This window comes from Gymnodraco acuticeps, unplaced genomic scaffold (genome assembly GCF_902827175.1).
Source record: "Gymnodraco acuticeps unplaced genomic scaffold, fGymAcu1.1, whole genome shotgun sequence".
In the NCBI taxonomy this organism is placed as follows: Eukaryota; Metazoa; Chordata; class Actinopteri; order Perciformes; family Bathydraconidae; genus Gymnodraco; species Gymnodraco acuticeps.
In genome coordinates, this window is record NW_022990295.1 from 6140958 (window position 1) to 6213046 (window position 72089).

General features: G+C 41.4%; 4 protein-coding genes across 6 annotated transcripts; 3 read left to right on the forward strand and 1 right to left on the reverse strand.

Annotated features, from left to right (window-relative positions):
• Positions 1 to 15815: 15815 nt before the first annotated feature.
• On the forward strand, positions 15816 to 32093 carry slc35f4 (solute carrier family 35 member F4). Of its 3 annotated transcripts, none has more exons than XM_034221991.1 (7): positions 15816 to 16188; positions 29004 to 29304; positions 29548 to 29767; positions 29863 to 29988; positions 30087 to 30279; positions 30738 to 30827; positions 31364 to 32093. In XM_034221991.1, the coding sequence occupies exons 1-7, from the start codon at positions 15957 to 15959 to the stop codon at positions 31603 to 31605; spliced, it is 1404 nt and encodes a 467-aa protein (XP_034077882.1). In that variant the 5' UTR covers positions 15816 to 15956; the 3' UTR covers positions 31606 to 32093. The 3 variants fall into 3 exon arrangements, with proteins under 3 accessions (XP_034077882.1, XP_034077884.1, XP_034077883.1); XM_034221993.1 differs by having other exon boundaries at positions 15971 to 16262; XM_034221992.1 differs by lacking the exon at positions 15816 to 16188 and adding an exon at positions 24075 to 24573.
• A 10111-nt stretch (positions 32094 to 42204) lies between these two features.
• On the forward strand, positions 42205 to 46196 carry LOC117549921. Its single transcript, XM_034222069.1, has 6 exons — positions 42205 to 43573; positions 43691 to 43758; positions 43927 to 43986; positions 44083 to 44166; positions 44982 to 45096; positions 45184 to 46196. The coding sequence occupies exons 1-6, from the start codon at positions 43378 to 43380 to the stop codon at positions 45405 to 45407; spliced, it is 747 nt and encodes a 248-aa protein (XP_034077960.1). The 5' UTR covers positions 42205 to 43377; the 3' UTR covers positions 45408 to 46196.
• Positions 46197 to 46251: 55 nt separating this feature from the next.
• On the reverse strand, positions 46252 to 51587 carry ap5m1 (adaptor related protein complex 5 subunit mu 1). Its single transcript, XM_034222068.1, has 8 exons — positions 50856 to 51587; positions 50065 to 50725; positions 49747 to 49974; positions 49525 to 49664; positions 48663 to 48748; positions 48444 to 48556; positions 48180 to 48276; positions 46252 to 48090 (listed from the first exon to the last, which is right to left on the reverse strand). The coding sequence occupies exons 1-8, from the start codon at positions 50921 to 50923 to the stop codon at positions 48008 to 48010; spliced, it is 1476 nt and encodes a 491-aa protein (XP_034077959.1). The 5' UTR covers positions 50924 to 51587; the 3' UTR covers positions 46252 to 48007.
• Positions 51097 to 60987, forward strand: exoc5 (exocyst complex component 5). Its single transcript, XM_034222067.1, has 18 exons — positions 51097 to 51310; positions 51853 to 51947; positions 53962 to 54109; positions 54226 to 54420; positions 55788 to 55852; positions 56045 to 56073; positions 56174 to 56283; positions 56449 to 56493; positions 56599 to 56739; positions 56824 to 56906; positions 56998 to 57207; positions 57311 to 57458; positions 57556 to 57664; positions 58203 to 58323; positions 58450 to 58536; positions 58633 to 58741; positions 58903 to 59118; positions 59706 to 60987. Exons 1-18 carry the CDS (start codon positions 51284 to 51286, stop codon positions 59892 to 59894), a joined length of 2127 nt encoding a protein of 708 aa, XP_034077958.1. The 5' UTR covers positions 51097 to 51283; the 3' UTR covers positions 59895 to 60987.
• The last annotated feature ends 11102 nt before the right edge of the window (positions 60988 to 72089 follow it).

Genomic DNA, 72089 nt, shown 5'->3' on the forward strand with positions numbered 1-72089 from the left:
TTGGACCAAAATAAATTAAATCAAACATGATGCAGTGCACTGTCACAACCTACTGAAAACTCCTTAACATATAGCCAACATTTTGGTAAAACATATTCAACATATTCCACTCAGTTAAACGTTGAAGGCTGGCCAACCGTCATGGTCCAGAAGTAACAGGAAATAAATGTTGAACTACAATTTAAGACCAAATAAAAAAAATGTAGGCCACCATGGCAAATGCTGGTAGGGCTGCTCATGTCATCTCTTAAAGATTTTTTGCAAGAAACAACAGCCTGTTTACATGGTCTGGTTTCAGAGATGAGCGCAGGCAGGTGACGATATTGCCACCTGTATGTGACGCCGGCCAATCACAAAGCTTTGATGCGTCAAGTGCATTATTTTGGCACAGGAAGATTATGTTACAGGACATTAACGATAAAACAGAATATTGTTGTTCTATTTGTAGACACATCTCGCGATCGACTGGTTGGGCACCCCTGGGCTAGACCATAGGTCTGTTGTGGTAGCAAAGTAGTCAGCTGAAGCCACATCTCTCTCAACTTCCCCACGGCATTTGTCATATAGTGCAGGCAGCGCAGACCTGCTGAAATAATACCGAGACGGCATCGCGTAACGCTTGTCCAACGTGTTGACAAGTTGCTTAAAGCCCTGGTTGCTAACAGTGGACATATCTTTAGCGATGTGAAATGTAATGGCAAAGTACTTGCAAATAGTGGAAATAGTTTTACCCTTCTTTTTAACGAGTTGCTGCTCTTGTTCTGACATCTTCGCTCTCGCTGAACACTCACAACACATGTCACTCCCACGTGGCCGAGTGGGCTTTTATGGAGAGGCGAAAGCGCACCCAGCAAAATAATCGTATTTTGTCAATTATGCTGTTTTCATAATCGTCGCAAGCCATAATCGTAATCGCGATTAAAATACGATTAATTGCACAGCCCTAGTTTGTTGTGATATTTCTTAAAGGGGAACTGCACTGTTGGCGATCCAATTGCATTGTGGGTATTGCATCAATGTTCATACTTAAAAAATATATACACCGTGAATCCAACAATAATTTAATGAGTGCAATGCAACATAGGTACACTGCTATTTTCACTTAAAAACAACCATAGATGAACCAGAGCTTTTGGGGACCTTTTGAAACAACACAACATCAGGTAATATCTGCATCCCTTAGCAACAGCCTTGGTTACAGCTTAATAATACACTACTATCCACCAGGGCATGCAATGATTTTGCCTCCTTCTTCACTGACAAAATTCAGAAAATCAGACAAGCAGTCAGTGCCTCTGCATCAGGTACAGCAAATGTGTTGTCCCTATGTCCACCTAATATCAATTCAAACACCATGACACAATTCCTTCAGATTAATGATAAAAACCTGGAGGACATTATTCTATACTTCTGAAATCCTCCTCCTGCTGCCTTGATATTATTCCAACAGGATTTTTCAAAGATGTTTTTCGTTGCATGGCCTCAGATCTACTTCATATAGTAAACAAATCTCTTCACTCAGGTGTTTTTCCACAGGCCCTGAAAACTGCAGTCATTAAACCGCTCTTAAAAAAGAATAATCTAGATGCTTCAGTAATGAACAATTACAGGCCCATATCAAACCTGCCATTTCTAGGTAAAATCATTGAAAAAGTTGTTTTTCAACAGTTGAGTAATTTCTTGCATTTAAATAACTTTTTCGATGTGTTCCAGTCAGGCTTTCGTCCAAACCACAGCACTGAGACTGCTCTTGTAAAGGTCTTCAATGACATCAACTTAAACACAGACAGTGGCAGAACTTCAGTGTTAGTATTATTAGATCTCAGTGCTGCGTTTGACACTGTTGACCACAACATATTACTCGACCGACTAGAAAACTGGGTGGGACTTTTGGAAACAGTTCTAAATTGGTTTGAATCCTACTTAAAGGACAGAAAAAACTTTGTTTCTATAGGTAAATACACATCTGAGTTGACAAATATGACATGTGGGGTACCTCAAGGCTCCATCTTGGGGCCTCTTCTCTTTAACATCTACATGCTACCACTGGCTCAGATAATGAAAAACAACAAAATATGTTACCATAGCTATGCGGATGACACACAAATGTACGTAACAATTTCACCAGGAGACTATGCTCCAATTCAAACACTGAGTAAGTGCATTGAACAAATCAATGACTGGATGTGTCAGAACTTTCTCCAATTAAACAAAGATAAAACTGAGGTAATGGTTTTTGGAGCCAAGGCAGAACGTATAAAAGTTAGCGCTGAGCTTCAGTCTGCAATGTTCAAAACAACAGATAAAGCCAGAAATCTAGGTGTAGTCATGGACTCTGACCTGAGTTTCAACAGTCACATTAAAACAGTTACTAAATCAGCCAACTTTCACCTAAAGAATATATCTAGGATTAAAAGACTAATGTCACAGCAGGATTTGGAAAAACTTGTCCATGCTTTTATCTTCAGTAGACTCGACTACTGTAATGGTGTCTTTACAGGTCTCACTAAAAAATCTATTAGAAAGCTGCAGCTAATTCAGAACACCACTGCTCGAGTCCTCACTAACACTAAGAAAGTGGATCACATCACTCCTGTTCTGAAGTCTTTACACTGGCTTCCTGTGTGTCAAAGAATAGATTTCAAAATACTGCTGCTAGTTTATAAAACACTGAATGGTTTAGGCCCAAAATACATTTCTGACCTCCTGCTAAATTATGAACCATCCAGATCTCTCAGGTCTTCAGGGACTGGTCAGCTTTCTGTCCCCAGAGTCAGAACTAAACACGGTAAAGCAGCGTTCAGTTATTATGCTCCAAATATCTGGAACAAACTCCCAGAAAACTGCAGGTCCGCTGCAACTCTAACTACTTTTAAATCTAGACTAAATACTTTTCTTTTTGCCGCTGCTTTTAATTGAACTATTCACATCTTAAACTGCACTGTAACTTTTACCCATGTATTTTTTTCTTTTAATGTTTCTTTTATTATCTTTTCTTTTTCATGACTGATTTTAAATGCCATTTTCTTAATGTCTTTTGTTTTTTGTAAAGCACTTTGAATTGCCTTGTGTTGAAAGGTGCTATAAATAAACTTGCCTTGCCTTGCCTTACTATCTATTCACTAATGCTTTGTTATTAAAATCCTTTTTTTTAATAGTTTTTTTATGTTTATTAAAAATCAAACCAATCAATTCTAGAAAAGTGTGTTGACTATATAAACGTTACATTGCTGTGCTATAATGAGCAAAGCTCATCTGAGGCTGATGCCCGAGTCATGGCTGAAGGTTACTGAGGAAGATTACTGAGGCTGCCAAAGTTAATAAGGCTGTGTTTACATTCTGCGGCTCCACATTTAAGCAGCCCTGAATGACCCGGGATTAAAAGGGGGCCAGTAGTGGCTTGATTGTAGACACACACACACACACACACACACACACACACACACACACACACACACACACACACACACACACACACACACACACACACACACACACACACACACACACACACACACACACACACACACACACACACACACACACACACACACACACACACACACACACACACACACACACACACACACACACATACACACATACACACACACAGGCTTTGAAGGCGGTATTCACAAATTACTGAGTGCTTTCATATCAGCAGGATTGCTTGAATGGTATGCTATTAACATCATTCATTAAATCATTAGATGAATATTGAATAAAACCCCAAAACGTATGTACTCCCAGATAATCTACTTTTAAACTACTTGGGGTTGAAAGTGATTTATAGTAAAAGCCATATTACATTGTGCATATTTCATAAAGTTGACAATAATGCACAAATATACTTTAGCTAAGCTTTTAAAACAACTGAAAATCAAAAACTGTGATACACATGGTCCTGATTATGAATGCGATTCCTCAGGCTTCCAGATGTTTAAAGAAAATATTTTGACTTATAAATTCAAAATAAAACACACTCAAATGCACACATGTGGTGTTACTTATGTAATCTAGATGGTTATACTCAGATAAGGACAACATATTCCCTCAATTACACTCTGACAATTGTTTGCCTGAAAGCGCAGGGGTTTTATATTATAGGTGATATTTGGGGTAGTTTGGATTTATATGTCATGTTAGCTACCATTACAAATGGGCAGATAGAGTGGGTGGGTTTGACCCTTACTCTCAAGTTGATTCTACTTTATAACTTCTGAAGCTTTAAAGTTAGGAAATGTACATGACTGTTGATATTAACTAAATTATTTCATAATTTTCAAACTTGAAACTCTGACAATCATCAGACCTCTATGTGCCTGTGATCAGAGGAGAATCACAGTCTTTTTTGTTAACACCTGATCCTGTATACTCCCAACATACAAAAGCAAGCACTTAGCACCGCGCTCATCTATCATTTTGACATATTTTGGAACCGAACAATTGCCACTCTGCTCTAATGTTCCACTGTCTAGCCTCAGAGGTCTCTCCATCCGCACTCCACTACACCTGGCTGTAAAGAAACCCCAGCCCACAGGCACCTGCGCAGCCAGCACACTGCAGATGGAGAGATTAATCACACAGCGGATGAATGCTGGTGATTTATGGGAAACTGTGACAGTGTGGTCATAACATTTAGACTGTGTATGCGGGATGGCCTGGAGACTAAACGGTACGGCAGGAGACTAAATGGGCCATTATTTTGAATGCAACGCTACCGCTCAAACCAAAGGGGGTGTCCCTGACTCCTAACCAGGGAAACAGAGGGAAAGGAGCTGCCCCACATCTACCGCCTTTGATGCCTCAGTTACAAGTGATTCCCCCCTCCTCTAGTCCTCTCCCCCTGTGGTTTTCCTCCTCTTCGTATTATTATTGCTATTACGGCTTCTTCCTGAGAGGACGTATTCCCACACTGTGACCAGAATGAATCTGGGTCCTCTCTGTCGTGACTTTGTCCACTTCCACCGCAGACGTACCCAGCAGCTTTAGACTCTGCCGGAGGCGAGCTTAGTAAGGGGATCGCCATCCCAAGGGACCAAACTCCACACAACAGATAAGCTCTGACAAATGGGTTCTGGCAAGTCGTTTTTACACACTCACGTGATATCAGCAATTACACTGCTGCTCCCCTCCACCCCCCCCCCCCCCCCCCCTGTGTCCCCTGGGAGGGCTCTTATCAATGTGAAGAAGTCACTAAAGGAAATGCCAACTTAACTTGAGGAGCCTGCACACTGCTGTGCATCTTCTGTCTGCAGTGACAAGGGATTTGCAGCAGCAAGGGGGGGGGGGGGGGTCCTAGCTATTAGGCAGTGTGCCTTGTGGACAACGAGTACCAAACTTTGTGTTGAGCACTCTGTGTAGGGTCCAGGATCAGATTACAGGTCTCGGAAACAGGGCACAGTGTCTGGAAGCAGCAGGATCAGGCTGAGCACGCAAGCATGGGAAATGTGCTCATGAATAGAGAGACCTTTTTACTCTGGGCAGGAAACACGAATCTGCAGATGTTGAACAGCTGGTAGACATCAGAAACTACAGCATGGGAAATAAGTACTCATGATATACAGTTCACACTGCTGAGATGTACATTTAATAACCTCTGAGATAGAGAGCTACTGCAGGAATAGTCAAACTGGAATGAACAAATTGGATTTCTGCATGGAGAGGCTCAGTGGAATTGAGCATCACTTTTCCTATTTCTGTGCTTTTTATTAAGTGAATGTTCTCAACCTGAAGAAGGCCCAATTGACAGTTAATGCATATTGTTCTCCTGTTGTGGAAATGAGATTGAAGCAGAGGAAAAGATGAGAGTACATGACAATTTTAGAGATACAAGCAGATAGGAATTAAAGTATTTCACTCATTGTCTTGTCCAAAGCAGATGTGTCTGAGATTATGTGATGCATGTAAACCAAGAGCTAGCCTCTTGAGATATTGGACATATTTTAGTAGAAAAAAACTCAAATTAACAAGAAGTGCTCATTCCCATGAACTGGTAGGGGGAAGATACTATGTTGGTTATTATCTTGGACAGTTTTGGAATACAATTCAAAGAAACAATCAATCCAAATGTGTAAAGGTGTTTCCTTTTGACAATACATTTATCTTCAACTGCAAACAGAAATGTGGAAACACAGGAACATCTGTAGCAGTGCACTTGATTGAGATTTGGAGAACAGAAAAAGACACTTTTGAAAGATCAGTGGTCTGTCCAGCAGATGTTATTATGTTGTATTTTTATTGAGAACATAATCTCTGCAAATTACACATTTATAATGCTGTCATCGAGAATAACAAGAACAAGAATCACAAGCATCTGTCTCAAGCACATAAACTGTGCAACCTCAATAGTACAAAGAGTTATATCTTCAAAGCTTTTAAAAGCCAGCAGATGTTAAGTCAGTATCAGATCGCCATTTTTCTCAACCCATTTTGAAACGTTCTCACTAAAAGGAAAAAACTAATTTTATCACTATCGGCCTTATAAACAGAATTAAGAATCAACCGTCAGGAACAGCAGACTTTGTTAAGGTTCAGCAGTTCAAATACTATATTGCTGTTCAACAACAAAGACGAAAACATTAAGAAAATGAAATATATGGGCAAACTACGTAAATCATGTGTTTCTACTTGACTTGAAAAGCCACCAGCCCAGTCAGGGTAGAGAAGAATTGTCAGTAATGCAGTGTTAGGTGACATCAACTAACAGCCATTAAAGAAAGTAAGAAGTTGAGTTGTGATATACAGCGTAGTCTCTGTAATGTTAATGTGCACAGCAGCAGGACATAAACAAGGTCAGGGGACTGAATCACGTCCTTCGGGATGTAAACACATGTATACAGTCCAAATTTGTTACATGTAAATCATCAAATTAAATGAAAAAATCCTGTTGTTTCAGATAATTGCAACCTTACTTAATTTACATTATTTCCATCTCCAAAGACTGTTTTATAAACGTCAGTACATCTGTATATAAGCCTGCAGATATATTACCGCGTGCCATAAGTAATATCGATCATTTTGAAGTGATCAGTATGTTCCATATGCTGCATGCTTTATAGACAGATCTCACTGACTGACTATACAGAACGTCACTTTGGACTCAGACTCTGGCAATCGCAATAACATCTGAAATTGCTTCTAATCCTATTTCCCATAAAATTGTTTGAAAATAGTGTCCTGCTGTGCAGTTGGAGCACCCTCAATCATAAAGACGGTAAATGCTGTTTTTCGGGAGTAGCCAATGTGATAAGTCCTGGCATTCGTAAGAAAGACTACATTCACAACGAGCACTGATGCGGCAGGCTAGGGAGTGAAATGCAGCATTTCCTCTGGGATGACTGAGCATGAGACGTCTGCAAAGTCAGATAAAGGTGGTGACACTGACTTTTAATTTAAGGTCATTTGGGTCATTGTGAATAAAGAGGAATTGAAAAGGAAAATAGGAATAAAGCTAACTTTTTAATGTATCTGAGGAAGAAGTCTACCAGAGGATTTCACCTTATTCAATCTTTAATACAATGTTTCATGTGTCCTTGGTGCTCTGTTTAATGCCGGTTAAGGAAGCTCTCATTACACTTCATACTAGGAAAAGTGAAAGCTTTATATTTAAATCCCTCAAGGGAGGTATAAGAAGACAGCCTCTTTAGCCGGACTCTGTCTTCTGTGTCTCACAGAGTGTATCTGCTGTTCTGTATCAAGTTGTTTTAAAGGAATGCTAACCTTCATACACATGACATATTATTAATAATGGCTGTTGTACTGTCAAAAACAAGATCATTTATCTGTGGTTTATCTGATACTGTCATACTCGTGAAGTGATTAAACGCAGGGGATAAAAATAGAAACAAAAAAACAGAATGAGAAACAATGTTTTTAGAAGTAACACTGGATGTTTGGAAATCCTGAAAGGCAGATCTGTTGTCAGTAGACACTAAATTGCATTAAAATGCCTCTTGTGTCCCTCTAGAGTCAGTTATCTGATTTCCTGTACTCAAAACCTTAAAAACACAGTTACAAATGACCAAACGTTATCTACAAAGATAAACCAAAGCCCAAACACATGAGCATTTGTTGGTATTACATTATTTTAACTTACATAAGTTAACATTGAATAAATTGATATAGGATTAGAGCAAATTCATGCGGTTAGGAGAGGCTTCAGGCGCACTGCCAGAATGATCCTTTGATGGCCTTTCTTCCCCATGTGCAGCTCCCAGTTGAGAACATCCTTGAGAAAATGTTCTTTCCAATATAAGTGTGAAACACACCAAACAATAACAAGTCCCTTTTCTTCATCTTGAACATGTTGGTGCAAACTCTGCAGCCATTTATTGCACTGTATATTTCAACGTCTTTGGAAATGGTCTTGGATTTGCAATTAGCAGATCAACCAGAGGGTGGCACTCTGGTAACAGCTGTAAACTGAAGGTAAACAACATAACATCATGTAATAGAAAGGAAGGATACATTCAACAATATCATTATACTCACACTGTTGGATCAGGATGTGTTCATGGAGCTCAGTTCCAGAGAACGGAAAGAAAACACAACTATTAAGAAATAATCATGTTTTTACAAAATTGTAGTTCTTTAATTAGATTTTTAAAAGTCATATAGCATACTTACCCTGGATTAATCTTTAGTCAACTACAATGAATTCAGTAAGCTGTTCTGAAAATATAATTTGATCTCTATCTCACAATGCATTTATGAATTTATAAAAAACTATAAATAAATTATGAATTGAGGCATTGCTGCTTAGATAATGCTTATAATGTGTTATAATATTAACGTTTAAGTAAAGTCAAGCAGAACAGACAAGAAAAAGATATATGAGAATCTATGACATACACCGATAATGAAAAACATCATCATCATCATCGCTCTTGTTGAGTGTGAAGGGCGGGAACATCTCACAAGCTATTAATCATTAAAGCTAATGAGATGACTCTTGGTAATGGCTGCATTTACTTTGAGTCCACATACATTTTTGATATTCAATTGAAGTGTTCATGTTTCAACAGTAAAGTAAGAAGATGACAGATTGTAGATGTGTTTTAAATCCTGTGTTTGTATTGTATGTGAAATAGTAGCCTTTACACTGCAAAGTAAATGTGTATGTAGTATTATTGATGTAGATTATGTAGAAAAGGTTTAAAGTTCATATTTTCTCCCAAAACGACAGCATTTGCTTATCGGCCAATTCATTCAAATTTAATTCGACCTTTGGCATGTTATCTGCTCTATGGAGGCATGATATATCTGAGGCATAATATAGCTAAAGAGAAGTTATACTACAAAAATGTATACTAATAAAACGGCCTAAAAGTATAGTAAGGTCACTATAATGTTTTATTGAGTACCACAGTCTTATTATATATCCCTTTAGAAATATTAAGTTGTATAGATACAACAGCAGATAAAATGCCAAAAGTAATATCATATTGATCCATTCATATTAACCCAAATTATTGTATGAGTGGACTTGCAATATTGCAATGTTGATTTAAGATTGCACAGTCAGAGTAGATAATCCCATCACCATTAGGGGTCATTGCTCAGTTTTTGCTGCACAGCAGGAGCTTGGGACCATTTCCTGTTATAAAACTCCTTAGGAACTCGGCTCTCAGTGAACATTGATTCTCTGTAAACTCCTCTGTGCTGAGACATGTGAGAGGGAGTCTGACCCTGCAGCTTAGCCACCATTGATGAACTAATTAGTTAAATCAATCTGAATTTGAGGGCGAAAGCAGCATTATGGGTGACGCTCAAGGGTGCACAGAGTCAGCGGGGATAAGGATCGATATTTCTATAAGGAACTGATCGTCGTAAACAACTTGCTCATCAAGAGTTTCGACATTGTCGGCTAGGAAATGGTTAGCATAGTTAATCAGAGAGTGGAAGAAGAGTGAACATTGCATTTAATAATGCATACATCTATGATTAGAGCAAATTAATGCAGTTAAGAGAAACATCAGACAAACTGGCAGATTTATCCTTTGATGGTCCTTCTGTAATGAGCAGCTCCCAGTTGACAATATCTTCATCATTCAGAACAGATTCAGATTCAGTGCAAAACACAGCATGTTGCCTATTTGAGCAAATACCCTGCAACAGCCCTGCAATCAAAGTCATTTCTATCATGGTTGTATGGTACCAAAATGTATAGGAGAAGATGATCGAGATTGAGACCAGTTCTGACCCACTAGGCTGTGTTCATCCAAGCGTCTCCAACACCTTGCTCTGGCCACAAGCTACAGGACACAAATCTGCGAGAACAAGGGTGTTGTCCTCATAGCCTTCTTCAATAAAGAACAAATGGCAGCAGCAGGTACAGAGGGCTCTGTGGATAATTTACAAACCACTTAACAGAGCTTCCACTCAATACCCATCTCGACCTTGACTTCCCCGTGTCAGCATGCCATCAGAGTTCAACGATTCGGTCTGAGAATTTACCCTCCTGGCTGATACCCCCCCCCGTATTAGATCTCACTTAATGAGTCATGGGGCATTAATCTGTCGTAGGAGCCGAAGATGGACACTCATCTCTTGATCATCAACTCCCCTGCACTAAAGCTGAGGCAGAGCTGCAGGTGGAGGATACTATAGTGTAATAATCCCCCAAATCCCCACAAAAACTCACCTCAAAAGCTGCCGTGTATTTGATTGAACATTTAGTCCCGATTGATCGTCTGTCAGTTATACTGCTATAACTGAGTAACTGCTTCTGGCACTGATGTCCTTCTGATCCTAGTGTAGGATGTGAACAGGTGAACTCACGTGCCTCCTCCCCATCCAGTGCTGCAACATTTTAAGGTGAGAACCCCATGAGTGTTTAATAATAGAACACAAACATTTATAACTACACTCTTACACATTAAGCACAACCAGGCAACACCAGACAGCACAAAAACGTATAAATTATTAATGTACCGTTAATGAAAACATCCAACAACCCTTTATAAAGAGCAGATAGAGGCGCCTGGTTGTTCGTTGTTGATGTGCATTTTCATTTGGTATTATGTAGCCGTGTTCCTGTCAACACAACAATGGTGCAATACAAATAAAATATCTGCAGATGCAATTTGTTGGACAGCATCTGTTGCAATAAACATCCTGAAACAATCTCAATTCCGAGTGTGTAAGTGTGAGACAGCCCTTTAGCTAATATCGATGTGAACATAACTAGCAATCCTCACACTAAATACCCCGTCTCTGCTGCCCTCACACTGGCGGCCTAATCCATCATCCTGACTGCAGTGAGGAGGGATGGAGCATGCTGAAAAGCAGCAACGAGGGATTTTACTTTATTATCTCCAGAGACCATAAATCTCCGCCAGTCCTCTCCTCCCAGATTCTGCAGGTGAGATCAGGTTAAACTTCACCCCGAGAAACACAGCCTTTGTCCACTTCAATACAATGGGAAAAGAAACACCCTGCCTCATGGTAAAATGATGAAATACATGCCATGAAGGATGTGTCGATTAGGGTTAGGGTTATGTGCATTTGGCTGTTATGATAGTATTTTTTTGCTTTCATTTAACGATAGTTCTCATCGGTTTGTGTGACAACTTAATTAATTGATTATTGTTTTGAGCAGTCCTTCAGTTGCCTCGAGGATAAATGATATCACAAACAGTCTGCCTTAACGGAGACTAAACCTTCCAACCAATCCTAAACAGACACATTTAGACATCTAAAACTGAAGGTGCCTCTCCACTGATAAGCTTTACTTGCTGTAATTGAACATTGATGTTTGAGCTTTCACTGTGCAGAAGTTTATTTTGTACAACTTCTGACGCTAGAAAGCTGTTTTCAAATTATTACGCCAAAGTAGGACTCAGTTGTACTTTTCTTAAATCCGAGAATTAGAGGTATTATGAGTATGATTTTGTTACATATCAACTATTTCAGAAGAAAAGCAACTCACTAACGTGTAATGTGGATTTTTTCCCTGTAATTGACTGTGTTTCTGGGAAAAAACAGACATACATTATTAATCAAAGAAAAGCACTTTCACATGGGATCTATGAATTGTTTTTGGCCGTTCAGCTCTGTAAATCTCTTTCTTTATCTTGAAATGGGCAATCTGTGTAATACCTCCAAATGTGTCTAAATATACTCACATTCAAGGCAAGACCCATAGACATAATGTTTATAGAGTAACTGCATAAGTAATATATACCGCACAATGAATAATCCTCATGCTGTATTCTATAAACATGTTCCTCTTCTTGGAAATGTCCTTTGATGGGATGGAGAGCCTCACAGTGACATCCAGGCATTTGGAATTGTATATTGATTTTTCTTTAACTAGGCAATATAATATAAGGTCAAAGGTTAGGTGCCTTTCTTATGTGCAAGCCACATGTTTAAAGCATATTGTGATTTTCAATTTTGCTGATGGTTTTTAGTGAAATGCCTCCAACGTCCCCTGTCAGGCAACGTTTAAATCATGTGCACATGCTTTACAATGCATGGTCCATGTGGGGATGACCTTCCGAGAAGTGGATATATAGACAGTTGCATGTGACATTTTCATGAGCAAATACCCTCTCAGTTACATGTAGTCAGCATGTAGGCTAATTGCCTGCTGGGTCTGTTGTACAGTACATGTGACAGTGCTGGCGCTCCTATGAGCTACACTATGTATTGTGTAATGCACATTTAACCACCTTCAACTAAAAGCATGTTCGAACACGAATGAAACATGGCAGGGAAAGATTTGGCATGACGAAGAGGCGAGGGTCTGTGAATAGTCTATTTTTAAAAATGCAGCCTGGTCATTGTATATTTTATTTATATGCAGACTGGTATCCCTAAATGAGAGCAAGCAAGCTCGTTCTGCAATCGGTGCCTTGAGGCAAAACAACTTCTGTTGCTGAAGAGAGACAAAGAGGAAACTAAATAGGCCACTCTGCAAGACTTCATAAGCAGGTAACGGTTTTTCTTTGCATGGAAACAACAAAGAAAGGTCATACGAGCTTTAAAGGACATTATGATATTTCATCTTGCAGCCACAATGAATGAAAGAGAGCAAGTACAACCTACACTCTGTGATGCTGTACAAGAGAGTCGGCCGTATTATAGGAAGAGAAATGTCAGATTTATTTTCTGGCATTGGTCACACATTATTTGCTTGGAAATTTGAATATTAATTCTGCGAATATGCTCCAATAGGATTATTTATTCCTAATTGTTCATACATTCATTGCACTCGGTCTAATTAAAGCCATGCATTACCACAGAGAACTGGTGATCAAAGTTAATAGTTATTTACCAAACTTTCAAACGTGACCTTTGCAGCCATGCATCCACTGTTGAGCTCGCCATATTCAAATGACTGTTCCTTCTCCTGCCGAACAGAACCCCTTTCTCTCTCCCCGCTGCACGAGCCAGGTTATCTTTAGTGCACATTGAATATTTATACAGCAGGTGGCTGGGGAGTTGGTCACTGATCTCTAAGGTGACTTGCTGAGCCTCTGTGGGGGGTGTTGGTGTGCTTGGGTTTGCTTGGGATGGAGTCACATGGGACATATTGTCTCCTCAGTGTGTCCTTTTATTCCACTTAGGCAAAGGATTAGGTTTTATGGTTGGATGCGCAGAGGATAAAAGTCAATGAGCTACAGAAGAGTGAGGCAGTTACGGTCAAACTATCATTTTATTTATATCCAAAAATTCCATCAAATCTCAGCATGAAAATTAGAACCAGGATCTAAAAATAGAAGGCACACTCTGCACATAATAAACACAGCTGTACCACAAGAGAAAGATTGTGTGTCACATCACACGTGAAGCAAATAATGGGAAAATGTTTGAGGATCTAATGAACATGATAATAGGCTGTGGGTTCTTTGAAATATTCTCCTGAATTAGACGAGGTTAGAGGAGAGGAATGCAAGGCAACGTTCAGCATGCACAGAGAATTTGTGTTTGGGGATGCAATGAATGCTAATCGTGTTGTCTGAGATTGAAGTCAGCCTCATTCCATCTTCGTGGCTGGGGGACAATAAGACATGATATTAAAAATGATAGGAGATTCTTCCTTTCATGATGGCTTTTAAGATATCAATCCAAGGATTGAATGATTTCTATTGAGATCACTTGGTCGTGATGATGACACGTATTACAGTGCGGTATGTGTGGATTTCAAATCTAAAAGGCTAGAACTTGCATTGTCACAGCTCATGCATAAACCGGATTCTTAATGTGGGTTATGGCTGCATAGACTTTCAATGAGCCCACTGCTGTCACAGAGCTATTTTTCCATTGAGATGATTTATTTTAAAGCATAAGCAGCTGATAGAAAATAATACAGAGTGGTACCTGGAACATGAGGGGAATTCACCAACAAATGATCTTCCAATGTGGCTATTTAAATTGTGTTTTGCATAAACTATACCAACTTGTAAAAAGCCACAACAAAAGTAGGTGATTGAAGACAACTTTTTTTGGACTGTAGGTGCACACTGTTGTCAGAGGGTGTCCAATAATAAATGAGCAAATCTCTAAGAGTGTGGAGAAACTTTCTGGGTACTGGCTTTTTATTGTATAGCCACAAAGCTGTCCCTGCACTGAATGTGTGAGATAAGTGCTTTGGAGCACAAACAAACTGAAACAAAAGAACATGAGGTGGAGATTGGTTTAGTAAGTAAGAGAGGGGGAGGAAGCACTTCTGGAGTCCAAGGGCATCATAAACCCCAGCATGTGTCTGCACAACAATGCCAACAGGGGCACAAATTCTCCACACACCGGGAATCGATTTCACACAGAGAGAGGAGGACTTGGAAAGGACTTGGAAAGGACTTGGAAAGAGGCGTATCGGAGAAACACTGGAATACTGCATCTTGTGTTATTGGATTTGGAGCCCAGTTTTCACATCTGCAAGCTGGGGGATCCAGTCAAGTGGAGCTTCCTTGAGCCAACCAGAAAAGCTATGGCCAAGGAAAAGAGAGGAAAGAAGAAAAGGGATTGCTCTGGGTTTAAATTTAGTATGAAATTCATGTCATGATAAGCGTTTGAAAAAATATGAAAAACATTCTATACGGCATAACATAATGTGCACACAGTTCCTAATCTGTAAGCCATTCTAGAAAAAGTGAATAACACTCGTGGCCTGTATTTGGGGTCAATACAACCAGTGAGTGAAACAATGTGCCATATTCGTTGTTCATATGTTATAGTGAAAAGCAAATCGCAACACTGAGGGCTTTAAAAAGAAGTAGCATGATAAAGGTGTCAAAATATATCCTTGGTTTGATATTTTTGTGTGGGGTTAAATGAGAAGATTTGTTTAATATGTTTGGTGTTTATATTCTACAAACAGCTGTGAAAGCAAAGTTATTTTGGACCAGTTATCTACTGGTGATTTATTTTTAGATACAAAATGGAATTCAGAGAGAAATATTTTTTTAGACCAATAAAGCTCAATAAAGAAGCAATTATCAATCACCAATTGAAATGTTACAAGAATATTACAGTGGTGCCAAAGAACACTTTTAACATCACCCGAACATGAACATTACAAAAAATATCATGGTTACTGCCTTCATCAAAGGTTTTAAATCAAATACCAATTCGTATTCTCACTTAGGGAATTATAATACCATAATGGAGGAGGAAAAAAGTAGACTCTTAAATATTAAAGCTTTAGTATTTGACAGATACCGTACAGATTTGTATTCTGCTCCACACTGCTGCTGAATACAGCATTTTTTTTTGTACCTTTCCTAATTGAATTCAAAGCATGTGATAGTTGTGACACGCCCCCTGGTGGTCGGTGGGTGCCAGGCTCATGGACAGTGATCCTTGCTGCTCTGCGTGCAGGAGCATCACTGAAGGAATGTGAATGTCCTGCTCGTGTTTCTAATTGTTGATGCAGCCCCGAGGGTCTCTCGCAGGGTGATCAGGGCTCATCCCCGGTCTCTTCTCATCTCTGTCCGCTCGGACCAACAATGCTAAGCACCGAGAGTGTTTTGGAGAGTGCTGCAGACCAGTCTTGCATCCGGCTGGAGCCCCTGGTGAACACGCACTTATCGGGAAAGACGACGACGACCGGTGCCAGCTGCGATGTCTTCACAGATGGCAGCACCAAAGTGACAGCCAACGGGGTGCACGACATAGAGGACCGGATTCTGAGGATCACCGGCTACTACGGCTACAACCCGGGGTACTCCAGTCATAGAAGTGAGTTCAAAGAAAATAAAGTATACTGATGGCATCACCATTGGATGCGACGATTTCACGCCTTTCCTTGACAGGTGCGTGAATTGAAGATAACAATTTTATGATGGAAATAAATGTGTATCAATGTTTATTTGTGTACCCCCATTCACACAAATCATCCTATCTTGCAAATCAATATTTAATTGTGCAAAATCCACTATTGAAACTCAGCTAATTGGGTTTTAATCATTGCTATTATAGAGCAGCATGATGTCAATCACTGTGAGCTGGAGGCTGGGTGATGCTGGCCCATCCATCTCTGAGATGAGACAGAGAGAGGGAGAGACAGATCAATAGAGAGAGGGGGGAGAGACAAAACAAAACTAACATAGGCTGAGCATTTACACAGCAGAGTGGCATGCCCAAATGAAGTTAACATATTCAAATTCAATTTCAAAGTCAATTGTTTAACTGTAGCCTAATGTTGTCCACATCACATACTCATGTTCTGCAAACATCACTTACGCAGCAGCCTCATGTTCAATTCCAAATATTTAATTCAAACAATAAATATCCCGATGACAAACACAGCCGCTGCTGCGGTGCCCGTCGATGTGGTTTTGATTGGTAGAGCAATGCTCTGAATTTTGCTGACTCTGAGACAATGTCTGGGATTGGAGAAGGGAGCTGATGGTGCACTTTGTTCAGTGAAATCTTGCCCTCCAGTTCTGTTGAAGTACGGCCCGTGCCAGTGGGATTATAACAAGGGAAAAGAACAAACATTGCAGTGTTCTTTGCACAGCTAATCAGTGCTTTTACAAATGGCTTTATGGTAATGCGGCAATGGGTGCAGAGCAGCAATTCAGAAAGTTTACACCATTAGAGAAGTCACAGGTTCTCATCTGGGTTTCCTAATTAAGTAAGTAAGTAAAACTTTATGTATATAGCACCCTTCTCAACACGAATGTACAAAGTGATTTACATACAGTACACAATATATACAATACAAAATACAACTAATTGGCTTATTCATTGTACTGTGTCCTTATGCTATACAATTTGGATGAACTGGTGCTTTTCTTAAACAAACCCCCCAAAATATAATATATCGTCTCTCTGTGAGCCTCTTTCAAATGCTGGTATATGCCCCCAAGTGAACTGGACTTATCGTGTAAGCATCCTAACTTCCCTTTCTGGCTGTTACGTAAGCTAAGATACAAATACATGACTTAGAGATGTGTGTTTAGAAGAGAGGTGTTTTAACATTCCTGCTCAGACCTAGTACCAAATCCTCTGTGACACAGCGCATTACTCTGACAAACTTGTTTTGAATCTAGAAGGAGAACAAAGATAGGGCCTTATTCAATCAGTTCAGCTGAGGCTTCTTTGGATGAGCTGCGAGCACCTCAATGGTCTCTTAGATAGAGACTGAGGAAAAGGAAATGAGCCTGTCTCTTATTAACTGCCTCCTGTGTATCAGGGCTGTCAGTTGCAGTCATTAAAGCATGAATGCAATCAAACGCTTTCATTTGGGAATATATCTACTCATCCAGATTCATTATTAACAAGGGGCACCAGAAACTTCAGAGAGAGATCAGATTGAACAACTTTGACATTTCAAGGGCCTTCCAAAAATGGTGATATCGTGTAACAAAGGAGCAAATGAAAGGCCATATTTCATGATATCATTTTTTCACAAGAGAGCTGAAAATATTAATGGCTTAGTTGTTTGTTTGTAAATGAATTGCCAACTACTTTGATTACCCTGTTTTGACAGTTTTTCTGAACAAAAAGGTACAAATCCTGATTCCACCTCCTTAAGTTGGCAAATTATATGCTTTGTTTACTCCTCTATATAGAGTAAATGCCCATACAACTAATCAATTAGCCGCTAAAGAAACCTAAAGGTTAATAGACAATTCAAATAATTGTTCATTGGAGCAATAGTCCCCAAATGTGTTGCATCTATCAGTCGATTCATGTATAAGTTGTCTGAATAAAAACTTCAACTTTGACAATCGCTTAATAATTTAAATATTTTTTAAAGCACAAATACAATGCTTCGTGCTTTTCAAATGTCAAACCAGGCTGCCTTTCTTTATATCATAGCAAACTATCAAATAAATAGAAGATTAGTTAATAATGAAGATAATTGTTAGCTGCAGGTTTGCCATTGTGCCTCTGCCTGTCCCATCTCAATCTCTCCTAGAGTATACCATAGCAGACAAGGATAACAGATTGGATGTCGCCTGTGATGTAATTGAAGGTATAAGGAGCAGGTGGGGATTGTAAAAGCATCAATGCCAGGACTATGAGAGCCAGTGTATCTGCCAGGCTCGCGGTTATTACATGTCTCCGATGAAATATACCATTTGTAGCTCTGTGTTTCTCCATCCATCCATCAACTGATTTGTATAATAATAATAATAATAATCCTTATATTTATTATAGCGCTTTATCAAAGACTCTCAAAGCGCTTTACAAATACACATACAAATCATACATGTAATGGTCATCTACTGTGGACAATACCCACAGGAGCAAATTCGGGTGAAGTGTCTTGCCCAAGGACACAACGGCCTGACGCAGTGGGGCGGGAGCGGGTTTCGAACTGGAGTTCCCCAACGCCCCCTTGATCTGATGATCAAACGCACAGACCACTGCGCCACCCGTCCTTATGTATTTGTCAACAGAAGGTATTCCTCAGGGCAGCGTACTTGTCACCATTTTTCCTGCTGGCACAGCTATTAAACAAGCCACTGCTGGTGCTGTCACTACGAAGGAGTCTGGTTATGTTCACACCCGACTCTCTCTTAAATGTGTTTGATCCTCCTGAGAAACAACAATGTGGAAAAGTCACATTTGTTGCATGCTGCTTGCTGCCTCAAAGCATCACACACTTTGTTTCCATGAGTTGAGAATCACATGTCCCTCCATCTGAGTATCATATTCTATGAAGGGTAGGACAAAGGACTGCATAAATAGGACAGTAGGCTCACCCTGCCAAGCTTATGGGGTAATGACATATTTAATAAGATTCTGGTGCCAGTTTATTATTGCCACTTGCCATCTGCGTTGAATTAGAAGATGCCTCTGAGGGGGATTGTGGACTACATTTGGGTACAGGCTGTAATTCAAACAGCAGGGTCATTATATAAAGAAAATGAGAAGGTAGACATCTTTCCAAAAAAGCAAGGTGCAATGTAAGTACACTTAATGGACAACTACACAAAAAAAACCAAGAGAGAAATTGTCAAGAAATTGACAGAAAAAGACAGGACAACATATTTTATACAACCGACTTGGCTGCTGCTGGAGGAAAAAACCAGAGTGTGTGCAGTAAATTCTTCCTCAGCAGCATCTTCCGAAAACTATTACAATAATTCACTGTGTATCTCTTTTTGAGTCTAGCTAATTTAGAAAAAGAGCAAGTCTGTAGTGTGGACGCTCACCCTGCAGGGTAAAAAGGTAGGATGCATGAGGAATGACAGGCACTTTTATTGGCAGTCCAACTCAGCACTGTGACTGTGTTTTTCACTGCAGGCATCACAGCAAGACAACAAAAACACACAGGCACTCAGAGGAGAATTTTGAGGGAAGGGCGTGAAAAGCAAGCATTTATCACAATGGGTTATGTTGTTGTGTGCACTTCAGTATACAGAGAATGTCTGGGGAGATGTACAAAGAAAGCTGCCTTAGAATACATTCATGTTTGTACTGATCGGTAATTCCTTTTGCATTTTAAAAGCATTTATATCCAGTGTTAACAGCTGGTAAAAGGACTGTCTTCCTCAAACATTGCCTAAAACCTTCTGTATGTGCATGCATTTATTTTGGACTGTCCCGTTCCCATGCCTGCTCTGTCAGGGCTATTTATAAGCAGCTCAGCGTCAAATGGGATATGAGCTTTGCCTGAACGACTCCTGGTGTGCTGCGGGTCTATCACGCTTCTGGGAACGAGTTAAAACCCAAGTAATGGATGCAATATTTCCTCACAGGAGTTACAGAACTGCAGTCATGACACGCATGTTGTAGAACTGTATGTCAGTAGACTCAATATTTGTGGCCTGCCCAAGCAATTCACTTCATGGCTGATAGATTTTTCCCTTGAGCAATTATTTGTAAGCAAAACAATTAATTAAATAATAGAAGGGCACATTAAGTGAAGTGTGTTTTATGGCCTTTCAATCATGCTTAATAAAAAACACTCCTTTCAGCAGCCTGACACTGCCCTCTTGTGGTCTGTACATTTAACAACAACAATAAAGTCCACATCCTCCAATGAGATGACAGACAGAAAATGTTAGTACCAAATCTAATACCTCCGTGTTAAATCAGCATGAACAAATGTATATATTTGTGTGTCTGCAAAAGCCAAAATCAACCACAGATTCCCTGAAACTTGTATTTGAATGTACTGTATAATTGTATTGAATACTGATTTTACATCTGCTTAGTATCCAGGGCTAAGGGTTATACAGGTCAGCAGTTCTGTACCTCCTTTATGGGAAGTTGTTTTTGCTCTGGGCTACTCATAAAAAAGGGTAATGCCGCCATGTTTTTTTTCCAACAATGTCCTTTCCACTGGGGTTAAATGCACAAACCTCACTGCAAACACCAGGACTATTACTACAAAAATAAACAGGCCATATGAACACAGTCTTTAGCAATGTATGTGATTTATCCAACACTGTTTCTAAACACACATTGCTGTTGAATTTAGAAACACATAATTTCATTGCTTTAATAATAACAAATAAAAGTCCATTCATTTCCATTGGTGATGGTTATGTTCAGTAGCTAATAGATTTATAAACCTCAACACACAAAACAACAATTCTAAGGGAAACAAGACACAGCTATGGTTAAGTGACATGAAACAGACTGACTGTGGGTAAATGGTAATGTAATCCATCATGTTCACCACTAGATGTCCTCATCATCAAATGTTCTAAACGCATTGAGTGATGATATGAGCTCCAATGAATGGAAAGTAACAGTCTGCAGGACTTAATTCATAGTCTGCCCAGTCTCCACTATAAATATAACCTCAGCTGCAGGAAACATTCATGCCTCTGTTTCTCATCTCTCATCCTCTGCTCCTCACTGAGAGGTGAAGAGAGAGGCGAAAGACAATTAGCAGCTTGCACCATAAACTGAGGAGCATCGGTTCATCTAAATGACAAAAGATCCTGAATTGGGAAAATGCGTCAGTACAGAGGAGGCCATCTGTTGCTATGGAGGTAAAGAGAGAGGATGATGTACTATAGTGTGCTTTGATCTGTGATGCAACAGCTCCATTGTGTTAAATACACTAAGCTTCCTGTTTATTATTTACACATATCTAGGTTATAGACGGTTAGTTTTTGTTGAAGCTGGTTTTGTTGTTTGAGAGGTAATAATTCAACATTATGGTAATTTTGGTGCATTAGTTTATGTTGGTGTTGATGTCCTGGTGTACGACATGGTGCTTAAGGGCTGCAAAAAGTATGAACATTTGCACACCTAAAAACAATGTGAAAATAAACAATAGAGAAAGGAATGATCCCATTGTGTCTTATATTTGAAATTGAACTGGGGCCTCCTGTAAGTGTACGACACGTGCTCCAGGTATTTCTCTTAATCTGATAGCGATAAGCATCCCGGGCTCTGCTGACTCGGCCGTTTTCCATCCCCTCGCTGTCTAGCTGTTGGCTCCTCTCATCAGCCGGGCTATTTTAAGTTTAACCCTCCTGTCTCAGGGGATCCATACCCCCAGCTCATCCCGGTTTACACCCAACCAAATATTAGTTCAGCCACCATGTGAAGCCACACACTAATGCATTGGGTGACGTTGTGAGGATGATCATTCTCACAACGTCACTCAATGCATTAGTGTAGCACTCATACCGTTACACTGACGCTGACCATGGGAATTAAGTGTGATTGCAATGGGATATTTTCCTTTAAAAAAACACAGTGTTGTTTCCTCAATATGTGATATTTCATCCAAACCAAATATTTATTTATTACCTTGGTTTCACTAGAAAATGGCCCTGCATCGTTTCCATTGTAACAAACAGCCAAACAATAACTGTGCTGTCTCGCAGCCTGAGGATGCACACAGAAGAACTCTGATCTGCTATGCTCTCTATAAAGGTGCCAGGAATGTGGCTGATGAGCATTGGAGAGAGAGAAACAGGAAGGGAGGGGCTAGACAAAAAAAGTTTAAATATATTGCGCATTTCAGCCAAAAGGCAATTCAAAGCACTTAACACATCAAAAGCATAAAGACAACGTGCAAAGGAAACACATTATAAAAGGTAAAACTCAAAACTGGCATTATCCCGCCAAGAGAATAGAAAACAAAAAACAAGGTCATATAGAATAAGTCAGGTATAAAATACCATTAGAGTTACAGTGATGTGAAAGCTATTGAGTATTCTTGACCAGCATAGACATTACGTCTAGCATACTGCATGCTTACTTTAAATGCTTTCTCTATCTCAGGTGGGAACAGTGAAGGTAATAGTGCAACTGTTCCTGGCTTGGCTAGTATTGATTTTACTGGTGCGAGGCTAAGCATAGCATAGGTTATATTAAGATCACATTACAGGCTGCAAGGCCTCATGTGTCTGACCGCATGCACTAGACACTGATATGTTGTTTGTGTCAAGGCTCAAGCAATATTTAGGTCCATTAATGTTCAGGCAGATTAACCACAGCTGGAGATAGATTAGACGGAGGGCTTTCCTTGAGATGGAAACTCCAGGCCGCAGTGACTCACATGGCCCAGACTCACCCTCCCCAGGTCCTCACCTTCTGCCAGTGTCAGGGTTTCCCCTCAGTGTGAACTGTGATGGAAAAATAATGTAAATAACTTACTGAAATAGTATAATCACAATGTAAATAATGGATGTAAAAACACTGTTAAAAGTCCGGCACAGACATTTCAACTTTGATTAAAGTGACTGCCAGTCAAAAGGGCTTACAGTAAGTACCGTAGATGGACCTGCATTAGAGCCGAGTAGCATCAGCGGTTTCCTTTATGATGTTCCTTACTCTAATACATTTTCCTACAAAATCTAGTACTATAATGTATAAATAAAGGAATTGTATCTTATTATTTGAGTAAATGTTACCGTCTACCACTATAGAGAAGGCAAATATTGCTGATTTGCCAATGGAAACAAAAAGCAATATATGATCAGATTGAGGAGAATAACACACAGAAGTTGTGGTCACCTGTTTCATGGAGTCAACATGAGAGGCACACATAATGTAAACTACAGTGATTTAGACCCATTGGATTGGAAAGACACAAGTTAAGGTAGCAGGCATATTCCTATTTGTATGGAAGATGGTAATGTGGATAATGTGTGCAGCACATCATAGTAGTGATATGTAAATGTATACCAGTGGTGTAAGTACCTTGTGGGCAGAGGCTCCCTTATCTCTTAGTGCAATGGGATACTTCAGTGGATATGTTTTATATATAGGACTTTCACTTTTCTGTGAAGCTCACTTTGTTATGCTGTGGTGTAAAGCAACAGAAGAAAGCTGTTCGAATAATCTGTCTCTCAGAAGTAGAGAAGATCAGGAGCTGTGCCAAGAAGGGAGAGAGTCATTGGAAGATGGGGGACAGGAGTATATTGATAGAGGGAGACAGGGAGGGAAGGCATAACAAGAGCCTGGTCAGGTAGAGAGGTGAGCGGAGGAGAAGGAGGGAGAGAGGGAGGCAGCAGCTAACGCATAATTAGCCTGGGCTGCTTGGTTACCTTCCAAACAAAGCTGCTGATTTGTGGAGCGAAAGAAGAGGAGGGGAGAAAAGTGAGAGAGACAGAGAGAAAAGAAGAAGAGGAGGAGGAGGATGGAAAGAGATGAGGGGAGTGATTGCGCCATGCCAGACACACTTGAAGCTCAGTCTCCCTTGGAGACAGTGGCAGCGCTGGATCACGGCATGACAGTGCAACAGTAGAGGCTCCACTTCACGGCACTAACACTGAGCTATCTCCACTGAGCTGTGTCACTACAGAGAGTCAGAGCAGCAGTAACAGAGAGCGCTGGGCTGGAGAGGAACAGGGAGTCAGGACTGGAGTGCTGGGAAGAAGACAGAAGAGTTTGACAGAGCTCTGGGAGGAGGGGGCAATCGAGAGCGTGAAGAAGAAGCAGAGGAGTCAGGAGTCTGAGGATGCACGGAGCAAGCAGGACGAGCTGCTGAGCGAGCAGCCTGGGCACATTTACTCTCACACACACACACACACACACACACACACACACACACACACACACACACACACATCCTCACACACTTCCCAAGGAAGGACAGTGCGTTGTGCCCCCAGTGGAGGATGAAGAAGCACTCAGCCCGAGTGGCTCCTCTCAGCTCGTACAGCACCCAGGTCCTCACCTGCCCCATCTCTGAAGGTAAACCCAAAGAACCGGAGAGGCCCAGGACGCCATTTATAATCAACTATGAATAGTCAAGGTGCATGTGTCGGCATGAGATACTGGCAACATTAGCACAGATAGGTTGCTTTAAACTAGTACTAATTAATAGTGCTCATTGTTTTGGACACCTTTTACAGATAAAAAAACGTTTTTCCATAAGGCATCAATGAAGTGATGTGAATGTGTTCTATTCAAGGTGGATAAAGTACTCAGATAAAGTAGTAGTACCACAGAATGGTCTACTGTTACCAGCAGAAGTCTGCATTCAAAATGTTGCCTACTTTACAAATGTATTTGCATCAAAATGTTCTTAAAGTACCAAACGTAAAAGTATTCATTCTGCACAACGGAATATATATTATAAAGATTTGGATTAGAATTATTGTTGGATATGTTTTACTTTATCAACTGAAATGTGTGGAAATCACCAATTGATCAATGTAGACTTAACCTATTATAATGCATGTCTCATTATTTGTTGATTATATATTTGTATCATTATTCTAAAGTTTTCAGTTACTTCAGTTTTAAAATAAATGTAGGGCAGTAAAAAGTACAATATTTTCCTCTGAAATATAAGTATGAAGTAGCAGGAAAGTAGGTAAATACAAGTACATCAGAAGTTGTACTTAAGTACAGTACTTGTATGTGTGCATGTGACTGTCCACCACAAAATCTAATGAGCAGCTTAATTTAACACGTTTTACCACCTGGGCTTTTTGAAACATATCACTTTAGTGTCCTGCTGGCAGAGTTTGGAAGCTTAATGTTGACAGGAAGTGTAGTTGTAGTAGCAGCATCTGTTTCTGGCTGCCCAGCGCTCATGGAAATTAAAACCAAACAGGCCCAAATTCAGGGGCTTTCACATCTGGTAATTCTGTCCACCTGCCCTCCATCCACCTCACTGAGCATTACTATTCACTCATCCTCATCCCATAACCAACAGCATTGTACTTCACTTAAATCCCTTTACTTTTTATCTTTGTAACACAAATGACTGACTGGTACTGCTATCAATATCATCATAGCTATGATGCACATCTCCTGCCGTGACTTGGATAGAAACGTAATGCTGTTTGGCCCGCAGTAAGCCTGCCCAACGCTGCAGAGGCAACTCTGAGCTTCATATTGGATTCGGCAGGGGTCCATCCATCAATGTCACTGGCATGCAGTGTCAGTGGGATAAAACACAGGATGGATTGAAATGTGAGGTTCGAGCAACCAGCTGCGTCACACAGACTGGATAAGCTCTGTTAATGGGTGCTAGTAGTGAGTGATCCTCTGCAGCAATGGGATTGCTGTAATGAAATGGCATGATGATGACGCTTGTTGAACACATTTCTTAAAGGTAAAGTTTAGTATAGTATAACTCAAGATAGCCTTCATATAGTAAGGCATAGGTATTTTAGTTTGAAAAGAGGTGGAAGCTTGTCCCAACTTCAAATATAGGTGCATACTCTAAGCAGCTCTATTGTTAGTGGTTTGATGTATCTTTGGAGAGTCTATATTTTAAAGTTCAAGCAGAATTGTATGTGATACCTTTGGATCATCATATTTAAATAATGCACCAAATTATGTCTGATGGATGATGCTCCATGTATAGGTCTAAGAACTTTATTAATAGCACTCTTACATTTTAGCCAAACAAGTACACTTACTCTGATTTGACTGAATAGCACTTTTTTTTTTACTTCAGTGAAGTAATAACAGTGAAACTATGCTGACAGGCTGTATTTGTCAGGCATTATTGTTTCTCTTGCAACTTTTAGCATCAATACTAGTCAGCAAATAACCTGTCTGTTATGAGAATACAATTTTGGCCACGAGAGTCGCTTTTATGAGGCACTGTAATAGTAGAGTTATAATATTACTGCATCTTGGCAGCAGATCAGCCTGTAGTGGCTTTTACCTCATCAAAAGAGGACAGAAGAGCCCGTATCCAACACTAAAAGCTTTTGTTTTTTGTCAGTGCTGTGAAACACGAACCATCTTAGCTGTTGGACAAGGAGTAGCAGATATAATGAAAAATAAAAAGAATAATAAAGCTGCTTCTCTCTTGCAGCAATATCAGATCTTAGTTTTCCAGTGTTTAGCAACCACCAGGCTCATTAGGTTGATTAAGCTTTGTAGCTGCCACAGAATGTAATTACACCAATCCCTCGATGATCCTGTAGGAAAGAACTTGTATCGTGTTCGACATTTTTGTTTTCCCCACAAGCTGTAGTTCTGCTGTAAGGTGCTGTAAGTGCTGTAAGGTGAAACATTTTACAGACTCTAGGCTAATGTATCACTGATGTAGTAACTAAGTATACTTCAGTACTGCACATATGGAGAGTTTGTGGTGCCTTTACATGATTTGAGTATTTCAGTTTTATGCAACTTTGTACTTGCTTAACTACATTTCATATTGTGTTGTTTACTCTATTAAACACACATAGTTGAACATTTTATGATCTTTGAAAACCCCTAACCCTTCCAAACCTCTCATATGGCTTAATTTAAGTCACTTATTGAGACGCAAGGAGGCACAACTTTCCAAAATTCTCAGAAAATGTCAATTCTATAAAATAGTAAAAAATATGAATGCACAATTTGTGTAGCCAAATATTTTTTTTCATTTCTTCACCTTGGTTAGGAACAACTGGACTTAATTGCCCAAATGTGTATTAGGTTGTTAAAAAGCTCCAACATGACTGGATACAACAGATCACTTTTTTTATTAAGTAAATGATCCTCTTACTCCATCGCACTAACATGAATCTGATCGGTCTAATCTAATCACCATTCTTTCTCAGGTATAACAGTTGAAGCCATGGGTTAGCTTTAATACTGTTACTGGGTGCCAGCTATGATCTCATGCTTTCATTGATCTTATCAAGTCATTTTGGCAAGACTGTTGAGTTATTTTCTGAATGAAATAGGTGGCTCTGTAAAAGATACCTGCCAATGTAGTGTGGGGTGGACTCACCAGTGTAAGGGTTTCACACAAACAAGCCAGAAAATATCATTATCGCTATTTGATCTAAGGAATGCGCTTCACAAATACTGTTGCGGCTTTCTTTTGGATGAAACAAAAACTAATTCCTTCATTAGACCTGTCACTGTTTCCTGTTGAAGTCTCACTGCAATTGACAGACAAAAGAGTGTCAGATGGAATACGAGAACCCCAGAGATGCCCTGCTGCAGCAGAGGGAGATACTCTGGGTAAAAATGCAATTGCTTGCAGCACTGCAGTGTCTGCAGCCATGGTGGAAATGGCAGAGATTCCCGTGCTGAGCTAGCAAAGGGAGCACAGGCAGCAAACATCCAGCACATGTCATCTTTTATTCCTGCCCTGGTGTAAATTGATCACACTGTTCAAAGTTAGAGAATGGATCTGAGCTCTCTTCGGAAATGCTCCCACACACAGCACTTCACATATTAAACAGCACAGTAAGGGTCCAGAAGTCCCGCAGTCGATTTAGGCACTGGGCATGATCAACCATGCGTCACTGGCATAAGATTAGGAATAATCCTCTCTTTCGATCTATATGTAATGTTGGTAGTAGTGTACATCTTTCCCAGTGCTACTCAATCTTGATTCCATCTTCAGATATATCTCAAAGGCAACATTTTCATAGCAGGAATGTACCAACAGTCAAACAGTGGCTTCCAAAGGTTGACATGACTTTCTTGTGGAATGTCATATGGTTAGGTTTACTCTTGCTTTCTGGGCATCAGGTTTCTGTGCACACCTGACTACAGTACGTGCTGCCTCATGAGGCCACAAAGCTATTTATGACATGCACAGCCAAAATGGTAACCCAACACATTTTTGACAAAGTCTTGTCTTGTGCATCAGCGCCCTTACAGCATGAAATGCAAACTGTGGTAGTGATCACTGAGGGCAATCGATCAATAAATGCTTATGTGCTGGACCCCAGCCAGGGAGACACATGCACCACCCTGTATATACAGTAATATAAAGTATACGGAAGATACAAGGTTTGGCTAATATAAAGGATTTAAAATACAAAGCTGTATTTATGCAAAGCAATGCGAGAACGGCTTTTAGCTAAATGCTTATATTATGTCATGCTAACATTGTCCTTAGAACAGGAAGTACAAGGTGCACATGTAGAGATCCAGCAATGGATTTTCGGTTTTCTGTAGTACTGTAGTGACATCACTATATAACACTCGTGCTTCTTTTGACTAGCGCTTCAACACATTGTAGTCTACTCTAAGGGGTGGGACATTTCTATGCGGTTGACCAATCAGAGCAGACTGGGCTCTGGTTTCAGACAAAGGGTGAAAAGAGGTGCTGCAGCACAGCCAGTATTAAAGACCTTTTTCAACATTAAAGCATGGAAGAATGTCACAGTAGAGCCACAAAATACAAATCTTTTTGTTGTGTCTCCCACCAGGAGAGGATGGCTCAGAGTCTCATGCAGAGACACCGGGCAGCGAGACCAGTGAAGAGAGCCGGTCCTATCAGACATGTACCCACACGGCTCTGAAGGTGCTGGGGGGTCTGCTGCTGGTGCTGTGCGTCTCCTCCTCCTGGGTGGGTACCACTCAGGTGGTAAAGCTGACCTTCCAGTCGTTCTCCTGTCCTTTCTTCATCTCCTGGTTCAGCAGCAACTGGAACATCCTCTTCTTCCCCATCTACTACTCTGGACTGGTGGTTACTACAAGGGAGAAGCAGACTCCCATACAGAAATTCAGGTAAACTGACAATAAAATGATATTTGAATCCAATGAAAGAAGCGTTGATATGGCTTTTGCTAATGTGCTTGAGACTGTACGTAAAACAGCTGTGGCAGATGTGTCACTTGAGTTCATCACCAAAATGAAGAGAAATAGTCTAGTAGTGTTTAAATGTATATGTATATATGTTTTTCATTTGGAGTAGGGCAGACCTAAAGCAAAGCCAAGTCTGACATCTCTTTTTTTGCCCTTGTAAAACAGGGAGTGCAGCAAGCTCTTTGGGGAGGATGGGATGACTCTCAAGCTTTTCGTAAAGAGGACAGCCCCCTTCTCGATCCTGTGGACGCTGACCAACTACCTTTACCTCATGGCGTTGAAGAAACTGACTGCAACTGATGTCTCTGCGCTCTACTGCTGCCACAAGGCTTTCGTCTTTCTTTTGTCCTGGATTGTTCTCAAGGACCGTTTCATGGGGGTTCGGGTCAGTATCCTCACAATAACAACTATAATGAAACTTTAAATAGCTGATTTTCCTGAGTACTAATGCCTGTGATGTCTCTGAATCTCTACCTGCAGATTGTGGCAGCTATCATGGCCATCACAGGTATTGTCATGATGGCTTATGCTGATGGTTTCCATGGTGATTCTTTTGTGGGTGTGGCATTAGCTGTGGGCTCGGCCTCCACATCAGCTCTTTACAAGGTTAGACCACTTCTCAGTTTGAACCACTTTTGGACTGACTCTAAATGCTTGTAACAGTGACTGTCAATGTGTATATTAATCTTTGTCTCACCATCCAGGTGCTGTTCAAGATGTTTCTGGGCAGTGCAAACCTTGGAGAGGTGGCTCACTTCCTTTCCACCATGGGCTTCTTCAACCTCATCTTCATCTCCTGTGTGCCCCTTATCCTCTACTTCACCAAGGTGGAGCACTTAGGCTCACTGTCCTCCCTGCCCTGGGGATACCTGTGTGGACTGGCAGGACTGTGGCTGGGTGAGAGTGCATCAATACCTATAGAGAAAAGAGTGAATATCAGGGTTTCACCCACCTGTTAAAAGTGTTTGAATTAATGTTAATTGTTAATTAACAAACAGTTAATTTATAGTAATATGTTTCCTTAAAAAATATATGTATTTATAAGAAGATTTCTAATTGTTTACATGCTTACAGTCTGCTTTTCACTGCGTTCGTTGGCTATTGGTATGCTTTTTGGGGCATTGTGCACAAACAGACAGCACAATGTAAACTAGCTGCATGCAAGCTACTGAAAACTACTATTGGTCATAAACTCCTCAACGTACCTTCAAATTAAAAGCTGTAACTAATGACTTTGTCATTTTTGTTTAAGAAAACATTTAATGAAAGAGGCAAAATAATTTCTTCTTTTACTTAACTCATTGATAAGATGACCTGTCGTGTGTGAACTCTAATCTATTCCTCTTCTTTTACAGTTTTCAACATCTTGGTGCATGTTGGTGTGGTGCTGACGTACCCCATTCTCATCTCCATAGGGACACTCCTCAGTGTGCCGGGCAATGCAGGTAAAGTTTCCTAAGTATTGTCTTCAATGTATTGGTTATTATTTCTTATTGATATGATTGTGAGAAGGAGAGTAAATGGCCACACATACTGTGGTACTTGTTTTGAGAGGTCAGCACTTAAGGCTACTGAAGCAAACAGATTACACAGCAAGTCTGCCTCTCTCTTCCTGGAAACCCAATCATCAATGTGCCTCAACACACCCGGCAACTCTTCTCTCGCTGAGGGAGGATCAGGTTGCTAAGGCGACACTAAATGCCTGCAGACGAGTTATTTTCTTTGACCACGATGGACTGCATGAAGGTCAGTGGGTTACGGCCACTTGTCTCCAGACCGCAAAGACACAGAGGATAAAGTGGACGGCTTGTGCTGATTTCAATCCGCATTAGCTTCACTCATCCCCCTATAGCTGCAGTGTCCTGTGGTTTATCTTACTTCATGTAATTAATCTCAATTTGTTTTTGTTTCCCCCCCCCCCCCCCTCCTTCCCTGTTCTGCTCCTCTGGCACACTTCCTGTCTTTCCTTCACCTGCTGTAGCCGTAGATGTTTTGAAACATGAGGTGATCTTCAGTGTGGTGCGCCTGGCAGCCACCTGCATCATCTGCCTGGGCTTCTTGCTCCTGCTGCTGCCTGAGGAGTGGGACTCAGTCACGCTGCGTTTCCTGGCCACCATTGCAGACAAGAAGACGGAGGAACACGGCGAGGAGCTCACAGACTCCAGCATCCACACACGAAGCCGCAGTCGGGCAAACGGCACAGTCTCTATTCCCTTGGCATGACATGGCTGAGCTCTGCTAGTAGCCTGTGTTAACCAGTCTTTAAGCCCTGTCTGCAAATGTTCCTCCATGGTGTGGAGGTGTGACGGGATTTTTGGTCCACGAGGACTCTATCAGGGAGACAGGAAGTATTGTCTTGAACTTCACTCTGGAGATCTCTCACTAAATCACTTCACAACAGGAGGGGGGGAAAGGAAGACATTCATGGAAACTGTTATTCCTGATGCTCAGTCCTGTTCCTCGCACGCACCCAAAACAAGAGCTGACTGACCTCCCCTCACCTGCTCTGCGGACTGTATTCTGTGAATATAAATATTAACAGGGCCAATTTGGCTCAATCTTACATGTATTTATGATATTTATTTAGAGCTTTATCAATAAGAGTATTATTTTTGAATCTTATTGAATAGTAGTATATACAAGAATGGCAGTTATACTATGCTTAATGTACAGGCTCTTTTGGTTTTGTAATAAAAGGCTTAAAACTCACATTTATAGCATGTATTACTTGTTTAAATAATAGTCACATTTCCAAAATCGAAAATTTTAAATTGGATTCACTCCCCCACTTCAACATGAAAAGATGCTGAATGACCATATAGTTTAATGATGGCAAATACACATATTTTGTTGTTAGAGTAAGTTGAGGGTGAGATCACCATTTTTTCCAAACTGTGTGAACAGCTTTCAGAGACATTATACTATTGTTTCATCTGTATACTTTGTATCATGAATAGATATTTTTAGCAGAACTAGGCGGTGTGGTTCATATAATATTAGTAGGCTAATATGGTAAGTGCATTGCATTGATTTAGCAGTGATGACTTTGCAGAATTATCCTCGCTATAATACATTACGCAATGGTGTATTTAGCTGTTACTTACTCACACAAGCACACACACATGCAGTGGAAACTGATGAAGATTGGAAATGATAGTTTCTACTTTAATTTATCCTCTTTCACATATACACAATCTGTGGTAACAATGCGTACCAATCTGCCTGGCAATGGAGGCTCATGGGACATGTTTTGCCTTTAGAGCATAACACTGTGACAGGCCTCATCAAAATGACTTAAGTGTCACATAGCATGTTGCAACGTTGCATTTTAGTTCATATAGTGTTCTTTAGATGATTAGGGTGTCAGGGGACCTAGTTCTTAGTCTTCACACACAGACACACAAACACACACGCACGCACACGCACGCACGCATGCACACACACACACACACACAATCCCAAGAGTTTAACACCACAGTGTATTTATGACTGCTGGAGTGCAGTCAGTGAGTTGAAACCTTTAATGAAGCATTTGCTGAGGTGACACTTTCAGCTAAACAACCGCAGTGACATTTTAACATATTAAAATAAATTAGCTAGAATGAGCAGAGGCATTTGTAATGTCAAATGTCAAATCTTAATTATAATGTTAATTAATTCTGCTGGATAAGAGACGTTAGAGAGAGGCCTTATGTAATGAATGTTAAATACAGCGTTTGCCATAATAACAGATTTGTGTACACATTCTTATTGGAAATATTTCAGCCTGTCCTCCTACAAAAAAAGACCAAATAGGTCGATTGTTTAAGCAGCTTAGATTACGACCCATAGCCACGTTTTAAACATAGACTGTATGGTTTTAAAGTGTAGGACCTCTAGTGGTCGTGTAAGAAACAACATGCTCCCGTTTATTCGTTTATTCACAAATAACCCTCTCTGGAAAATCCTAAATTGTAGAATAGTTTGGCCATTAAAATGCTTTTTGATTAGATTTCTAGCGAGACGTGTATATTGTACTTTTAGAATCCACGTCCAGTGGATGTGTAGGATCTATAGTTTGATAGATATTTACGAAGATGATCTGAGGTCTCGTCAGGATAACGTATCATGCAGCTTCCATGTTATGTTAGCGTGGGTGAAAACAGTTTTTTCGGTCTTGAAGTTTTCATAATAAAACCGGATATATTCCCCTCACTTTCAAATGATTACACTGTAGTGATCACTTATTAACACACTGACACAAACGTCACACATGGAACTACAGGTTGGGGGTATTGTTTCCGCACGGACATATGTGTTGCTACGGGTTGCTACCTATAGCCTATATATTGTGTGCCCTCCTGGCTTCTTTCTCAATGTCTTCCCGGGCTGCGACCCGACACCTTGTCCGTTTCTGCTGCTCATTAAAGCCAGCTTCATACCTTCATTGCACCGCCTCCGACTCCCTATCTCTCGGCACTACATTGGTGAGCCTGACAACGTCTCGTGAAGTTTCTGGGACTGACCCGAACATGGCGAAAAACGCAGTTTTTCTCGATATGCCGGAGATTTTTGGAGACGTCCGTGGCTGCCACCGGCACACGGACTGAGGCTCGGTGCGCCCCCCACGGAATGGCTGAGGACGTCGCTCGCCATTCCCACATCGTCTCGGCACTGGAAGACAGCAAGCCTCCCGACTACACGGAGACGATACACGACCTGGGAGAACCAGGCTTCAGCCTCATGGGGCTGTTTCTTCAGGACGTGCGGCTGCATGTCCAGGCTGCGCTAGCTAACACGGCTAGTGTTGAGCCCCTCGCTTTAGCCGAAGAAGCTAGCCGGTTCTTCCTGGCCGCCCGGCGATTTAACCCTGAGTTGCTGGCCACTACACGCAGCGGCACCTTCCCTTGTAGAGGCACGCCGCCTAGCAGAGGCTCCGGGGCCGACGACATCGACTAACGGCTGCCGGCTTACGGTTAGCGGCCGTCGACACCAGCTAACAGCTAACCACGACAGCTAGCGGCTGGCAGCTATCAACAGCTAACGGCAACTAGCAGCTAACGACGGTAAGCTAACGGCTAGCAGCTACCGAAGACTACCAGCTGGCGGCTAACGACGACAGCGAACGACTAGCTGGGTCATTTTTTTTATAGGGTGCCATTTGGACTTCACAAGTTGGGTGAAATAAATAGTTGATTTACCTACTTTTTAATGTTCTATTCTATAAAGGACATATCTAATTTGCTAAAAAACATTTTGGTCAAGCTCAGGCACCTAAATCTTTATATATATAGATATATTAACAACACGTGACACCCGGGATATGTCCACCCTGTTAAGGACATACACATAACTGCTTAAATGAGTTTTCAGTGCATTCTTACAATTAAAGTGACTTTTTAACAAGAGTTGTATGTCCCTAACTCTAATTAGATATATATTTCATACCTAATTAGTTTTAAGTAGTATATATTGAGAAAAACAAGTGTAGATTATGACAACGTGGCATATTTTTTCATGAGAAAACTTAAATACAATAAGAATTACTAAAAGTTTCTAGAATATATATAATCAACCTCTCTCATTTCTTTATAAAAGTACAAATATACACTTGATATTCGATATTTTCATTAAACTATGCTAGAAAAATACCAATATAACAGGGTGGACATACGTCTAACAGGGTGGACACCAGTGGAAGTCCGTCAGGGCCTTCAGGACCTTCTCTCCAGGCCCTATCATTTTAAAGTGTAATTTTTGGTTAAAATATTAATTCTATTGTTAAAACAATCTTTATATTAAATTATTAAAATTGTTTTAATATATCAAATCGTTTTGGTTTGATATACCCACTATTTGGAACTGGAGCTGCAACTTTGTGTATCTGCCTTTGCTTCTTCATAAGGCTATCTCCGTCCCAAAGGTCTGCTGTGTCTGTGGTTGCAGGGTTTTCTTATAGAATGTGTACTTTAGAGTAGCAACAAATATTAACAGAATTAAAACAATATATCAGAATTTGATTTGGGGTCTTTGGTACGCCCCTAGGACCTGTGAGCAAGTCTGTGTGATGTCATAATATTTTCCAGCTGTGGGGCACGTAGGCTATTGCCCTACGTTGGAGACTGAGGAAAATGGCAGCTAATGAAGAAGACAGTAATTTGCTTCATAATTCATTTATTCAGCAGAATTTCCAATAAAAAAAATCACAGAAAAAGAAAGGCCAACACCAAAACTTGGAGGGCTCAAACAGGTAGGCAAAGGCTTTATGAGGCACTTTGCTGAGGCCAACTATAATCATGCTCATTTTTTGCCACCACCAGTGGCTTGTGGAACACCACTGGGTTTGGTAGCCTGAACACCTTAACCAAGAGCTCTGATCATCGTGCATAACTTCGAGTACATTTTTAGTTTACATAAAGTTATTTTCTAGGTACTTCCATGTAAGCTTCTCAAGTTGGACTGAGCGCTTGTTGAGTTCCTTTGGCTCTGGTATAAGACAGAGAAGTTGTTCCTCTGCATACCAGCTGACATCTTCACGTGGTCTTGGCCAGAAGTATTTGTTTACTCCATTTCTATGCATGCACTTCACTTGAATGCTATCGCCCTCCACGTCCATGATGATGCCAGGGTACACATCATCGTCATACTTAATGACGCACCACCCTCCAATGTGTGTGCTGTCAACTGCCGCTGGTCGCCATGGGGTCTCTTCATTCTGATTTGGGGGGGTCACAGGAACTCCATTCACAGTAGCTACTTTCAGGTCGAAGCAGGCACAATCCAGTGGACCATCCTGCCTCTGACAGAAACAACTGATGTCCCTGTACTTGATATGCCCAGGTATCAACGTACAGAGAGCCTCAAAATACTTGACTACTGTGAATGTTTTTGCAGGGGTGCGGGGCATCTTTACCTCCGTTTTTGCTTCAACTTCCTCTTCACTGACAAAGAAGAGCTCCACTGTTGATTCCAGTCTCTTGAGTTTTTTGAAAAGAGTGATGGCATCTGGAACATCTTCCCCCAAGCGCACAATTCGGTCCGCTGATCGCTTCAATGTCCCTCCGATGCCATCTGGAGCTCCTTTGCCATGGCTGGCCTCAAAGAAATTCCAGGTCAGTTCTTTGAAACCAAGCCTGAATGGCTCAGTGGAGAGAAAGTAAAAGTTTCCCTTTTGCTTGTACTGGGTTGCCGGGCCATCACTGTAGAAGTGAAGCCTTTCCACCTTTGGACACTTGGTCTTCACCATCTCCAGGACAGGCTCCAGGTGGGCCCAGATCGCTGGTGGGTCATGTCGTCGTGAGGATGAGATTGAACAGAATGACAGTGGTGTCTGTTCAGTGGTGTACAGTACACCAGTGTGCAGCGTTGCCTGTTGATGGGACCCTCCAAAATGCACAGACTGGATCTCGTTGTGATATTTGCAAGAGTAATTTTCGCTGAAATCGATGTGGATTAAGCACTCGTTGGCTTGGAGGCTTTCCCGTAGCTGTCTGTAAGCACTGTATTGCCACCTGATGTTAAAAAGGTGCTTACGGAATTTGAATAGATTCTCTTGAAATTTGCTGACCAGGTCTGATTCAGTGCTCTGGACCTCTTTTTTAAGCGTAATGGTCTTCCTCTCTTCCTCACCTGTCCTTTCAGTAGACCATTGTACAACTTGTACAATTTCCTCTGTGGCTGATTTCAGGGTTGGGTGAGTGGTGAGGCGGCACTCTACACAATCACCATAGGCGCAAGCTTTCATTTCTGTGGCACAGACAGTGCGGTCAACCATCTCCTCAATATTCTTGGAGACGACAATCCCATGGCTGTAGAGGGTGTCAGCCATGAACTGGAGGTTTTCATGGGTTTTACACTGGCACGTGGCCCGATCAGCATCAGTAGGGGCCACGACCCAAAATGGCCGACATGCACAAAAAAGACAGTATGACACGTTGTCTGAGTTTTCGGATCCAAATTTCCTGTGAAGGTTCTTGAGTGTGTCAGAAAGCAGTCGCTTCTGCATCTTCTTCTTCCTCACTGTGATGGTCTGCTTGCGCCCAGTTGTCATACGACTCACGTCATCACGAAGAAAGAAGGTATGGATACTGGCTTTACTTTCTAGACTCCTTGAACTCTTCTTCCTCTGAAAAGTATTACGGTCTGCATCCCTGTCCAACATCCCCCTCTTCTTGGAGAATCCAAGAGCCCTGAATGCAAATGACTGCAGTCTGTACTTTTTTAATAGCCTACCACATGCCACTTTGGCTATTGTTTGCTTCACCCTTTCTCTTCTTGAGGCTTTGTATGTTTGAGCTATGTCCGCAACTAGGGCAGACTGAAAAATAAGGCTCTTACGAACATGTGGAGAAACCCTCTGATCATGTAGCATCCTATTCACCAATGCACGTGGGGATGAGGAGCTTTTCTTACACCGTAAAAATCTTTTTTTATACTTTTCTTTCTTTCTTATCTCTCTATCCAACTTGGCCTTTAAAAAGGCTAGCTCCTGTTGGAGTCTTCTCCTTCCATTTCTTGCCCTCTTTTCCCCTTGAAGGCGCTGCCTAAACACAAACACACACACAGCGAAAGCAAACATAATAAGTCCTTATAAACAGCTCAAAAAGTGTTAAAAACTGTGTATTGTGTTCCATATGCCGAGTACATTTCCTATAAACTTGCACTAACCTTGAAGGCCCTGGTTCTGGTTCTGACTGACTCTCGGGAGTTGCAGGGGGAGTGCTGAGGGAATCCCTGGCTCTGGAAACGTTGGCCCTCGCGGCTTTCTTTGCCTCCCTCCATTTCTTCCTTTTTGCCCTTTTCTCCCTCTCACAGACCTCATTAATACCCATCTTTATGCCTTTCTCTCTGTCCCTCCTCCATTTCTCTCTCTCTTTTTCAAGGTATTGCTGTCTTCTCTCTGGGTCAGCATCACGGCGTGCTCTGTAGTACCGCTGTGATTCAGCTGCACTTATCGGGGGTGCCATTCCTATACAAATGCATGCCATTACTTTAAGTACTATACCTATAATCCTTGTGTACATAATATACTAGATAATATACCCATCAGTGTTTCCCTAGGATTTTTTGCAGCAGTTTGTGTTGTGCCTATAGATCTAATGGTGGTGATCATTTATTATATTATAAAAACATTATTATAATGTTATAATAGTAATATAATAATAAATAATATAATATTAATATAATATTAACAAATGTTGTAATAAGTAAACAATACTTACATGTCCACCCTGTTAGGATGTTGTCCACCCTGTTAGTTGAATAAGCCTAACAGGGTGGACACTAACAGGGTGGACATTTTGAGCAAAAGTTAGCCTTTACCCTGCCTGTGTTAGCATATTTGCTAGCATGACCTTGGATACTTTATGAGGAATCAATCACTTTTTAAAGGAACTTTTTTAAATAATAGAATTCGATTAATATCCTTCATACTTAGGCCTAACAGGTTGGACATGTTATGTTCAAACACATCAAACAAAATTGACAGAAACATCCAAATCAGTTGTAAGAGCAGTAGAAACCCACACAGCTTACCTCAGTTGAATTTCCCGCCTCTGGTGTCATTTAATTTCATAGGTGTGATGTCACTGAGAAATATGTATTTTTCTTAAAGGGACAGATACACAGCTCAACAGGGTGGACAGCGACCCTCGGGGACAAACATTAAACCTTATTTTTTTATTTATTTTTTTTACAATTTGAATAAAAACATTATTTGATTAGATAGATTTTGACAAGTTAAATAAAATAATAATAACATATTTATAAATTAATTTTGTTTTTAATAGCTATATTTTAGATCTAAGTTGAATGACCAGCAGTGGGGACATGGAAAAACTCCTCGATATCCCTTTAACCAATGCTTTTAAAATGAAAAAAAAAACTTAGATGTGCATATCATTGTATTAATAATAAATTAACAATTGAACACACATTAAAAACAAAATGTAATTAGTATTTGTCCAGATTTAGACAAAAAAACAACATATTTTGTACTGGGGACACCAAAGGCACCGCATAAAAAAAATGACCCAGCTGCTAACGGCTATTGACATCCATCGGTTGACATCTGACTGTTGACAATTTTTTTTTGTGGTGCCGGAGAGGAGGTTCGATCATGTCTGGTCGGCCTCGTGTGGACCCTCTCGCTTTTTCACCACCTCGACGTCGCCCACGCTTTCATCGGCGCCTGGGTGGCGCGCTTCTGGACCCCGTCTCGCCTCGACTCTACGGTTTCGGACGTCGCCCATGCCTTCATCGGCCCGCGGGTGGCGCGCTTCGGGACCCTGTCTGGCCTCTTCCCTCGCCTCGACGGTTTCGGACGTCGCCGGCCCGTGGGTGGCGCGCTTCGGGACCCTGTCTGGCCTCTTCCCTCTCGGCGGTTTCGGACGGCTCACGGTTCGCCTCGACGGCAGCTTCGGGCGGCGCCCCGTCTGGCCTCTCCCCTGTCCACGGCTCCTTCCTCCCGCAACATTATATGGCACGTCTCTTTTATAAGACGTTCTCGTATTTCCCACAATTAGAAGTTGCCAGTATTAAACTGTACACCCTGGAGGTTTAGGGGATACGAAACAGTGGTGTTATCAAATTAATAAATGTGTGAATTAATATACCCACATGACACCTAAGGTCAGAAGAGCTTTATTTAACAGCTGGACTTATGTCTGTGACCCCTCCTGTTGTTCATTGATAAGCCTGAAACATGCACTTGTCAAGGTTCAGAGGCACATTTTGCAAATATGGCAGTAGCCATCGATGATCTTAAGATAAGATATACTTTATTGATCCCACGTTGGGAAATGTTTTTGTTACAGCAGCATGTACTACTTTGTTCTACTCAACTACAATTCAGAGATTAACCTGGTATTTTTACTCCACTACATGTATTTTAGTTACTTTGCAGATTCTGATTAATGATGTGAAATATAAACAACCTTAAATCAGACTTTAGTTACACCTGAGTCAAATTCAGGGAAGGTGATAGTCAAGTGCCAAAATAAACTATGAAATATATTGGACGTTAAGTACTTTGTCAGACTTCATATTTATCTGTGGATAACCCCAATGTGTTTTTCTTATTCAAAAGAAGACCTTAACTTAAAGTAATCTTTAAAGTTTAAATAAAGCCTTATTAGTTTGTCTGTTTTGCACATCTTCCTGTTAATATCTTTGGACGTCCTGCACTAAACTGTTTTATTGTAGACTAGAGATCACTACAGTATCTTCTTGATATTTTCAATTTTGTATGTAGGCTACTCTTAATATTTAAATGTTTTCATCAAATAAAACGTATTCAACAACAAAATTAAATAACGTGCTTTAACCACTAGGCGGCGCGGGTTAAAAAACCAGTGGTGTAGTTAATAAAACATATCAAACATGACTTAACTTTATTGTGAAATTAAAACAGAACGGTAAAGGAAAATACAGTTTCAGTCTCTCGATTTGAAGCTTATGCATTGTACCATGAACCTGTAACAGTCAACTAAATATCTTTAAAAACTACAAAAAAATCCCTTTCTATCAGCTGTGCACCATTATGGTGTTAATATAACCTATATACCAATTGGATCAAATATAAAAGTCAGCCGAATTAGTGTTGATACTGTAAGGAGCCGTATTGTGTGAAAATAAATGGAAGATGTTTAATTGCTAATATATTTATGATCCACGTCACGTATTCAGTTTTGGCGACATTTCTTACAGTTTGTCAAAAGGTCTTCTGATCAGGGCTCTATAAATACATATCTACGGCAGATATGTAATATTTAATGCAGCCGAACCGTGTATTACAATGCCGTTATGTGATGACTTCCAAAGAGAAAAGCAAGAACACTCGGAATAAAGTATTTTATTTAAAAAAAAATGTTTTTCCGATTTCATATCGGATAAACACCATATCCCGACATGCCTATCAAAACCTCTGAAAAAAGAAAGGTGTCTCTCAGAATCGAAAGAGAAAATCCTATGGGAAAAACTAAAGCATTCTTTCACACACACATACGGGTATTGGGCCGAGGGCGACACCGTACTTCCGGTATCCGCCGTTTTACTCGAGGTGCAAGCAGGCCAAGGGTTTAGCCGTACACCGTCTAGGTGTTGCTAAGCTTCCTGTACTGAATATCATAGTCTATTGCCTTAATCAATATCTAGTCAACTCTAAAATACCACATATATGCAATGGCATGATAATATTATTGTGACAAGTGGGGTATTCACCTGGTGTTTCCAGAAATTAGACGTAGATGCACGACCTAGAGCACACCCCTCAAGTCCAGAGATGTAATCCAAAGACATGCAGCGATTTCTTCGGTCGTTAATTTAGAAAAAAAAACTAGTGCGCTCTGCCTTGCTACGTTAGCTAGCTGTTTATATTTGCACTTCCAGGATATTTGCACCTCCATGAAAATGGCGTATTTATATATATATATATATATATGGCGCGTGTTGCATTGTGGGTAGCTCGTGACGTCACTGTGTGTGAAAGAATAGTACATAAATTAAACCAATAAATGTCGTATAATTAACAAGAATGAACTGATGTTTTTTAGTTGATGAGTACTGCAGATGTCACTGTTAAATCATTTGATCATTGGTTTTATTATGAAAACGTCGGGACCGGAAATACTGTTTTCAATCCGTAACTTTACATGGAGGCTGCCGCATACCTCAAATCATCTTCGTAATATATATGAAACTATAGATCCTACATATCGACTGGACGTGGATTCTAAAAGTACAATATACACTTCTCGCTAGAAATCTAATCAAAAAGCGTTTTAATGGCCAAACTATCCTACAATTTAGGATTTTACAGAGAGGGTTATTTGTGAATAAACGACCATCTGTAACGTTTGCATTCAACGGGAGCACTAGAGGGCGAAAACTTTCAAACGTAATTATAGGACGTATTAAGCGCTTGAACAAACAACATATTTGGTCGTATGAGTTGGAGGACTTGTTGAAATATTTGTAGATAAATATGGGGCAGACAGAACATGAGGAAAGTGTGAAAAGCATGAATTACAAAGAATTACAAAACTCGACAAGGTCGTGTCATATAACAAGTTTATTGCCAAACTGTATCATTTTCTAAAAAAGGCAAGCACTCAGCACTGAAAAGTAATATAAGACAACCAATAGTGCTCCAAACAAGGCCAAAACACTCTATCCAAACTGTAGATGCTGCAATAGAAGACAAAGTTAAATAATTTAAGTGATAAAGATGGTCTAAAATGTAATACATAAAGGGAACCCGTTTGGAAAATAATTACTACATAATCTCAAGGCTTGCTTTAAAGCCAAAAGTTATATGAAATAGTCTACATAAAGCGCTGATAAAACTACTGTCTTATCTGACATGCAGCCGAAAAGGACAAACCTTGGTAACACAGTTTGTCCATCCCATGTGTTCTTCTGTTTACTCATGAAGTCACATTTTTTAGTCAGTTAACAATTTCCCAGAGATTTGCCGTCTCTCCTTACCCCTTCGGGCTTTCCAATATGGAAATAACAGGTTCTTTCAAGCATTAACTTATGAGTTACAAAGTAACCTGTAGGGAGAGTTGCCATAGAAACCTAGCTCATTATAATGAAGTCAAGTATGAAGGCAGCGCTGAAGTACACACCTACTCCTTTAAGCACTACCAAAAGTGTTTTTTGCGGTTTTACTTTGACAGAGATGCGTCGGGACAAACAATCATTTTGCCAGCAGGGGAGATGTGAGGACCACCAGGCTTGTTTTAATGTTATACATTAAGTTATTCTGTTATTGATGTCTTTAAAAGAAGAGCCAAACAATTCTTAGGGAATTAACAAGTTTGGAAAAATTCAACAAAAACGGTGGACCTACAGTTACAGAACCTGCATTTCTGACGAGAAGACTTTAAAAAGGTGAGATTAGTATTAGTAAAGACTAAACTAAACCTGAAGAAAGATAAACTAACTTTGAACTTTCTTGTGCTAGAGTAGAATTTAGTATCTTGGCTTGACAGCATTAGGACAAGGGGCAAGTCAATGGGCTCTACAGGCTCCAGACCCAAGCTGTTTAAAGTGGCTCCGTGTAATAGCCTGCAGGAGGGGGCACAGCCTGAACCACAATGGACCGTCCCCGCTCTGCCCGTCAGTGTGGAGCAGCCATCAGGATCTCTGGCACAGAAAAAGAAAACCTTACCTCCACTGAGACAGGAAATAACTCTTTCCACACTCTCAGGTTAGTAAGTCTCATGTCCCTGGTGTTTCATTCCCATTCAGTTGTATTTGTACAGTCCACTATGTGTTGTGATACTGATTGTCTGCATGTGTGTGTTGTAACAACCATGCTTTGCAGGAAACATCCCATCAAAGCAAAGTAACAATTCAAGCATCATTCACTCACATCCACCCCGAAGAATGCAGGTTAATATATGTTATTAACTATAAAAGGCTATTATTGTTGCCTGATTTATATGAGAAGTTCTTCATCTATTCAAACCCCGGCAAGACTCGGGCAGACATCATTTTGTATTATTGTTTCTGACTTCAGATTTTTACCCAGACATGCCATCATTATTATTTCCTCCTCAGACACTCCAACCACTGGCCCTGCAAATTGGGCACACAAGCATTGCCACTCAAATTGCCATGGTAATAAAAAAGAAAAGAAACATATGGTTGCTGTGCCAGCGTCACTGCTCCCATGATATCTCACGACACAATGAGAAATGTTTCTGTTTGTTGCAGGGCAGGGATTGCAGAGATGGGGGTGTCCCCCTGTCTTCTACAATCGGCCAGACAGGAAGCTGTGGCACCAGCAGAATGATTCAGGTAAAGCAGCTTGACAAAGTAGGGAAGAGTTCAAGTGCATCTGTATCATCAATAATTCAGTTCATGCTTTTTTTAAATTGAGGCAAAATTAAAGTGTGCAGCAGTGCTTACAATGAGGGGGGGAATAAAGAGCGAAGAAGAGACGGAAACAGCTGTGAGTAAGGGCTCTTCCAGTCCCAGTGGATCTGATTAAAGTATCTACGGATTGGAAAGTAGGGTGGTCTACAGGCATGACTGGCCCTCAATGGGATCTATTTTCAGGGTACAGGGAACAGAGAAGCCCCCTCTATAACTGCCAATATTGCACACACAAAAAAAGTAGTTTACTTCAAGTCCATGTCTGTCCAAAGGGAATATATTAACACGATGACATACATCGTAATTACATATATAAATATATTGTAATATATCTTTGTTGTAGTGGTTGAATAAGTAATGCCAGACCCTTTACTTTAAGGGACTGTTACCACTAAATAAAAAAATTCATATTTTTCTTAAATACTGCAGTGCTATTCATCAATCTAGATTGTTTTTGTCTAAATTGCTGAGTGTTGGATAAATTGGCCGTGTAGATGTTTACCTTCTGTCCAATATTACAGGACTATAGCACTCAGCTTGTGCTGCCAAAATAAATGTATTATTATTTATTGTATTATTATTATGTCAAAATCAATCAAACATTAATCTAACCGGTTACTCAAGATAAATCTGAAAACATTTAATTATACCTGTCAAAGACACATACTGGAGTAAAGAGTAGAATATAAATAAGTACTTTCACACCAATGTCCTCTTGTGGCTCTGGGATTTTCTAGGGAGGATTTCTGGAGGCCCAAACAGCTCTCACCCAACAGGCTCATCGGCAGCGGCGAGCTCACCACCGACAGGCCAGAGAGCAGAGAAGACATAAGGTCGTCTACTCAGTTAACGGTAAGATTGCAAATTGTTATTCTAACAAGGAAGCTTGATACAAAATATCTGAATGTGGTCTAAATATGATGTCATTGGGCCCTCAAGTTGAAGGTCCAAATACAGAGGGCATCCAGAGGCTGAAACTGGTGAGGAGTCCCACAGAGAGGGACATCTTCTGGGACGAGACCACAGGAGAAAGGCTGGATCCCAACTGCCTTCTAGACCCAACCTTTCTACGTCACCTTTGTGAAGGGAGACAGCGAAACCAGCCGAACAAAGAAGATGGGATCCAGGGAGAGAGAGGTCCCAGAAACAGAGGAAAAGAATGAACACACTGGACAGAGATGCCCATATATAGACAAAAACATATTATGGACAAACGAAAGGGAAATAGTGGGAATAGAAGACAGGGACACCACCCAGAGGGATGGTTATGTGGTCTGAATCTGCCAGAAGCTGTCAGACAGCAAGGACAAGAGGTGCAAGAGGGATCTGGTACAATAAGCCATAAACACCTTGCAATATAAAGAAAACTCTTGATGTTCTGGGGATACTTCCTTCATGGCTGAGTTTATGATGCCCTCTATGGGTGAAAGCAGTGAGAACACTTACAGTCAGGCTCATTTTACCTACCATGTTGATAGCAAACATTTTACATTAAGTTCAAAGAGTTGGGATTCAAATCAGCCAGCTTTGAAGCTTCTTTTCTACTGGGCTTTTGTTATAGAAATTAGCACAACATATTTGTACAAAGATATCCCATTATTTAAACAGATCTGCAGCTCTTGAACAATAATTATAATGAAAACAGTAAACTGCTAATTGGACCATCATTCTTCAAGTGGTCTCCCTGAGGCCGGCTCTTAGCGGGTTTAGAGAGGTGGAGAGGAGCTGGACTCCCACCAAACACCTGGCCGCAGCGGCCGACTAAATCCTGTTCCTCAGGCACAGTGCGTTAGAGGAACACTGCTGGGATCACAGTGCTCAGCAGGGGGCTGGACGGGAATTAAACAGGCTAAGATTATCTGGTGGTGGCTGACTAGAACTATTTGAATAGATGAAATAAGCATTTAACTGTATTAAAGAAATCAAAGGCTTACATTACCTTTATTACTCAACCACTGGGTGTCATTATTGGGCTGAGGGACACAGTGAAGTACACAGGATAACAGCTTCAGTGTTTGTAATAGTGTATTTAATGTTTTGTACACCTTTAGGTATAAAAGATCACTTGAGAAATGAAGGCTATGCAAGCCTCAAAATGATTAATTACGATCGAAACTGCTGCTTTAATTTCACAAATGCATTTTGGCCTGTGAGAACATTGTACAAAAATGTTTCTTGTATGCTTGAAGAAAATAGTAAACGATTAGGAAATAAATAATGTATTGTTCTGAAAACCACTGTAGAATGAAAGAGCAAGAGGTATGAGCGTAAGCGTAAGACACTGGAGCAGAGCAACACATACAAAATGAGACCTTCTACTTAGCAAGCCGTTCAATCAACAAAGCAAAGTCTGCCAGTGAGAGGCCACTGACTGCAGACATGAGGAGCCAGACTGACCACATATTGGGATACTGAGGAGATTTAGAGTGGCCCAACTCTTCAAAAAACTTCTCCTTTTCCAGTTCGCTAGCCACACACACTGGGCCTTAAAGCCAAATCATCGTGGAGGGGGAGAGCCGAGAGGTCTCGGTGTCTGCCACTCCGTACTGCTACATAAAAAGAAGGTGAAAGATGCCGTGTGAGCAATTGGTTCCAATTGACAGAGGATTGGTCATGGTCAGCCTTCTGAGTGGAAATCCACGTGAGAATGTAGCATTTGGACCAGCAAGGGGCACAAGAGGCCAACAGCAGACAATGAGGGCACTCAGAGGAGTCTGGCTACTGAGGAATAGTGGGGGCACAATCTCCTTTGATTTAACCCTTCATCGGCTGGTTATCCATTTAACTAAATACACTGAAGTTGAGCTTTCCTAGTATGTATGAGTTCATATAAAACCCATTATAGTTCAGATCAAATAAATGTAAAGTGTGAGAAACATCTGGTATGCCCATCTTATATATATTTAGTATGAATTGATTATAAAGTGTTATCTACACTGTTATTCGTTTTACAACAACAAATGTTGAAATTATAACTATCGTTTTTATACGGATTAAGTTAAAGCACCTGTGTAACTTCAAGAGGCGTACCAACCACTTCCATCCTTGTGACCTTTTCACCAATTAGGCAGCTCCTGCTCACTGAAAGGGACCGGCTGCTTTAAAGTCTCAGAGGGCCCGAGGGTCAGCGCTCAATCACCGTCTGGTTAGAGAGGTGGAGTGTTTGAACTAGCCACTAGTTGACAGGGCGGGGATGGGGTCAAAAGGGTTGGGGGAGTGATTGGTGAAAGGGGCAAGGACTCCTGCCAGCTCTAAAAGAGGAACCTTTTGTAGCCAAGACACTGGCCGGAGCAGCCAGGCCTTTCACAGCCCAGCCGCACCCCCCCCCCCTCCAGCTCCACAACAGCTGATGACAAGGCCCCAGCTGCTAATTATCCGGCTGATGGAGAGTCACTGAAGTGGGACTGTCAGAGCGAGGGGTGGCCCTTGTGTCTGCAATGGGATAAATTTGAGGGGAGGGTTGGGGGATAAAAGAGGTTGGACTAGAGGGGCAGGTCGTTTTTTTCAAGAGCAATCATCCGTAAACAAAATCAATACCTCTGCCAGTCAAGGTTTGCACATTGTGAACAGCACTGAATAAAAACTAAATGATTCAGTCTTTTATATGTAAATGTATTATAAATGTTATTTAAATTGTCTATCATTTGTAAGCTCCTCAGTAACAACAGTGTAGTAACACATTTCATGCAGTCACATATCCGGTCTGGATCACAGTGTATGCTTGACAGTCTTCAGTCCAGTTATTGAGCAGCATGTATCCATGCTACAGCATCATCTGCCCAGAGGATACCGGAGCACTTCCTGTTGAATTCCATATGAAGTACTCTTTGGATTGAAGTTCTCGTGCTGAAAATAAGACAGATGGACATTTATTTTAGTTTCAGAAAACGCACATACAGCCACATTTTCTATTTAATAAACCATTGTTAGCTTACATGTTATAATACGTTGTTTTGAAGAGGAATACACCTGCACCGAATGCTGGTCCACCGAGCACCCAGAGAGTGTCATGTCAGGCACTTTGAAATATAACTGTGAAGATAACAGGTGAGGTGTTAATCATTTTACAACCTAATGAGTCTATATTATAGATGCCTTATCCAATTGACCTTATCCAATCAGCTGTTTAAAGAATGCTGTAACATGCTGCAGTAAATAAACAAACTGGATCATGAGTATCACAACACACATTAACTCACTTTGATATAGGCTGTTAGTTCTGTGCAGAGGGGGTCAGTAGGTCCTGGTGTCGGCCCAGAAAAGCTGATCTTACCCTCCATTGTTACCTCGCGAGATTTAGGGAACTTTTGTCCTAAATATCAGTGAGGAGGGGAAACATTGCATTAGCTACTTTTTTCAATATGCAGCTACATTCAGGTTATATGTTTTCCATTGATACTAATGAGCACAATGCCTACCCAAGCCCCAGACCAGCAGGTTTTTCTCTTTTGACACATCGAGTTGTCCGGAGCTCACCTTCACATCCACAACACCGAACTGATCCCTGCGCAGGATACAAAGACCATGTGCAGATGTTACTGTAGAGTAGACACACTGATTAAAGTGGTTAGGTTAAACCACTTTAATCAACAGAGGCATTTTATGAAAATAGATTTGACACAAAACTGATTCTCTGGTTGGGTCATTTTTAAGTGCAATAATTTTGGGATATATCTGCAAATTCTGTGAGTGTTTTATAATATGGCTGCATATAATGGAGCTGAGACATGTAGATTAGGTTTACTTAGTTTATTGGGGGCATTAGTTGGCTGTTAAGAGGACTCATTAAATCAGCTCAGGGGACTTATTTATTGCATTTTAATGAGACCAGTGATGGTTTTTGGCAAAAAACTATACAGTTTAAATAAAGATGCAGGATAGCTCTGTTCCATATTACAATGGCCAATGTAAAACACCATAAAGCAGTATTTATTGCTTCCAGCAATCTATATATTAAAGTAATCACTAATGCAATTAGTAATTATCTTGTTAATTATTGCATTTCCTTACCAGATAGAATTAACCTTAGAGCCTTAGTTTGCTTCCAATGACAAGAAATGTACGTATCAGTAGTTAATACAAATCTTTGTATACCTTCTTTGAATTAGAGATGTAAATGATTCCACATCTTTATATATCATTTATTATTCTTATTAACAGAATTGCATCTCATCGAACTTAACCTCAAAGATGCCATGAAGTCTGAGGCATTAAACCTCTTCAATCTACAGGAAACAAACACTGGCAAGTGCTCAGTGCTAAAATAATATGATCTCTTACCTGTTAAAGAATGGCAGGTGTGCTTCACAGTACTCAAAGGAGTTCTTCACACTCTCGTGAAGTTTGAGGGTTACTGACACACGCAGCTGGGTTTCTTCTTCCTTCAGCTGATAAGAACCCAGGATAGGGGGAACGGGGACCTAATGAAAAATTGCAATATCCCTTGGGACATTAGTGTTAATGTATTGGAATTAGAAGAAAGTCAGTATGTATGTTTCATACCTGAGATGTATAGCTGCATAGTCTGAAAGGCTCCAGAGGAGGAGAGAAGGGGAACTTATATGGTCCGGAGAAAGCAGAGCCATCAAAGTTATCCACGCTGCTGGCAGTAAGGATGCTGGAATCCAGTGAAGTGACACAAGGATGCACCAGGATGTCCTGTAGTGGAGAACCATTTGGTGGCAGTGTGAGGGTCACCATCACATTTGGGAGCACCCCTTCCACTTCACACTGTTGAAGGACAAAAAAAGAAGAATGAAGGAAAAGAGTGGAAACAGGCAAAAACAGTTAGACTTGTTTTCCTTAACAATGTGCTCTTACTTTGCATGTCACAGTGCCGTAAACATCCCACAAGTCCTGTCTGCTGCGGTTACCATACTGCATGGAGCGTACGGTTTCTATAAGTGCTACGTTCACCGCAGCTCGACCGCGGTGGAGCCCTGTCTTCCAGGCTGGCTGCTTCTGGTTCTCAGCAGGAGTGGGCACTGTGGGTGTAGAAGGAGCCCCCGGTAGTGGCACATCCAGGGGTGTGCCAAGTGGACAAACCTGCAAGAGTACAGAGGGCAGCATCGCCAGGCGAGAGGCCAGCACCTCGATATCAGGCTTACTTCCAGAGCCTAGGAGAAAAGTCTGCAGACCTGCCAAGAGAGTGAGGCCCTGAGAGACAGACAGCAGGCTTGCAAGGGCTGGCCGTGGCTCAGCAGGAGCATCCACTAAAGGCAGGCAAGCAAGGGTAATTGGCCCGTGGGAGATTGCCAACACTGGCCAAAGCATTCCCTTTCCAGGGCTGTCCACCCTCAGCTCCAGGGCTGGTGACCGCTGACGATAAAGGCAATCATCTCTGAGAGCTACAAAGGGTTTGTCTGGGTCTGAGAGTCCCAACTCAGTGAGCAGGAGCTGCAGCACAGTGTTATCTTCTGGGACTGCTGTATATGAGGAACCTGCCAGGATCTTTGCACGGTGCTCCACAGTAGCAAACCTCCTGTGGGGGGAAGACACAATACTTTACATAACACTCCAGTCGATAAGCAGAGACTTTAATACATTAGAAGGCTGCTGTGGTATATACACATTTGTAAACAGGACATGATATTAGAGTCTTGTATACATACCTTGCGAAGCGTAAAGACAAATGTTCTCCCTTTTCGTGCGAAATAATCCACAAAGCTCTCACACTCATTTTTCCGGGTGCAATAAAGTCTTTAATTTACCGAATGTGACAGCAATATTAATACTCGCATCTTATTGTGCAGCTGTTAAATTATTATTGCCTTACTGTATGAATTTGACTTAACGCAGCATCTCACTTCCTGGTTGTGTTTCATGTGACCAATCACAAGACATGTGCGCATGCGCTCTGGCTCGCAGCTATTCCACCCTTCTCCACCCATACAGGAAGCAGGACTGCTAACCAGCTAGCTGTCAACAAAGGGCAAAACTGTACGAAATCAACAAATCCATGTGGAAGTCGGCGCTATTGCGGACTTTGAGCTCCTTCCTCTAAATCGCATTTCACTTCTCCGTCAGCTGAATCTGGAACATGGCGACAACTGCTCAGCTGTTCGAGGTAAAATGACTTCTGCAGCGGAGAGCTGGTTTAGCTGTGAGGCTAGCTATGATGCTAACTATCATAAACGGTACTGACATCCTTGGTGTTTATAGTGGATACATATTCACACACACAGCTGTCGTAAGACAGAAAGAGTAGACACATATAACATGTATTTGAGTTTATTTAGGGTAAGGTTAATATAATTGACTGTTAGGGTGCAGTTAAAGCAAGACAGATGTTGTAAAACGTCATTGCAGGGTGTAACGTTATTCGTGTAGTTTTATACGTCTCTTCTTCTTCTTCTTCTTCTTCTTCTTCTTCTTCTTCTTCTTCTTCTTCTTCTTCTTCTTCTTCTTCTTCTTCTTCTTCTTCTTCTTCTTCTTCTTCTTCTTCTTCTTCTTCTTCTTCTTCTTCTTCTTCTTCTTCTTCTTCTTCTTCTTCTTCTTCTTCTTCTTCTTCTTCTTCTTCTTCTATTATTTTGGGGTAAAATCTTTGTTGTGCTAATGTTTTGGTGTGAGGTATTCCTCAGTACATTCATCACTTCCTCTCCCCCTCAGGAGCCCTTTGATGCAGATGAGTACATCGAGAGGTTAGCATGGAGGACACCTGGAGGGGGCTCCAAAGGAGGAGCTGAAGCATTTGACCCCAAAAGGTATTCGCATTTACTGTACACATCTTGCTTCCCCTGAGTATAGGAGTCAGCAGTAACTGTAAAATACCATTCTCCAGGTTTAACCCTGTGGTGACAAGTTGAAGAACAGCATTGACATATGTCAACTGGGTTCCTAATCACATTTTTGCTGTGTCACATTTTAAAGAGTAATTTTACACAATACCATATAAATCAATCCAGTTTAGTTGAATTAATAATATGATAGTGACTAGGGTTGCAAAATTCCGGGAATTTTCAAAGATGGAAACTTTCCATGGGAATAAACGAGTGGAAAAACTGGTTGGCATTCGGGCAAACCAAGGCTCTTTGAGCCTGACACAGAGCCATCCTCAACAAGGCTGGACAGTGACACTGAAGAGGAAGAGTTGGATGTTGATGAGGCCCAGGAAGAGCCCATTGACTGAAAGGGTTTAAGCAAAAATGCAGAGGATTGCTAGAAGGAAGATTTGCTTTTGTTTAATGGAACTTTTTGGAGGGAGAAGGGCTCTTTTCATTTAACATTTTGAATGAGACTTTGTGGGGATTTTTGGATGGGGGGTGCATTTTTGTTCATTTTTTAATGAGTGGGGTTGGGGGGGATGAGTAATATTTAACTCAACATTCCTGTTTTCGTTCTTCAATGAAACAAATAATTGTTCAATGGAATAATTAAAACTTGTTCTGTTCTACTTAAAAACATTTTTTTTCATCTGTTGAAATGTCATGTTTTTTGTTTAATTTTGCATCGAATATTTCCAAAATTCCCCAGCTTAACTTCCCATGGAAACCTTCTGGAAACTTTCCGCCCCTTTGCAACTCTAATAGTGACCAACTCATTTTACATAAAATGGATGCTTTGTACTGTAATGCAAATAATAAAGCCTTATTAAAGGGCAATTAAGCTTTTCCACTAGTGTCTGCTAACAGTGTACCACAGTTTATCATCTCTCATAAGTACGACCTTTCCTGTTCCACAATGTAATACACCCCTCTTTGAAAAATGTCACTGATGTTGACTAGATGTTGACATTAAGATATTCTTCCTATATTGTGTCATAGAATCAATCTAACAGAAAATCTATCTCACGTTTATTTTACGTTCTATTCATATGATAATGCACTCTTTCCTAACCAGCCTCTTTTTTCTTTAGCTGTTGTGTGTACTTCTTGGCATGTTTTAAAAGGGTTAAGAGCAATAATGTAGTTTCCAAACATAATACTTTGAATAATTAGATGTGTTCAAAGTTGAACATCTTAATATCAATTAAGTTTTCCTTAAAAACAACTTCATAGCAACTTAATACCCCTGCACTTAAAGATCATCTTGATCTCTTCTATGCTAATTAAGTGTTTTTGATGGTTGGGTAGGACAAAAACAGGAAATATCTATGTTGACGATTTAGTTTCATGGTATTTTCCACAGCTTGTTGTTATGTTTACACTTGGGGACCGAGTTATTTCCTGTAAGCAAAAATGCCACAACAGTTTAACTCACTGTGGATCCATCCTGCCTTATCTACTTCCTCCACAAAACTGTTGCCACCACCTCTCGGAAGCTCTTAGCGAGGAGTCAGAGACAACGTATCTGTGGAGGCCACCATACTGTGAGTCACCAGCCAGGGAATGAGTGTCTATTGGGAAGGGATGGGAGATGTCTTTAAGCTATAGCCAGTGCTGAGGGAATTAGTCAAGAGATTATACACTCATCATTTTGGGATGTTTCCTACTCTGTGAAATGTGGTGCTGACTTAGAACATTTGCTCTGCAGTCCTGATGGCACTTAAAATGCAGCTGACGAAGTTGCTTCTTAAGTCTGGGGCCCCGGGAATTAAGCCTCCGACACTGTTCTGTAACTAACTATAACTGTAACTGTGAGGTCAGTAGGACAGATTTAACCTTGTGCTACTTAATTACTCCTTCAGAGATGGAGAGTTTTTTGTGTGTTTTACCTTTAGTGTATGTTATAAGACCACTGTGGAGTGCTAATATACAGTCTTCCTTTCCTCTGTGATAGGCTGTTGGAAGAATTTGAGAACCACATAGAGGAGCTGAAGCAGTTGGATGAGAAGATCCAGCGGCGGGTGGAGAAGCTCGAGCATCAGTGTCACCGCGAGGCCAAGGAATTTGCCCACAAAGTGCAAGACTTGCAGAGAAGCAACCAGGTGTGTTATATGGTCATAGAAATACCTGAAAGTCTTTGAGCTTTAGATTTTTTTATTGATTCATCACATTACATAGTTACCTCTTTTGACATTCCTTTTGCTCTTTGTCATTTCAGGTGGCCTTCCAGCATTTCCAGGAGCTCGATGAGCATATCAGCTATGTGGCGACCAAGGTTTGTCACCTTGGCGACCAGCTGGAGGGGGTGAACACGCCTCGGCAGCGGGCCGTGGAAGCTCAGCGTCTGATGACATACTTCAACGAGTTCCTGGACGGAGACCTACGCAGTGACGTCTTCAATAACCCAGACAAGGTGAGTTATCTATTCACTTCACTAGAGGTGGGGATGTGTGTGTGACCACTGACGCGGACCCCCGCTGTGACACTGCTGGAGGTGAGAAGGAACAGGATTATGAGGTTAACCATCCATATTAATTTGTCAAGTTTATCCCTTTAGTTGGATCCCTTGGCTAATTTGGATTATTAAACTGTCATTTGCTGTCTGACAATAGCTGGCTGATTGACTAGCATGGATGTCAACATGCTCATGTCAACCCTAATTGCATTTCAAGAAGGTTGTCTGGGAGCGAGAATTTACTTGGTCTCAGCTTTGTGTCGCATTACAGCAGCGAATAGCTTGTGGCATTATGGTCCATGTAAGGGCGGTGATAACATGCATGCAGGAAGATGAGATGCACACTTTTACTAAGTTCCTGCCTACACAGGGACCATGTTAATGTTAGACAAGAGACCCCTGAAAGTTTGATTTTACAGTTTTGAAGTGACAGCAGGGAGATTGGGATGCTTTAGATTAAGTCCTGCTCGTTGCAACATCATAAATTGATGCAGAGCAGCGGGTCTGGGGGTCAATCCCAGAGACGAGAGCTGGAGATGGAGCTAGTTTTTCCGAAGAGGCACGCAGAAATATCTGGCCAGATTCATTTTCCTGAGCATACCTCCAGACGAGGGGAAAAGAGGAAAGCTGCAAGTGAATAGCTGAAGGGGGATGGCTTTGCTAATCCTTCTGAAAGGGAGGGCTGGGCCGCCAGCGTGGAGACAAGTGCTGCTAAACCCTGACTGCAGGGAGACGGCTACATTACTTACATGGGATTTAGCTAATCTTAGCTGGGGGACAGATACTTAGAAAACCTTCGCCGAGCAGAAAGGCTGGATCCTCCTCACGGGAGCAGGGTAATGATGTTAGCTGAGGCAGGCATCTGCGGGAACAGAGGAGTTGCGGACGGCGGGCCTTTCGTGGGTCTGGGGCTTTTTTCAGTCAGTGTGTGTGTCAGGAGGGGGGGGGGGGGGGGGTTCTCGACAGGGCCCCCTTTTTTTAAGACAGATATCCCTGGCCGGACAGATTATTGAAGGCGATTTAGACTCCTGTGGGATTACAGCCCATTCAGAAAAGGCATGCCAATATAGAGTTGGGTGTGCTGCTAAATCAGGACTGCTGCTGCTCCCGATGCCCAGGTGAGCGCCGCCTGCCTGTTATCAGCTCTCTGTTAAACATGGAGAGGTGGAGGAGGGCAGCTCTGAAATGATGATCCCCCCAGGTGGAGAGACCACCGGCGGCCTGCCAGCTTTCTGTCTGGGTGTCCACCTCTCATGGTCCTGTCGTGCTCTGTCTCCCTTTTCGCCTCACCTGACTCTCTCTCTCTCATTCTCTCTATCCCCCAGATTAAGGAGGCTGCTGATATAATTCAGAAGCTGCATCTCATTGCCCAGGAGCTGCCATTCGACAGGTCAGTCAGGCATCCTGCAGGCAGCTTTAGACAAGAGCACTGTCAAACAAGGGGAAGGTGGTGTATTAGCGATGTAGACTATTCCTCGCAGTGTAAGCCCAACGCAGTACATATCGAGCATTCAAGCCTTTTATTCAGATTCATTATATATTTATAGAAATGAAAAGTACTGACTTTGTTTTCCTCTGACAGATTTGCTGATGTCAAGGCAAAAATTGCAAGTAAGTTTGTTTTTAAAAAAAACTCCTCATGTTCCCATTACATATACATTAGATGTTGGCTACCAAAACTGATTATTTCTTTCTTTGTGATTCTACCCAGGTAAGTACCATGACCTGGAGAGGCAGTTAATCCAGGAGTTCACAGCTGCCCAGCGCAGGGGTGAGATTGGACGTATGCGGGAGGTGGCAGCGGTTCTATTACATTTCAAGGTGACCTGAAAGAATCACATTGGATGTCTAGGTTTTATTTTTAGACCACATTTAATTGGTCTTATATTATTGGGATAGTCACTCGCGTCATACATTATATAGTGTTCTAACAACCTATTCTTACGGCAATTGCAGAAAAGTAACTTCTTGGTCTTTTTGTTTCAGGGCTATGCATACTGTGTGGACGTCTATATCAAGCAGTGTCAGGAGGTGAGTGTAAAAGGTTTCTCCTGACAGATAACATTCCACTTTTTTCTCGTTTTCCAGTTACTATCACCCTCAGACTCCTGGTTAACCCTTTGTTTGTCTCCGCAGGGGGCCTACCTGAGGAATGATGTGTTTGAGGACACTGCAGTCCTCTGCCAGAGGGTCAACAAGCAGGTGGGCGAGGTCTTCAGCAGCCCTGAGACTGTGATGGCCAAACTCATCCAGAACATCTTTGAAAACAAACTACAGGTATTTTCAATACTTCTCATTTGTTTACTTTTATTTAGACATGCCTTATTTGTCCTGTTGTATTCATCACCTTTGCGTCTGCAGGCCCATGTTAAGGAAAAGCTGGATGAGACACGACACTCTGATGTGGAACAGTACCTCAAGAACCTCTATGACCTTTACTCCAGGTATTTACCTTGCTCACATATGACTTGATTCACTTCCTTTCTACACATAACCATAAATGCTAACAATGTTACACACTTTTATGTTTTCCAGGAGTACAGCATTGGCCACCAAGCTGACAGAGTTCAACCTGGGCTCAGACAAGCACACTTTCCTGTCCAAGCTGATAAAGAGCATCTTCTCCTCGTACCTGGAAAGCTACATTGACATGGAGAGGGATTACCTTCGCACTCGAGGTGCCATGATTCTGCAGCGCTACTACGACTCCAAGAATCACCAGAAACGCCTTATTGGCACCGGCAGGTCAGATTTTAATCCCCCACATCCGAATTGATTATTTAAGTACGTTTTGCAAAAGGATAAGACATTGTCTAACAAAACAACCATCCTCTGTGTCTTTCCACAGTATTCAAGAGCTGAAGGAGCGGATCAGACAGCGCACCAACCTCCCACTCGGCCCTATCATTGACACCCATGGGGAGACCTTCCTGTCCCCAGAGCTCGTTGTCAACCTGCTGCAGGAGACGCGACATGCCTTTGAGAGATGCAACAGGGTAAGGCTAATGAAAAGACTGATAAAAGCCGATCCAAACGGACCATCCTGTGGGCTAGAATATCTGACTCTGTTCCCTTTCTTTCTGTTTGTGACAGCTTTCAGATCCTTCAGACCTGCCCAAGAACGCATTTGTAATCTTCCTGCTGCTGGTTGACCATCTGTGTGTGGAGCACATCGACTACGCCCTGGAGATTGGCCTCTCAGGTACATCAGATTCAGATGATTTCAAAAAGATATATATATTTTTCATGTTAATGCTAACTTGGCTGTGTGCTAAATCAGGGAGTGGATTTGTATTAGGGATGCAGGCCACAAAGACCTTCACAGAACCCAAAGGCCACACTGCATTTTCCTTTCTAGATAAGGCCAAGCATTTAGGTAGATCGTTTGAACTAATCGGCGACATTTCCATCCAAACAGCCAACAAAAGAGTTTACAACATCATTCTCTATGCAAGGTTGTTTGATATTCTAATCACAGCACAATTGATCATGTCTTACATGAACACATGATGTACAACTGGAAAGCAAAGTACAGGGTCAGCAGTAAATACAAACAATTTGTATTTGTCTGTGAAATCTGGCAATGATCACATCCACACTGCCAACAACTGAATCAGAACATTGCTATGAATGTTTTTTTACAGTGGTTTTCTGCCCTGTGTAAATCACATTGATCCATCCTTCCACCTAGCTTTTGGTTTCTTTTTGTGATTTTTTCCCCCCTTCTCTTTGATCTACAGCGATTCCCTCATCAGATGCCAAAAATGCCAACCTGTACTTCCTGGATGTGGTTCAACAGGCGAACTCTATCTTCCACTTGTTTGACAAGCAGTTTAATGACCAGCTCATGCCTCTAATAAGGTCAGCTCTTGGTCAAAGCTTAAAATCATGTATACTCCCCAGATGTTGGTCATTCAAAGACCACTGTCTCTCATACTTTTAGATGAAAGTGATTTTTACCTCTTTTTTTTTTTAATCTGTCTCCAGCTCATCTCCAAAGTTGGCAGAGTGCCTGCAGAAGAAGAAAGAGGTGATTGAACAGATGGAAGTGAAACTGGACACAGGGATCGACAGGTCAGTATGTTTATAAGTTGCGCTTACTTATGTTTCCTATGTGCCAACAGAAACCCATAATACAAATATTTTCCAATGTATTCTTCTGATGTACAGAACGACAAACTGTATGGTGGGACAAATGAAGCACATCTTGACAACAGAGCAGAAGAAGACTGATTTTAGGCCCGAAGACGAGAACAACGTGATGATCCAGTACACTACAGTAAGAGATACAAGGCCTCTGCGTGCACTACTGAGCTCACATGCAAAGCAAATCAGGAAATGCATTTTGCTGATTTGTTTATCTTTGAATGTTTTGAATTGTTTTTTTGCCTCTGGTCAGCACATTTTCCATGTGTCTCTGTGTGTGTCCCCACCCGGCAGGCCTGCTCCAAGGTGTGCGCCTACGTCAGTCGGCAGGTGGAGCACGTACGAAAGTCCATGGATGGGAAAAATGTGGACACGGTGCTGACGGAGCTGGGCATTCGTTTCCACCGGCTGATCCACGAGCACCTGCAGCAGTACAGCTACAGCTCCATGGGAGGCATGCTGGCCATCTGCGACGTGGCGGAGTACCGACGCTCCGCCAAGGAATTCAGGGTGAGCGGGGGGGCATAGGTCCAGGATACACTGCTCGCAGGGCAAAACATGGATCCTCTGACAGACCCTCATTATGTTTGTCATTACATTTAAATGGTTAGGTCGATTCAGGTGAACGCTCGTAATGTTTGGTAGTTTTACACAAAATAAGTAAGTTTAGAAACTGTCAACCTGAGGATGTTAGCGTCCAATTATTTTCTTTGTGACAACAGCAGTTAAAGGGTAATGATTTATAATTATATTTGACAGAAAAGATTAAACTTTTAAATGTTTCTTTGATAAATAACTTTTATTTATTTGTTAAACAATTAATGGCCAATCATGACGCATTACATCCAAGTAAAACATGTTTTCATCACTGTGGCTATGGACAAATGGATATTAGATTAGACATATTCAAATATAGTTTAAATCCATGCCATTGTTTTGATATTATTGTAGATTTTGTATTGTGCTCCACACCACAGGATTAAGGTCCGGAGCTAGATTAATAAATAAAGTAAACTATTAATATATTTTGTCATGACAGCTTCGCGTGTAGAATAGTAAGGAGGTCTAATAGGTGTGTGTGCTTGTCTGTCCTCCAGGTCCCTCTGGTGCTGCAGCTCTTCGACACGCTCCACGCCCTCTGTAACCTCCTGGTTGTTGCCCCTGACAACCTGAAGCAGGTGTGTTCAGGTGAGCAGCTCACCAACCTGGACCGAAACCTCCTGCACGCCTTCGTCCAGCTCAGAGTGGACTACCGTTCCTCCAGACTGGGCCGACACTTCAGTTAATGACTGGTTCATCACCGCGCTGCCCTCCGTCCAGTTAACCATGCTTTGATGAAACAATGCACCTTGAAGACACCCATCCCTGCTGCAGAGGACGCATCAGCCCGGCCCCGGTATACAGACTATTGCGGGGTTGCTTTGTACACCATGGAGACGAAGGCTACTGCTCCTTGAATGTGGGAAATGTGCATTTTATCTTTTTTTTTCATTGTTAAATTCTCCAAGCGGATGAAATTTAAATGTCTATTGAATTACAATTTCATTTGTTTTTAAATACTAATCCAACACCAATGCACATGGATAACATTTCTGCCATAATCTAAGTAAATGGACATAATCAATTTCTGTGCTTATGTAAAAAGGAAACTTGTTTTTGATTGTGCCAAATATATAAATGCTGTGGCTGCAATTGTGCACAGAAAAACTCCCTGAAGCTGCTGTAAAGAGTCAACAATGATGCTGTAGCGTCACACCTCAGGCCTGTGTGGGGAACAGCTACCCCTCTGTAATGAAGTGTAGGGGACCTGACAGACACAACCCCACCAAGCATGAGACATAGAGCTCTGTCTGGCTAAAAGAGACACATGACCACCTATGTAACCTTTGACTTCTGACCACAAAGTCGAGGTCAAGAGGCCATCACTGAGAAGTGTGATCTGAACTATTAGCAGGTCTGAGAATCTCTCTGGAGGTCTGGGTGGTCCCCTCTTAGGCTAAGATGACTGGTGTGATGGGTCAGTGGGTATGTGTCACTGTAATTGCACAGATCAACACCTGCTCATCCAGCATTGCACACAGTCCAAAGACATTGTTGGCTGGATCGGCAGTGTTTCTGGGTCAGGGGACATTAAAATGTTGACCCTTTGCTGATTAAGGAAACAAACTAGAGGGGACTTCTTCACACGGGGCTTTATTTGATCTCAGTCACTGTCTTCTGCACTTAAAAAAAGAGGGCCGATCGTGTCCTTGATGCCTGAAACTGTCTCCTACAGCTGTTTACTTTAATTAGTGACGACTCATTGAAAAGATGTTGCATTTTATTATTATTGTCCCTCTTCTGAACTTCCTCAATAAATGTGGGAGCTGTGAGTTGAAAGTTTGGCCAGTTCCTCTCCACGAATGTCACTTTCAAAGTGAGATGAAACAGTCTTCGCTTCTATAGAAGTCATCAAGTATTCATGGGAATTCTTGCCTCCAGAGTAAAGTTCTTTCTTAGACTTCAGGAAGTGAGCAGAGCCAGAGGGGATTAGATATCTACGAGTTGATGAATTGTGTGCAGTAGTCATGGACTGGGGGAGAGCCGGGGAGATAGAGACGCCTGAGAGCTCAGTTCCAGCTCCGGCTGGTTAGTGTTGTGTAGAAGGTACACACAGTGCTGTGCAAGTTCAAACAACATAATTAATTAGGCTAATATTAATATTATCAATGCCACATAAATTCAATTCTCGCTACCCTAATCACAACTGGATAGCTTGTAAAAATTATTTTGTTAGGCCCTGATGCAAACACTGGGTCTTTTCCAAACATTTGAAAACTATTTGTTTTTGCGGCGATTAATGTGCGTGGCGCAGGAAGGGGTTGGGGGAGCGGAGCCGGGCCGGGCACGATAACTGCTGCGGAGACGGAGGCAGAGGCGCAGCCAGGCCCCAGGGACTCCCAGCGCAGGCACATGGGAGAGGGGGAGGGATGTGTTTTTTGGGGTGGGTGTTTGAGCAGGTGGAGGGGATTAGTAATACTGTCAACACTGGAGAGCTGGATAAGACTGTCCTCTCTTACTCGTGGGTTTGAGCAGCTCTTGCATACACATTCAGACACAGAAAGACGCCAACACACACACAAACACAGGGGCGTGAGGACAGGAGGGGGAAACGTATCTGTTGTGTTGAACTGACCATGGACAAGTCGTTCATGTTCCACCTTTGATTGTACTACTCGTTGAGGTTGTTTCTTGCTGCAGGAGTATGACTCGTGCACATCCTGTAAAGACAATAACCCTCATTAAACACCTTAAGTAAACTCGAGGTATAAATGTACATACTAAGAAAACTTCCTACAAACAGTGATCAGCAGCCCTAAATTAGTACCTTTGCACTCACTAAAACATGAATTCTTAAAGTTAAGCTTTCAGTATGTCGATATATAAGTTACTCTACTGAACTTCTTACTATCTTTTCAATATACAATAACACATCAAATACACATTTTCTATGATTTAAACAGACCCTTTTCATGTGAGTGTAAAAGCGTGTACACATCCATATTCAAGTTAAGATTCAAATGTTGAAATTCTGCAGCTCAATCCATTGTTCCACTGACCACAGACACCCTCATTTGTTTCCCCTTTTCATGCATCTCCCTCCCTTTGTCTCCTCTGCCAAACCATCAACCATGCTGTCCTGTCTTTCCACTCTTTCTGCACGCCCTGCTAGTCCTCCAACATCCCACAAATCCTTGCTTTCGGCGCATTGCTGCTACCCCAACTAGGCCGGCCCTCCCTCTGCCTCCTGGAGCACTGACAATAAAGCATTACAGCAGTCAATCCATGTCAACAACAGCTTTGCTTAATTCCTGCTAAACACGTTTCAACTAAATCTTCACCTAATGATGCATAATGATTTGCTCTTTAGTGTGCTGGCGGCTCCTATCAATTTCTGTGGTTTATTTGACACTCCATCGGAAAGATGACTCAGGTGGTCTAGCTGCAGCAGACAGACAGACAGGGAGGGAATTAAGGATCCCCCTGTTAAAAATAGTCAGGTAATTGTGACTAGACACTCTGCAGAGCCTAATGCTCTCAGCAGGATAACTCTTACTATTTTCAAACATTATTATGCATTTACGAATAATGCAACTGTTTGATTATTAAAGAAACATCAGAGTATAAATATTGATAATAATACTGCAGGTGAGTTGATATTAGTGAATAAACTGAGCATCCATGGTCCCTTCAAATCAATTCTTAAGGGTTTCTCAGTGGGAGTCCTTCAGGGCACAGAGCCAGGCCCTCTGATGTGCTGCAGATGTTGCCCTGGCCTTGACCTCCTGCCCATACGATGCCGGGGCCAAAATGGCACAGGTGCGGCGCCACCTTCAGTCTTGGGCAGCCGGGCGCTGCACTGTGCAGGATGTGACCGGTGCCAACTCTCCTCCTTTGCTCACTTCCCTCATTACCAAGGTCTAGTCTGATGGGGCTTAAAGAAACTCTCCCTTGATTCCTGCAATCACACAACCGTCGTTTTGATGATCCTCAACTACTGTGCTTGTCCTTTTTTTTTTTTTTCACCCTCCCCCACGCCTTCTCTCCTATAAGAACACTATTAATTCTCTGCCATAGTGGAGTGTTTTCCACTGCTATTTCCTGGCCGGTGCCTGTGCCTTGCTCTCTTGGCTGGGTATGTCTGGTTGACTGCTCCACAGGAACAGACTGGCACTCTAGCTGAGGGCTCCAGGGTCTGCACACACAATACACTAAACATGTCTCTGTGTGAGGAGCTGCACTGCCTCCCAAATATGAAATATGGGCCCTGATTTACCACATATTAGGCCTATTTAATTAGCTATTATTATAATGATTAACGTGAACCACTCGTTGTTACAATTAATAATGATGTGAAGTAGTAGCAGCAGCAATATATAGAAACAAAGTATATATTTATATTGTTGTAATGATATAATATACATGCATATTTAAAATCCTGCAACACACACCCACTGACTGTCATATTGGCAGATGTACAACTACATGAAAATGCATACACAACATATTAAAATCCCACAGTAACAGTATAGAGAACAAATTGATTCTGATGGTTAAGGGACTTCAGTGCCTAACACATTCACTCACAGGGCAAACAAACATCTGGTTGTTTGTACGGCCTATGGCCCTCCTAACCCACTGATGTTGAACCAAGCCTGCACACATGCCAGAGACACAAATGAGTTCTCTCTCTCCTCCACCGAAGATGAAACACTGCATCACCAAAGCATGTGCATTTGTCTAATCAAGCTTTTGCCTGCGGCTACACTGAATGTAAATGAAAAGGCTCGTGTGTGCCAGCCTCTATTTCTGTTCAGACTGGCTGCTGTTTGATGATGAAATGGTGCGCTGAACATCAGACAGAAGGGGGCACTAGTGCTCCAGAGTTGCTCTGCTCCCCCGTGGAGCCCTCTCTTCCTCAGAGCTCCTCACAATGGGGATCTGCCTGAGGGGGGAAATGTTGCTTTTTTTAGGTCTGTGAGCCCATATCCCTTAATCCCCAGCCATGATTGACAATCATGATTTAGGGTATATGGTGTCCCATTCTAATCCACGAGCAGTGATTTGATTTGCATACCTACCGTACGTGGCCTCATTTTGGAGGAAACGGCTGCCTTTGTAAGTGATACAGAAGAAGAGAGAGGGAGAACGCTGAACAGCGAGTGCAAGATAGAGAATAAGGAGGAGAAAGAGAATGGATGAGGGAATGTTTGTGGGCTTTTCTTCTTCTTCTCTGCCAGAAGGAAGATGATAGCAGTCTCCATGCCCAACCAAACACCAGCGTATATATGCCTTTCCTCTGCAGCACTTTCCCCTGTCACACAGTCACAAACACAATGCATATTCAAACTCTCAAGCACAATCACACGTATATTCAGAAATGTAAAGATGCATGAAGACGCGGGAACGCGGAGGAACACACAGAGATGCTCCCTCACACGATGCAAAACTAAATTGCTATTTGCTCATTTTATAACCAAGTCAGACTTAATTATAATCATGGGAGTTTGGGAGTTACCGTATAATCTCTAGAAGGTATTAAGAATTACCCAGAGCACACCACAGTGAAAGAGAAACAAAAACAAATACGTACAATTATTTCCCAGTCATAACACCCAGGGGAGTCTGAATCAAATAATGCTCAGTGTTTGGTATGCCCACAGAGACCATTCATCCTCACTTTATCTACTGAGGAAGTGGAACAGAAATGAAACACCAGATAAAAGGTCAGAGGGGTCACGTTTCAGTGTAAGGTAAAGGGACAAATTAAATGTAGAGATGTATAAGGCAAGATAACTTAATCATCTGCTTTGATATAATGTAATACTGAATATTCAAATGTATTTAGATTTCATGATCATTTATGCAGCGTGTTTTAAGACTTCATATAACACATGTATAGTAGGACATAAGTCATTTTAAATAATGAGTAAATACAAAAATAAATGCAAAACGGCACTTTTTATTTGTAGTTTAAATGCAGATCCAAATATTGACAAATACATATAGAATCAAACCATTATATTTCACTTTGTACAGTTTTGTTAAAATAAAAAAAGAACATATTTTAATATTATTTTTTTTAGGCCAAATTATTGGATTAAGAATGTAATCTGTATCTATGTATACATTTTGAATTATCTAGATGCAAGGCGTAAGGTTATCCTAATTACAAAAAGCAAATATAAATGATAATATAATTAACTTCTGGATTAGACTGCTCTCAGACCGTATACACTAACACCGTTTTTTACAGTTTTAGCAGATCTCCAAATGTGTATAAAATGATGCAATCTACAATATGTCTATTTAATGAAATGTTGCAGCCATAGAACCATGAAATGATGGGTTTCATTTTTCATTCAGTAAAATAAAAAATAAATCCTGTTAATATATAGTGATATATCAAGAGTTGGAACCAGCTGATATATGATTTGTAAAATTAAATCTATAGGGAAGGATCAATAATAAAAAATAAAAAGCTGTTAATGGGTGAAACCTTATGATATCAGAAAAGAGTGAATGGAAACACATCTCGGCTTTGCACCATTTACCCATCACTCCACATTTAAAATATACTAATAACAATGGTGTCATTTTCAGAACAAATATCAAATGTCCCTCATCTATATTTATCAGATCTGGAGTCCCTGAAGCAACACTGCCAAGGTTAAGCTTACAAGAGAAGGAAGAGATAGTGAGGGAGCCTCTTCCCTCTCAGTAATCACCGCCACATACTGTACCCTCCATCCATTCCGTTCGCTCCTCTCTGTCTGGCTGAGCCTGGCCAGGTCTCTGTGACAGAGGACTCCCCTTTGGAACAATAACAGTCTGATATCTCCTCTTATCTCCAGTGTGTTTAGTGCCTGGTTAACAGGCTGTCTGCTTGATGGGTGTCTCTCCTCTGCTGTAGGGGAATGATCGTGTCATCGTGAACCTGAGGAAAAAGAGACTGAAGGCTACACCACACCAGAGAGGATACATCTATATTAAAAGGAACAAATCATGTCGAGTATTCATTTGGGATATGACATGTTTGTTGCAAAACTCTCCTCCTGTCTACCTGTCCTGAGTTTCCTCCCCCTCTGGCCTCACCCAGCCCACTTCTCTCCCAGGGTGTCAGTGTGGGAGGCGGTGTGGAATTAGGCCGCCTGAGGGTGTTGAGCACTTGAGCATAGCACCCATCATCCCACCTCCATGGGCCATCCCACCCTCTTAGCACTGTTTACCAGGCCTGGCCTAATTGATTCCCCTCTCTTTATCTTTTTACCTCCCTAATGTTGTTATTAAGTGTGCGGGAGAGGCGAGAAAGCTCCTCTTTTTCCCATTTTGAGAAATTATACTCTTGTACTTGATCCAGCTAACAGGATTTTCTTAAATTACTTTATAAAAGACCATCTTTTAACTTTCTTCTTTCTCTCTCTATCCATTCATTAGCAGGTCTGCCTCAAGGCCTGCTCACATCAATTTCTTGGGTTAAAGTTACAAACTTAGGCAGCTCAGCTCGGCGCTCACGGTGGTTTTGCGGACGAGAGGGGGTGTCTGGGGGTGGAATGGGGACGAATGATTAATTTCTGAAGTATTAGAAAAATAAAGAGATTGAATTAAGAGTATTGGTCCTCTGTTATCCAGCATAACTAGCCTCAGGGACTTACTGTGGTGGAGGACATTATGCAAATGCTCTCCCTCTCTCTTATAGCCTGCTATCATCCATTCTCTCTCTCCCTCCCTCTTTCACCCTTTCTCACTCTCTAGCAGTCAACCTCTGCTCTCCTATAATCTTTCTCTCCGTCTCTTTAATCTTCATCAGTCAGCAGAGACAGCGTAAAGAGAGTGTCTCCTCTCTATTCTCTCCTATCTCATTCATAAAGTGTGGTTCCCAAAATCTACAAAAGCAAATGAAAAGGTCAAGAAGAGAGTTCTGAAACCAGACAGGGAACATCCCATTCTCTGTCACTTTATCATCAGTGAGGTGTATGGATCTGAGGATCGATAGGATTTACCAAGAGGTTTTGGACTCCTAGGTTGGAGCACTTGAGGAAGCAGAATTCTTATTTTCCTTGAAGCATTAAATGTTATATCATACCTAAAGTAAGGGGAACTCCAGACAGTTTATACTGTATATGTAAAAAAACAAGTTGTTTAAAGCCTTTTAGCTGCGCAAAATCTGATAAATCACCTCAAGTGATGTCACCGATCAGCGTTAGTTTAAACTAAATACCACAGGTTTAAAAAAGGAAAAACAGAATTGTGATGTAGAGTTAGAAAGAAGTGAACTAACTGGACCTATGTGTTCTCATTCTGCTGAAGGCTAGAAGCTCAAGGGTACAGCCCTTACACCCAAATCTTCAACTCAACTTGGGTCACATTGGATTGTGGTCTATTTATGTGCCAGGTATTGACAAGGAAGATCAAGAAAGGAATTTCAAATAATATGATAACTCTGATTCTGTTCCATCCTTTTTGTTTTAAACCTTATGGGGGAAAGTGAAAGGCATACAGAAGGAGGCTGAATGAACATCAATATTTGTGCATTCTTAGTTGTTATGCATCAATGGTCAAAAGGTCAACAGTTAAAGTTTTCCAAACAAAGTGACGTGAAACAGTGTGTCAAAAACAGAACTAAAGACATGAACACAAATTACATTTTGAAATATTTACCATGTTTAAACCTTAATTCGGAAACCTGGAACACAGGTTTGGATTTGGATTCACCTTGTCCTCCTTGTTATAAAAACGAACAGATAAGATAAACTGCAGAGTCAATATCAAAGAATAAAACAAAAATTAAATGAGAATATTCTTATTTGACATGCTCCCATTTTACAAAAATATATATAATCAAATCTTGACATCTTGCTATTGATCTTAGGCTTATTTTCAATGTATATAATAAAGAGAACAGGCAGGTAAAGCCAGGTTAAATGAACTCATCATCTACGAGCCATAGATAAAGCTGACACGCAAAACTTTGTTCAATATTGATGTTTATTCAAGACGGCTGATGAGGCGCTAGTTCAGGTAATTAAACCTTAATAGATGAGATGGAAGAAGAAGGGGCAGCAGAGGAGGACGGCCAAAGGGGAGGAAGAGAGGAGGACGAGGAGGAGGGCAGCGAGGCATGGTGTCAGTAACAAGAGCAGTAATCTTACAGCGGGGGGGAGAGGCTCCAGCAGCACCGGCGGCATCCTGCTCCAGCGGCGTACACGGCACTAGAGGCAGAACAGACAGGTTTGATGTTAGCAAATATTAGCTTTGTGCAGGACGTGGTGTACTCTCTTTGACACACTCATTGCATATTCAGGGACAGATGTTTCTGAGGACGAGGAGGGCGGCAGGCTGAATGAAAGGCCTGAGATGGCAGAGTTGCTCTCAGAGGAGCAAGTAATTGGCCCCTTGACGGTAGCGCCGATAGAGAGAGAGGCACTTACACACACCCCTCGCTCGTCTCCTCTGCCTCTCTTCCCAGATCTGATAAAGGTAAACGTGTAACAAATTTGTCATTTGATGAGTGAGGATTTCCACAAACAGGGCTGACATGATGAGCCTGTGATCTGCCTGTATGAGAGTCAGCAGGGGCCCAGGCAGGCAGAGATCTCAATCCTCCCTCTTCCCCCCCTCTCGCTCTGTGCCTCTCTCTTCCTCACATACTGTCACACACACACACACACACCACACCATCCACACACACCACACACACACACACACACACACACACACACACACACACACCACACACCACACATCACACACACACCACACCACACACACACACACACACACACACACACACACACACATCACACACACACACACACACACACACACACACACACACACACACACACACACACACACACACACACACACACACACACACACACACACACACACACACACACACACACACACACACACGGCTGTGTTCACATGGAGCCTCAGTCTCAGTAATTGCTGCTTGCCATCCATATCTTTCCTCTTCTCTGTCTCTGAGTCCCTCGCTCTGCTGCCCTCTATCTCTCCTCCTCAGAGACATCCTCCTCTCCGTTTACTCTTTTCTCCATCAAATAAAGGACCTGGCCCTCGCCTCAGCCTCACACTCAATTTCTGACTCTTTCACTTATCTCTGGGCTCCATGCCTGCAGACTGCTCAATTATCCACACTCACCTAGCTCCCTCTTCTTCTACTCGCCCATGCAAAAAAATCCCTCAAATATTTCCAATGGCGTATTGACAAGTTAAAGGGGTTCATGGTCAAGAGCTCAGACGCAGACATGAGCTGAGTGATACAGTTGCAACACATGCAGGTGATAACAGCCCCGCTGGAATAATACAGGGATTTTTGAGCGGGTTTTGGAGGGACTCATATCAGATGGATTCAGAAGGACTAAGTTAAATGAAGTTTAGTGGTGATGACCCATCCCGGCTCTTCAGCCAGAAGTTGACCACCATTACCAAAATCATTCTCACTACAATAACCACTCCATAGAGATTATGAACACACTCTTTCAAAGTGATCACGAGACTCTCCTCTGACCATAAAAACACCTTCCCCGTCCCACCACACCTAATTGCTCTGCACTTCTGCAATCCTCTTCCTGGATGCATGCCCGCTCTTTCTATCCCTCCCTGCTTCTCTCTCTTCTCGTCTTTTTCTCTCCATCTGATCTGAGAAGGAGTCACTGGGTTTGACCCCTTCCACTCAGAGGTAATGGTCCTGCCTCTGCCTAGTCCCATGACTCTAATCCTGGGACTCGGGACCCAAGCTGCTCTCCTCCATGCTGCCTATACTCAATGCCCCTCTGTCTCTCTGCACCGCCTCGGCTCATGTTAACCCTTTCGCACTCTGAATGCAAATTCATTGTTTCGCTACACTGAAGGGGGGCTAAAGTAAAAACAGGGCAGTTGAAAGATCATTATGGGTCATTCCAGAATTGGAGGACATTTCATGTCCCCCATATAAACAATCTAATAATCCATGCCCAAAATGCTAAAACATGCACTTGTTGTGTTAAACATACTTGTATTGAGACAAAATATATAAAGTTGTAGAAAAAGTGGTTTCAAAATATTATTTAAATTATCAAATAGCTCTCGAACATCCCCTAAAATGGCATTTTTCTCTTGTCCCCGCTTCTTGGTGACCAACTTGCATGTCAAATAGGGATTTTATTTACTTTTGTTGGTATTATTCTATTGATATATGTCTCTTGTAATGGTAAAATCAATTTGTTAAATCATAAACATATTTTAGATAACAGTAATTTTGCACAGAAGGTGTGTCCCTCAACATGCGTTCAACCCTGTTACCCAAACCTTTTTAGATTGGCACAGGAAGTGAACAAACTGTAAATCAGATGACACAGTGGAAGTGACATCAGCAAGCCATGGGTAGACCAAAACTAAGTCCTCTCTTTTATTTTTCATATTTTTACAATCTTTTCATTCTTAAAAGAGTGTGGCACTCTGACCCACTCAACCCTGTTACTGATATTATCAGAATAAAGCATATTCATTTAAAAGTTATCTTTCTTGCATTAGATATCCAAGTTTGTCCTTGCCTTGAAAGTAGCATTACATGCTACATCTAGCAATAATTCCTGAGGTTAAAACTCAAATTAGCATTGATTTTCAACCCTGTTACTTTCAACCCTGTTACTATAATTAGAGTAACAGGGGTAATTCTTCATTGGAAAATATTAATTTGATGCCTAGCTGGGCAAATCACTTTTTTTGATTGGTTTATTATCTGTTTTTCCTAAATACATAAAAAAATTATAAAATAAAAGGTTCATTTTTCAAAAATGTTGGTGTCTAAATTGTCCTCCAATTCTGGAATGACCCTTATATTGACAAATTGGATCTCGGTTTTTTTCGGCCATCATGCCTTTAATTAATCATTAGATTCCATAAGGTTCAAACAAGGCTTACAATAGCCATCTTAGTATATCTGTACGTTGAGGATAAAGCTAGAGCAGCAGCCAGTTAGCATAGCTTAGCATACAGGCTAACAACGGTGGAAACAGTTAGCCCTGTATTATATCTATGAGCGTAAGCAAGTAGACCATCACACAGAAGTTACAATAGAAACATTTCAATACCGACAAGCACAAGGGCAATGCGTTATATAAACTAACATTTCAGGTGCACTCTTATCAGATATATCCTCCAATTATTCAACTTTTATGTAGGCTATGGCCTACCGATATTCTGAAACCACCACTCATTGTACCTGCTGATACCTATGATCAATCCAATAATACTGATCTACTTTCCCCCAAATTTGAAATCTATGTACCTCACTGTGTGGAAGTAATTATAATCATTGTAGGTGATATGAGGCAAGGGATTGTGTGGTGGCACTACATATTGAGTCAGCAGCCCTCTGGGACTGCAGGAATGTAAATGAAGACTGAATAATGTGACATGATGAACAAATTGCCTTTTTGTGGATCTCTCACTTCAGTATCCGCACAGATACCGATAACTGCGAAATGATTGTATTTTCAACAATCTGTCATCTGACAGCTTGTGATTCTTGCCCCAACAACAATTTTTGATGATGTTCCAAAATCTCAGCAATTAACTTGGTGGGTACAATGTTATCATAACTGATAGAAATAATGGCAAACACTAGGAAAATACGACCCAGGTTGTGATAAATAGGAATTATCCTTTCAGACTCTATCCAGGCCTGGAGCTGCCTCAGCCGACTGTTTGCTCTCGTAGTACATTCTTCCTGTTTATTAAGGCACCCTGAAACATCATAAGAAAAAAAAGCTGTGCTGCCTGGGAGGGAGAGGTCTTCAGTGGTGGGAGAGGGGGGGCTCAGAGGAGAGCTGAACTTTGTTAATGGAGTGTTTCTCTGTGCAAGTCACTCAGCTTTGAAAGCCAAGCCCCCCGGGTGAGGACTCTGAAGCGCAGGAATCAGACATGCACAA

Bases quoted from the DNA above. Each gene is read 5' to 3' on its own strand.
- LOC117549921 (XM_034222069.1), top strand. From the start codon at position 43,378: ATGGGCTCTACAGGCTCCAGACCCAAGCTGTTTAAAGTGGCTCCGTGT. The intron at 43,574-43,690 runs GTTAGTAAGTCT...CATGCTTTGCAG, and splicing joins AACTCTTTCCACACTCTCAG to GAAACATCCCATCAAAGCAA. The intron at 43,759-43,926 runs GTTAATATATGT...TTTCCTCCTCAG, and splicing joins ATCCACCCCGAAGAATGCAG to ACACTCCAACCACTGGCCCT.
- ap5m1 (XM_034222068.1), bottom strand. From the start codon at position 50,923: ATGAGTGTGAGAGCTTTGTGGATTATTTCGCACGAAAAGGGAGAACAT. The intron at 50,726-50,855 runs GTATGTATACAA...TTCCCCCCACAG, and splicing joins TTGTCTTTACGCTTCGCAAG to GAGGTTTGCTACTGTGGAGC. The intron at 49,975-50,064 runs GTAAGAGCACAT...GTCCTTCAACAG, and splicing joins ACGGCACTGTGACATGCAAA to TGTGAAGTGGAAGGGGTGCT.
- exoc5 (XM_034222067.1), top strand. From the start codon at position 51,284: ATGGCGACAACTGCTCAGCTGTTCGAG. The intron at 55,853-56,044 runs GTCAGTCAGGCA...TTCCTCTGACAG, and splicing joins CAGGAGCTGCCATTCGACAG to ATTTGCTGATGTCAAGGCAA. The intron at 56,074-56,173 runs GTAAGTTTGTTT...GATTCTACCCAG, and splicing joins TGTCAAGGCAAAAATTGCAA to GTAAGTACCATGACCTGGAG.
- slc35f4 (XM_034221991.1), top strand. From the start codon at position 15,957: ATGCTAAGCACCGAGAGTGTTTTGGAGAGTGCTGCAGACCAGTCTTGC. The intron at 30,280-30,737 runs GTGAGAGTGCAT...CTTCTTTTACAG, and splicing joins ACTGGCAGGACTGTGGCTGG to TTTTCAACATCTTGGTGCAT. The intron at 30,828-31,363 runs GTAAAGTTTCCT...CACCTGCTGTAG, and splicing joins CAGTGTGCCGGGCAATGCAG to CCGTAGATGTTTTGAAACAT.